Source organism: Tenrec ecaudatus, chromosome 4, assembly GCF_050624435.1.
Source record: "Tenrec ecaudatus isolate mTenEca1 chromosome 4, mTenEca1.hap1, whole genome shotgun sequence".
Lineage (NCBI taxonomy): Eukaryota > Metazoa > Chordata > Mammalia > Afrosoricida > Tenrecidae > Tenrec > Tenrec ecaudatus.
The window spans coordinates 65,784,856-65,856,944 of NC_134533.1; the positions used below are offsets into that span (position 1 = coordinate 65,784,856).

Here is a 72,089-nt window from a genome sequence, read left to right on the forward strand (position 1 = left end):
TGTAGAGAGTAAAGAAATATGAAATTTGGGAGAGCCATTAGGCCATGATGAAGTCTGACGCCTGTAAAGTGGTAGAGAGGAGGAAGAGATGATAAGGAGCACATCAGTCCTGATGGCAGCTCTGAGGCAGTGTCAGCCAGGCCCAGGGAGAATCCCCAAGCAAAGACTGCCCACTGCAGGAGTTCCATTTCTTGCAGGCATAGCATACTACTAGCCGTTTGCTATGGAAAGGGTGATGGCTGTGAAGGCCAAAGGGCATCCAGAGCTGTTGCCGTCAGAGCTGTCAGTCAACTGTGAAAGTGGTATCAAGTTCTCATGAGAGGTCCACGTTCATGACAACTACATTAATTATAGAGAAACATCAGAAAATTCCAGAATGAAGAAACTTGGAAAGAAAGATATTGGAAAATTTCCTGCATATTAAATAAGACAAATAGGAGACATGACAGCAATATATAATGCTTAATAATAGACTGGATTTCAAATGCTGTTTATAATTGTTATTGATTCATTATATCTTTATTTATAGAAAAGTTAAGTATGCATTTGGTTCAAAGTATAGTAGAAAAACAACAGATGATGGGACTTCAAAATGTTCGGGGACAAGTGGAATTAGAATGTGATAGGCATTTTTCTGTGGCCCTTTGGGAAAAAACCCTCATATTTCTTGATACTGATGATTATTGTGTGATTTAGAAAATCACTGACTTTGTTCTTAGGGAAAAATGGAAGAATTTGGAGGTAAACAGGAAATATAGCTTCAGTTTACTCTCAAACAGTTCAGTAAAACTTTATATACCTATACATACATGCAAACACAGATGGTAAGGAAAGGAAAATGCTAAAGTAAATCAGAACAAATGTAAGCAATTGATAAATCTATTTTGAATGCTCATATGATGTATTTTACTGGACTTGAAGCATTCTGTAACCTTTAAATTATATCAGAAGAACACTTTAACAACGTTATAAATGTTTACCAGTCTATTAATTTATTGTTACTTTTTCCCAGGAGTTTGTGATAGTCATAGGTTTTGTCAGCTTTTAAAATAGTATTATTTGTTCTTTGTTCAATCGAAATAAGTATTTATTTTATGGTTTACTTTGTATTAAAATTGTTACTGAAAAGCCATAGATCTGAAACTGTGCAGATGGGGCTGCCTGACAAATGCTGGAAGATGCCTGCTTGAACACTTATGCCAAGGAAAATTGGGAATGAATAACCCAAACCCACCTACTCTTGCATTGTAATGTCTTATTCGTGCCTCCCCTTGACTCAATACAAGGGAATGCCAGTATACAAAGGGGCCTGGATCACACAGTACTTGTGGCTCGGTACAAGTGAGTACTGGCCTACAAAGCAGTGCAGCAAGAGCAAAGACGGGAATCTGAAGGGGCAAAGGAAGCAAGACGCAGAGCCTTATGGCTTTTGAGTTCCGTTTGTCTGACTTACTTCTCCTTACTCCAGCTGAATCTCCTCATGATTTAGTGTGACTCTGCACATATAAAATGTTCTGTCTTCTTCCTCTATATTCCACACTACTGGAATGGTGATCAGTCAAGGTAGACTAACTTATTTCTTTGTATTTTACTGACCAGAGACCAAGTATGTCCCACAATTCATGTCCCAATTATATATATTTTTGGTTGTATATGTGGATGTGTCTGCATATGTATATGTGTTTGCTTTTATATTTTCTTTTTAGAGGGTGTATATCAATTATTAATGTTGGTTGTCTAATCCCCTTTTATTGGTTTAGCAGCAAGCTCTCCTATAGTCTCAAATATGTTTAATTATTGTGAATAATTTAGGGTCACTGAGTTTATTTTTTCCTCAGATGCTTCCACAATAATTGATTTATTTCACTTGCCCTTTTGTTGTGATTTGAGTGGAAGTTTACAGAGTGAATTAGTTTTCCATTTAATAATTCAGGTACATTTTGTCTCATGACAGCGATTGCAATCTCTACAACGCAGCAGCACTCAAGCACAACATTCCTTGGCTTCCTACTCTTGATCCTGTGTCCTATCCCTTCTTGCTTCTGATCTCTCTCTCTAAGCAAATGTGTCCCCTTGTATCTCAATGGAAGCTTTTCCTACCATCATTTCTTTTGAGAAATGTAAAAGCAATCTCAAAGGCATTGCTTATTTTTTCTACCTCAATGAAGTCCTGCTACACATGTTAGGAGAAGCTATAGTAGGTGTGCCTCTGAAAGTCTCTAATGTCTTATTTCTCTCCAAAGCCTAAACAAAGCACCTTTCGGAAACCTGCCCTGAGCTCTTTTGTTCTAAGTGCATACACCATGGGGTTTAAGGCAGGGGGAATGATGTTGTGTAGCACATTGAGTAGAACTGGGATTAAAGTGGCCTTGGTCTCTGTCAGGTGAGTCACTGAAATGACGACGACAACAGTGTAGAAAAAAAGGATGAGGATGAGATGGGAGCTACATGTGCTAAAAGCCTTCGATGCAGCTTCAGCTGAATTCAGTCTAAGCACAGAGCGCAATATCAATATGTATGACAATATTATAAGACTGAGATCACTCCCCATACCAACCCATGCTAGAACTAATTGGCAAATACTATTTGGCCTTCTGTCATCACAAGCCAGGCTTGTGACTCCAAGGTTGGAGCACAGGCAATGGTCAATCTCGTTCCTGGAGCAGTAATTACGCTGGGCCGCAAGAACAGGCACTGGAATGACTAAGAAGCCATTTCTAAGCACCATGAACAAGGTACCTTTGATGACGAAGGCATTGGTAACAATGGATGGGTAGCGAAGGGGATGGCAAATAGCTACATATCTATCAAAAGCCATGCAAAGGAAAATACCAGACTCCATGCCAACAAAGCAGTGAATGGCATATATCTGAGCAAAGCACTCAGGGAGACTAATGGCATTAGCGTTAAACCAGAAGATGGCCAGAATCTTGGGCACGATGGTGGTGGCCAGGCCCATGTCTACTACAGAAAGGATGCCTAGGAAATAGTACATCGGTTGTTGCAGAGTGGAGTCTTGGCAGATGGTGATGAGAATGAGGAGGTTTGCAGCAATTGCCACAAGGTAGAGTAGTGCCAATGGCAAAGATAGCCAGTGTTGCCAGGTGTGAATGCCTGGAATTCCCATCAAGATGAACTCTGAAATCTGGAATTTAGAGCTGTTGGATAGTTTGAGAGCTTCGGACATATTTCTCTAAGGGGGAAACAAAATTCACTTGCTACTTTTGAGAATAAGCAACATAATAAGAATTTGAAACTGTGTCCATAATTTGTAGTCAGTCTCTTATAACAGTTAAAGATAGCTCAAGGAAGTTCTAGGACTTCATTTTAAGAAGGTACATTTTAAAATAATAATTACCAATGTGTATTATGCTGGTAAATTTTGTTTTGAATTTCAAAAGCAGAGTTGTATTCCTCTCTAGTATCCCAAGTTAGGCCCACTGCAAAATACATGATTTTATTAATATTTTCCTTAATCATTATTCTGTCCCTTCAGAAATTTTGTGATGTCAATTCACCATATTTGTTTTCCTCATTTTTGCTCAAATTTACTTGAATTCAATTTTTATTAAATGATATATAAATCTTTTAAATACTGAATTACAGAAGATTAAAGTCTGTTGATCAACCACTGCAAGGGAAAGAGAAGTCTGTTAATGTTTTATGTTGGTTCCAAAAATTTGATATCACAGTCTTTTAAAGCTCGTTTCAGATATCAGAGAGAGCATTCGATATTCTTCTTTGTGTGGACTTCTAGGCAGTCTCAAAAGAACAGCATGAAGGTAAGAATGATCCTTGCTGGATTTATCAATTTAAGGAGGTGGTTTTGAAGGAGGACAGATGTCTAAGTTGCACTGAGGGGTTAGCAAAATACAAGGGTCCAGCAATTTATGAAATAAAAATTGAAATGTTTCCTCAAACTGATGAAGCTCTGGAGATACTCACTCCTCTATGTGAAAGCTGTAGGAAGACAGCTATTGACCACCAACTGGAAAAGCCTCCACATTTTCCCCATTCTAAAGAAGGCATCCCAAACGAATGTGGCAATCATCACATGAAATTATTAATATCACACCCTAAAATAATATTTGCTGAAGGTAATGCAAATATCGTAGCTTTATATCACAGAGCATTGCCAGAAATTTCAACTGGATTCAGAAAAGGTCTTAGAATTGTATATCATTGCTGGCTTCAAGTAGATCTTGTCTGAAAGCAGAAAGATGTTTATTAGTGTTTTATTGACTATGCAAAGTTATTTGACAGTGAGGATCATAACAAACTATGGATAAAATTGAGGAGAATGGGTAATTCATTGTGCCTATGCAGAACCTGTACATAAAACAAGAGATAATCATTCAAACAAGATGAAAGGATTTTGAATGGTTAAAAATCAGGAAGCGTGTCTGTGAGAGTCATATCTTTCACCATACTTATTCAGCCTCTATGCTATACCAATAATCAGAGAAGTTGGGATATATGAAGAAGAATCCAGCATGAGAATAGGAGAAAGGTGCATTAGAAACCTGTGATATATTAATGAAAAAAATTTGCTTGATTAAAACTAAAACCACATGAATCAATACATGATAAAGGTATTACAACCTTCGGAATGTATTACAACTCAATTTAAAAAAAATCTTCACCACTGGACCTACAACTTATATAACTTCATGTTAAGTGGAGAAAATATTAAATTTAACAAGGATTTCACTTTCCTTTTATCCACAATCAGTGCCCATGGAAACAGCAGTCAAGAAATCAAATGATGCACTGCATTTGGACAAATCTGCTTTAAAAGACTTTTGTAAAATGTTAGAGATCAAAGATATCACTATGAGGGATAAGATGCACCTGACTCAAGCCAAGCTATTTTTTTCACCTCATATACATACAAAAACTGGACAATGAATAAAGAAGACCACAGAAGGTTGATGCATCTGAACTATGACGTGGATGAAGAATATTGAATCTGTCACAGCTTGCCAGGAGCCCTGGTAGTGTAGCCCTGATGATTACATGTTGGCCTGTAATCCTCATGGTTGGCAGTTCTAAACTACCAGCCTCCGTGGGAGCAAAACTAGGCTTTCTACTCTAGTAAAGAGTTACAGTCTCAGAAACCCACAGGGAGTCTCTATGTGTCAGCATCAACTCAATCATAGTGAATTTGGTTTGGATTTTGTCCAGAAGAACAAAAACCCTGCTTTGGTAGAACTACAGATGGAATGCTCCCAAGAGCGAAGATGGCAAGCCTTCCTCTGGTGTACTTCATAGGGACCAGTTCTGAAGAAGGATACACCATGCCTGGGAAAATAGGTCAGCACAAAAGAGGAAGACTATCAAGGCAATGGATTGACGCAGTGGCTGCAAATACTAACACAAACAGAAGAACGATGATAAGGAAGGTAAGGACTCAGCAGTATTGTGGTCTTCTGTGCGTAGCATTGCCATGAGTTGGAACCACCTCTACAGCACCAAACACCAGCAGCAGTATACTAGAGATAGACGTTAGCAGGTCTTATTCTGATTTCTCTGAGTTGAGTCTTAGACTAGCTAAAAAGCATATTACTAAGAATTTAGGGTCAGTTCTACTGTGTCCTATAGGGTCGCAATGAGTCAGTATTGTGGCAGTAAGTTTGGTTTGGGGGGGATTTAATTGTAGGGGGAAAATGATGTAATGGGCTCATTGATGGATTCTTTTTTCTGTCATTAATAAATAAGCAAGTCTCCTTAAAACAAAAAAAATTAGGCATAACTAATGAAATTAATCATCAGAAATTGGGATGTACAAAGTATCAATATAGAAATATTGAAAGTTGTCAAAAATGAAATGGGATGCAGAAAGCTGAATATTCTGCATGTAAGTAAGCTGAGATCTACTTGATTGGGCAATTTTGAATAGGAAATGTATATATTTTACTATGATCTGGTGGCACAATAGTTACTCTTTAGGTTGCTAGTAGCAAGGTTGGTGGTTCAAAACCACCAGCTGCTTCCCAAAAGAAAGAAGGGGCTTTCTTTCTTGGAAACAGCTACAGTCTCAAAAACTCACAGGGGCAGTGTTATCCTGTCCTCTAGGGCCGGTGTCAGTCAGTGTGGTCGAGGGGGCAATGAGGAGAGTGTGAGTACTGTGCCGGGAATGACAGATTCAAGAGTAATCATGTAGCATTCATTGTCAAAAAGTGCATTTCAGGATCTGTTTTTAAATTCAATGCTGTCTGTGTTAGAATGATATGTCTCCACATACATGGAAATCCAATCAATACAACCATTATTTAAATTTACACACCAATCTCTAAAGCTAATAATGCAGAAACAAAAAAATATATCAAGGTCTTCCATCTGGAATTGATCAGATATATAATCAAGATGCATTGATAATTATTGTGATTAGAATTCAGAATGTGGAAACAAAATAGAAGAAATGGTCGTTGGAAAATATGATCTTGGTGATAGAAATGAAAATGGAGCTTACATGCATATGTAAACATATTTATATAGGATGGTGGGAAAATAGATCAACTTGCATATATTTATATGCAAAGATATATATTTATATATCAAAGCTTGGTATTGAGGCAGCAGTTGGACATTGGACCTCCATTCAAGTACTTACTCAATGAAAGAACACTTTGTTCTATTAAGTTGGCATTCCATGATGAACAGCTTCCCAACATGATCGCTGAAGACAAATGTGTGCATAAGCAAATATGGTGAAGAAGTCTGATGGTGGCCATGTCAAAGAAAGATATAGCATCAGGGGTTTTAAAGGCTTGCAGGTAAACAAGTGGCCATATAGCTCAGAAGCAGCAAAACCCACATGGAAGAAGCACACCAGCCTGTGTGACCACGAGGTGTAGAAGGTTGCAGGTATTAGACATCAATGAACAAAAATACCATATCAGTGTGTGCCCACTTTCCCGATATGATCACTGAAGACACATGTGTGCATAAGCAAATGTGGTGAAGAAAGTTGATGGTGCCCAGGTATCAAAAGATATAGTATCTGCGGTCTTAAAGGCTTGAAGATTAAAATAAATGTGGCAATCTAGCTCAGAAGCAGCAAAGCTCACATGAAAGAAGCACACCAGCCTGTGTGATAAGAAGGTGTCAAAGGGATCAGGTATCAGGCATCAAAGAACAAAAAGTCATATCATTGTAAATGAAGGTGAGTACAGAGTGGAGACCCAAAGCCCATTGGCAGGGAATTAGACATCCCCTTACTGAAAGGTCACAGGGAGGAGACGAGCCAGTCAGGGGCCAGGGTAGCAATAACGAAACATGCAACTTTCCTTTAGTTCTTAAACGTTTCCTCCCCCACTATCATAATCCCAATTCTACCTTACAAATCTGGTTAGACCATAGGATTTACATTGGTACAGATAGGAACTAGAAACACAGGGAATCCAAGACAGATGACACCTTCAGGACTAGTGGTGAGAGTGGCAATACCATGATGGTGGAGGGAAGGTGGTGTACAAAGGAGGTGCCAATTAAAAGGATCTACATATAACCCCCTCCCTGGGGTATGGACAAAAGAAAAGTGAGTGAAAGGAGACATTGGACACTGTAAGATATGGCAAAATAATAATAATTTATAGATTATCAAGGCTTCATGATGAAGGGGGGAATGAACAGGGAGGGGAAAAATAAGGAGCTGATATTAAGGATTCAAGTAGAAAGCAAATGTTTTCAGAATAATGATGGCAACAGATTTACAAGTGTGCTTGACACAATGGATGGATGTATGCATGGTGATAAGAATAGTATGAGCCCCAATAAAATGTAGTTTTTTTAAAAAATGGAGCGTACATGAAAGTATTTTGCAAATTCCCTTTATTTCAGTGACACAAAAGGCAGCTATTAGACTCCAACTTTTATTTCAAGGAAAGTGTAAGTACCTCGGGGTATTTGATTTTCCTAGGTTCTTGATTCTTTCTTTTATTTATTTTGCATACACCTTGTCTTCATCACTGATGTTTTTGATGGAATTCACACTTTAAATGTCTATAATATGGTCTGGACACGGTCGACTCTGATTCCCCAATGCATTTTTCCTTTCGCCAGCAACCTAATTACTCTAATATTGTTGCCCTCTTGCTTCAAATGCCCTGATGTATTTATATTCACCTTGAAATAAAAGTTGAATCTACCTTATACCGGCTAAGGCAATCAGATATTGTACAAACTCACTGACTATCATTTCTTGGTGTAAACATCCTTGTATTCTATCCACATTGCATATATTCATAATTCTTGCACCTAGAAAGAGTTATTGATTTTTGAAGGAATTCAGTCAAAAATTTTAATGGTGAAGTTATTGGGTTTTAGTTATGAAGGGAAAAATAAAAACAATTTTGGAAAATGTCTTCCAATGTTTTAAAATGTTACTGAAAAGTAGGATTATAAACAATTTTAATTCTATTTTATGGGTTTATTATTTGTATAATTACTTTTAAATATAGAAAACTAAAAAGTAAACTTCTCCCATCATATCACCAATGGTAGTCATATCAACAACTGGGTGCATTTCCTTTCAGATATTGTTTTGCTCCCTCTGTTTGAATAAACATATACCCCTAATGATGGGATTAATTGTCCTTCTTTAATGATGGATATAATTTGAGGAACAGTAAGAGCCTCTAAATATACCCAGAGCAAAATATACCAAATGGCCGGCACAGTCCTGGAGATACAACTACTGTTACTTGGGCATTTAGATGGGAATTCTTAAAGAGTTCAGCAAGGATGTTTAGTCACTGTAGTCATAGAAATATGTCACCCATTTCCCTCCAACAGCCTTGATAGATTCCCAAGCTCTCATTAATTTCTACACATACTATCAAGCACATAGCCTTGTATTATTCATGTTTTCTCTGTTTTCTAGTAAATTTTATGCCTGAAATAATATTTGTGTGATATTGTATACAGGGGAATTTGGTTTGAGTTTACACAATGGCAATATTTTTTTTTAATTTTTTAACATTGAGACAGTTAATAGACTTGTCTTGGGGGTAATCCAGTAAAGGATAAATAAACATGATCGGCTGTTTTACAAATGAGGAAACATCAATAGTGCAGTATGACCCTAATAATTTCTCATTTTAGTCATAGCCTGCTTCGAGGGCTTTCCAAGCCTCCATGCCCTGCTACACAGGGGGTTGCATCAGGTATGGCAGGACGGTGCCAAACTCCATAGGAGAAGTTTAGGCGGCACCACTGCATGTTGTGTGAGGTAGTCATGTAGGTAAAATATTAATACTTACTGTGCCTGTGAGCAGGTTGTGATTCTTCTGTTGAGAAACTGGCCATAGGAGGGCTTTCTTACTAAGCAAAAAATTTTTAAAATCCTCCCAAGAAAGAGGCTTTCACAAATGAATAAGATGTGTTCTCAGTTGGAACAGAGCACAGAAATAATGGACTTCTATAATATATAGATAATAGTGAGATGCACAGTGATCTAAAGATAATAGACCTCCTTCAGAGACCAGCAAAGAGAAGGGATCATAGAGAATGCTCAATTTCCAGTTTTCCAAATCCCAAAAGATTAGAACAGAGAGTAATTTAGAAGCATATGGAGTCCCAGGGTGTTACAAATAGTAAATACGTTCAGTTGCTAATCAGAAAGAAAACAAACAGGTTTCAAGGCCACCCAGAGGTGCCTTGGAAGAAATGCCTTACAATCAATTTGTGGAAAATAAGCCACTGAGAACCCTATGTGGATATAGAATGATAAGTGAAACAGCTGTGATCCCTCTCTTCATGCAAATTGTAGTCTAGTGGTGGGGATGAGGTTTTTGCAGTGGTGAAATGCAAATAATTTAATAGCTAGTTTGATCCCTTAATGACCATTTTAAGTATATAAAAAGGATATACCAAAAGGTGGTTTATTTGATAAAAAAGTAGAAAAGTGTTTTCAAAGAAGTAAAAAAATGGAAAGGATAATGTTAGTTAATTCATAAGAAGTAACATGAAACATTTTATGGAACATCCTCATGGAAATTACAGATGACTTTTCAGGAATGATCATTTATTTTAGTTTGTGTCTTAGGCTATCTGGGCTCTCTAGAGAAGCAAAAACAATTAAGTGTATACATGCATACAGGTTTATATCATGGAAACATCTCACACAGTTTCCGAGATGGGCAAGCTCCATAGCTGTGGGTCAGATATCACGTGGGGGGCTTCATCTGACTCAAGTTGCTTTTGTTTCATCTTGGGCTCAACCCAAGGTTTATTGGTCAGATTACATGCTTCTGACTACAAAGTGAATGTAGCAAGGTGAGCAGGGTAGGCTTCTGGCTGTAGAGACAAATGTATCTTAGGTTGGCAAGTCAGGTGTCTGGCTGTGGTGACAAAAGAATACAAAATTGTCAGATTAAGACTGAAAGTTGCTGATAACTCCCAGGATTTGCAGGCAAAATAGCAGGTAACTGGCAGAAGTCCAGAGAACTAGAACTCAATGAGGCAGTCACAGGTCCAGACCAAGGAAATGCAAGCAAACTTTTCCATAGCTCTTACATACTTTGGAAGTAGCCTATACCCTCTGTATTAGTCTGAGTGCTTTAGAGAAACTAATGCACAAAACTCATGTATAAGAGAGAGTTTTATATAAAGGTTAAGTGTGCCTCAAGAAAACATCCCGACCCAGTGCTGCCCAAGCCAACAAGTCCAACATTAACCCATATGTCCCACACCACTCCACAAAGTCCTCCATCATCTCACAAAACAGACGCAATGATGTCAACTACAGGAAGAAAGCTGAATCAGTGAATGTGTAAGCATCTCAGCACTGGCAGGGGTCTCCACCCAGCTGCTCCAGCACCCAGGGCTGCATCGGGGTAGGTTCATGTGACTTCTCCTCAGGGATGTCTTGCAGGAAGTGAGACTTGCTAGCTAAAGCAGCAAACTGGTAAGGCAGCTGCACACTGGTCCAACCATCAGAAAGCAAGAGACCCGAAAACTGGGAAGGTTAGACTCACTGAGCCACTTCTCCCTTCATCCTTCAATTAACCCCACATGTGTTTATTGGCCAGGTTGGCACAATAAACTAACCACCTCACCCTCACAGATATCTCATTGTGGGAAATCACTAGATCTTAACTTTCAAACCACTGGGAATCCTGGCCCACAACAGTGGACAAAAAAATCTTAACTCTTACAGTATGTATCAGCAAACAAACAAACAAAAAACCAGGTCTATTTACATGTGTTAAGTAGTAAATAATAGGCTGGTAAGTGCATATATTGATATAGATAATTATTTTAATCATTTATCCGTTTTAACAAATTTAATTTTTTTTTTCAATATTTTAACAGTCCACAAAGTTTAAGGGAAATTTTACTGTTGGGTTAAAGAGCTGATCAACTCAAGCAAGTTGTAAATACAAGAAAACTGAGAGGTAAGTGATGGCCTAAGCTTCCTGAGGAGGTGGGAGTCACTGAAATTAAGAACATATGTTGAAACTTACTTCAGCAGAAAAACAAATTAATGATAAATGTATGGATACAATTGCAGCCAGTAGATGCCACATCTTAATACAAAGAATTATAAGTTAAGTAGCTTACTGCCAATCTTTTTTTTTTAGTGGAGTTGACATGTTGCATAAAAAGCATGACTGAAACGAGCTGTATAAGAGGATTGAGCATGGTAACAGCTTATCATGACAAGACATGCAATAGGAAAAAAGCATACACATTAGCACTAAGATAAAAGTTCAAACAACAAATTTTGCTTACAAAATCACTTTGTCCATCAGGGCAGTGTGAATAAAACAACATACAATGAAGAGTACTTAGTTGGTGTGTACTTTGTGTGTTAGCCAGACGGTCAATTTGAAGTGTGAAATAGTAATTCAGCTGATAAACTGTGGTATGCAAAATTGTAACTTTTAGCACTATGTGAAAAAAAATTAATTTAAGGATTAGCTGGAATTTGCACTGAAAATGCACCAAAAATCTCGCTATAAAATAGTGTTATGCACAAATATTTATATATTAAGTATTAAGGTAGCAGATGGATATGGGGCCTCTACTGAAGCTCTCCCTCAACACAAGCTCTCCTTGTTTTAATAAGCTGGCATTCGGTGATGCTCATATTCCCAACACAATCGCTGAAGACAAAATGGATGCCTAAGCAAATGGGGTAAAGAAAGCTAATGGTGCCCAGCTATCAAAAGATATAGCATCTGGGTCCTAAAGACTTGAAGTCAAACAAGTGACGATCTTGCAGGGAAGAAACAAAGTCAACATGGAAGAACCACACCAACCTGTGTGATCACAATGTGTCCACGGGATCAGGTATCAGGCATTCTAAGAGTCAAAACCAACCATCATATTGATACAAATGAGGAGGCTTAGAGTGGAGACCCAACGTCCAACTGTAGACAACTGGACATCCCCTCACACAAGGATCTTAAGGAAGGCACGAGCCAGCCAGGGTGTGGTATAGCACCGATGAAACATACAACATTCCTCTAGTTCTTTAATGCTTCCTCCCCACCACTTTCATGTCCCGAGTTCTAACTTACAAATCAGGCAGAATCATATCAGAGCCCTCGACACAAGGAATCCAGGACAGATAAATCCTTTAGGAAGAGTAATTAGAGTAGCAATACCATGAGGGTAGGCAGAACGTAGGGGGAGGAGAGAGGGAGAATTTATTGCAATTATAGACATATAACCACAACCACCACCCAGGAGACAAACAACAGAAACATGGGTGAAGGGAGACAACAGATGGTGTAAGATATGAAAATTGCAATGATTTATAAGCTATCAAGGGTGGGAAGGTGGGAGAGGGAGGGGAAAAAGAGGAGCTGATACCAAGTGCTCAAGTAGAAAAAAAAATGCTTGAAAATGATGATGGCAACATAAGCATAAATGTGACTGATACAATTGATGTAGAGATTGTTATGAGAGCTTTAAGAGACCCCAATAATACAAAAAATAAGCATAGAGGATGTTCAGCATAATTTATTGAATTATAATTATTTTTGAAATGGATATCCACATCTATGTGAATTATGTCAATAGTAATATTTCTGCTCCTGTAACTGGGAGCTTTAGAAAGTTGAAATCTTGTTCTCTTGTCTTCAGGATTGAAACTCTTCCAGCGAGAAAGGGTATGATAATTTCTAGTGAGGTGAGGAGATGTGTGTCATCGACATCTATTAGAATCAGGTAGCATACTGAGATACTGACAAGCCCACAATGTATAGAAGTCATATTTTAAGGTGCTCATTTATGACTATATTTATCAATACAATTATATCAATTGTCTGAAACTATTTTTCTGCTAGAACACAAGAGTCGTTACATGTAATAATCCATTTCACAAATACATTAAGAACTTCTTCCTCATAGGGTTAACTTGGATTGAGGGATTAAGAACAACTGGGCCCTCTTTCTCTTACAGCAGAATGAATGGATGAATAAATGAATGTGTAAGATATTTCCATTATGATTTGTTTAGGTAAATACTATCCTTTATAGAAGTGGTTCTCAACCTGTGGGTTACAACCCCTTCGGTCGTCGAATGACCCTTTCACAGGGGTCACCCAATTCATAACAGTAGCAAAAGTACAGTTATGAAGTAGCAATGAAAATAATTTATGGTTGGGGAGGGTCACCACAACATGGGGAATTGTATTAAAGGATCATGGCGTTAGGAAGGTTGAGAACCACTGCTTTATAGGGTCACCACAGAGGGGCCAATTATTTCTGGAAGGCTCCCTCCAGGTGTATAGATGTGTAAGAGAATTTGGAGAATTGCTCGTCTTGTCTCTGGTAGGGGTAGGATTGGGACTGCGAAAAACATTGGGACATAGGTTGGCTCTTCACAAGTTGAGAACATAAATTTAGCTGTAGTATGAATAGTCCAAATTGGGAAATAAAGAGCTGTGCCTTACCAAAGCTGTGCCTTTAATCAAGAAAATCATATTCCTCTGTACTTAAATGTGCAGGTTTCAATTCACTGTGGATAATTTGTGGCTAATGTGAATATTGATTTATGTTCCTTACTTCTTGTCTTCAAGCTTTTCTAGTGGAAATATATATATATATATATTCCCTGTGCAAAATTATAAAAGTTTCTCATAGCTCTAATTTCTTTAACTATGCATTTGGATCCTATCTTCTGACACTTGTGGGAAGTCAAGTACACTCTATGTCTGGAGCACTGGGAGAACACAGGAAACGAGAATGGTGCCTGAGGCTATACAGAGGCTCTTCTAACCTGGTAGCTGGAATGAAACTAACTCCATGAGGTATAGTTGGTAGTTTTCAAAGGCTGAAAACTAGCTAGGTTAAAAGAATCTTCCCATGTTTATATCACGTGGTTGCAAAGGAAGAACACTGAGTCTCCATGACCTCATTCTTGGAAATGTCCTAGAAAGTTCTGTTGAGGACATCATGCCTTTATTAAGACCTCTTTCCAGTCCGAAATACTGAGGAATTTCTAACCTTGAAAGGCTTTTGGCTAAGCTCCTTCTATGGTTATGTGTTATTCAGATAGCTTGACCCCAGGTCCCTAGCCCCTCTGAAACACCCTGACAACCCTTTCCCGAATTTCCTTGGTCTTAACGCCATATACTACAGGGTTAAGAGCAGGTGGAAAGAGCAGATAGACATTGGCTAGAAGAATGTGAATATGAAGCGGAACGTGGTGGCCAAAGCGGTGGGTGAAAAAGGAGAAGAGAGCTGGTGTGTAAGAGATGAGGATGACACATACATGGGAACCACAGGTCCCAAGGGCCTTGGATCGAGCTTCATGGGATGAAAGGCGAAGAACAGCTCTGGCAATGAAGGCATAGGAGAGACCAATGCAAAACAAGTCAACCCCAATTACCAGCAGTGCTGCAGTCAGCCCATACACCCGGTTTGGCCTGGTGTCTCCACAGGCCAGCTTCACCACAGCCATGTGCTCACAATATGTGTGTGGTATCACATGGCTTTGGCAGAAGCTCAAGCGTCCAATGAGAAAAGGGCATGGGAGCATGAGCAGGGAGCCCCTCACCAAGGCTACCACCCCTATGCGAGCAATGATGGTGTCTGTGAGAATGGTAGCATAGTGAAGTGGGTGGCAGATGGCTACATAGCGATCAAAGGCCATGGCCAGCAGCACAGTGGACTCCATCATGCAGAAGGCATGAATGAAGAACATTTGTGCCAAGCAGGCAGAGGCAGAGATGTGTCCTGCTCCACACCAGAGGATGGCAAGTAGCTTGGGAACAGTGGAGAAGGAGGCAGCCAAGTCAATGGTAGAGAGCATACATAGGAATAAGTAGACAGGCTTGTGCAGTGCTGGTTCAGTGCCAACAACGACCAGGATGGTTATGTTGCCCACAATTGTTGCTGTGCTCAGGCAACACACAGGGAGCGAGAGCCACAGGTGGAACTGTTCCAGACCTGGGATTCCCAGGAGAAAGAAGACAGAAGGGTCCAGGCTAGTGTAATTAGGGGAATCCATGGACACAGGACCTCTTCTCTGGTCAGAAACCCCAGTCCAATATCATATTACCTAGAGAGACACAGAACAGAGAGATGAGTGAGACTGAAGAACCACATACTGGCTATAAAATATTAGGCCTATGTCCGCATCTACAGAATGGAAATAGCAACAGTATCGATTCCCTGGTATAAGGACTATCTGATGCCATGGGTGATTAAAGCCCTGGGCTGCTGCCTAAAAGGCTGGAAACACGAACCCACCCAACGTCTCTATGAAAGAGAGGCCCGGCCATTTGTTTGCATACAGATCACAGCCAAGAAAGGTCTATGAGTTGGTTTGACATGATCATCTAGGATCACCAGAGGTCAGAAGCAACTCAAGAGCACTCCACAACAATGCCCTATAGTATTAGGAGAGTCCAATTAGTTGATGCTCCTATTTGTAAAAACTTTTGAATAGGATCTGATACATATTGCAGATTGAATAAGATAAAGTGAGGAAGTGTGCAAATATTCATTCAAATAAGCTAGAAATATTTCCTGGCTAAGACCTATTATTCTAGGGATCTGCCTCATGTATTTTATTTTTCCAGGAATATACCTTAATGTACACACACCCTTGTATGGATGATGATCAAAGGGAAAGATGAAATGGGATCATCACCCCAGAACATAAACCACCAACAAAATCCACTGGATGAAATTGTTAATCTTATCTTTCTTCTTAGAATGAGCTCTGCTTTGGGGCGAAGTGCTCGGTGGTCAGTCCTCACCTCTCTACCACCCGGATAGTTTCTGCCCCTTTGACTGATTAATACGTATTTTCACATACCCTTGCTCAATCTTTATTCTAAAGTGCGTGAAATGTGTTTCACTTCACAGATCCGGTTACCTTTTCCTAAAATGTTAGAGACCCCTGTTTTTGAATTTTATTCTATTACTGAAACAATCTCATCCTTTTCCAGCCCACTCCTAGGTCAATTATTCATTCACTTTGTCTCTCTTGTGCTTTCAAAGAAAGGAGGTAGTCAAACCCGTTTTCAGTCTAGGCTTCTGAAACATCAAGAAATAATTTTATAGGTCTACCTCTAATCAATTCTGTGGATTATTTGTGGAGATACCTTTCTTTTATGCCCTCTCATTCAACCCTTGTCCCCCTTATCTCCATCCCCTGAGGGGACACAGACAGCAAAGAGAACTTAAGGTAATAGGAATTAAATGGCCATGCATGTGAAGCATGATGGGATAGGATAAAAGCTAAGCAATCACAGCTGAAAGTTTTCATAGTTGGGGTGATTACCGTGCAGTACAAAAGGACCTCAATCCCAGGAAATGGGAGTAATAGAAAGTAATTATCAAAGAGGAACCAACTCCTTGCCACAAGTCTCCCTCACTCTAGACATAAATGTACCATGTGAGAGGAGAGAGCAGCTCTCTGTTGTGGGCCAGGTCCTGTGTCTATAGTCGCTAGAGGGAAACGCAGAACATAGATGCCTTCACTGTTGGACAACAAGGAAGTTCCTTCTGTCTTATGTATCTGAGCTTAAGAGAGTAAATGATAATAGACATTCTAAATATGTTTGTTATCAAAGTCCTTTTTTGTTGTTCTCACAGACATGGGAACTAAAGGCGGGAAATGAGCTTGTTTATAAGGGTGATTCTAATCACATAGTGGGGAAAAGACGAGACTTTCTACTCCGGTGAAGATTTACAGTCTTGGAAACCCAGAGAGGCAGTTCTGCTTCGTCCTATAGTGCTACAATGAGTTCACATAGACTCAATAGCAGTGACTCATCACAGGTTAGGGCCAATAACTACATGATCTCTAGAGAAGAAAACAAAAATGTGGCTTGAACCTGGGAGTGGCTAGGAAGGGCTTTTGAGACCAACTGCACTGTTTGCTTCTGCAGGAAAAGACAACCCCCATCTCAGGTTCCGTTCAACTGACAAAAATGCTATCTTCTCCACGGAGTCCTGCGGGCTACACATTGGGTTGCTAACCAGAGGTCGGCAACTCAAAGCCACCAGCTGCTCCGTGAGAGGAAGATGAGCCTCTTTACTCCCATGAAAAGTTACGGTCTTAGACACCCTAAGGGAAGTTCTGCCCTGTCCTACAGAGTCATTCTGAGTTGAAATCAACTTGATGACACTGAGTTTGCTTTTGGTTTGGGAAGGATAAAAAAATGGAGTTTCGCTAATAAGATTCAAATAATTTAGTCATGAAAATTATTGATGTGATTTGTACTCTCTATCGCTCTGCCAAATATATGTAAACAACATAGTCTAAATTTTTTTTATTTTTACATATTCTTTGATAAAGTAGAACACTTTAGAGGCAGTACATTCTGGAGATAATAGAACATCACGAGATGAGGGTAAAACGAGTATAGGTATTAAAACCAAATATTTGAAAAAAACAAACAATTGGAGAAAAATTAATCTTTCTAATTATTTATTGGTGGAAATGTTACCTTGACTTACTTTCTTCTAGAGTTCTAAAGTTTTCTGATCTGTATTATGAAACTAATAGTATTTTTCTAGATTTGAGGATTTTAAAAGTACCTAATATAGTTTGTGGCCCATAGGAGATACTCCTGAGTGTCATTTCCTACTATCGTTAGCATCATTTGACTAGAAAATAATTTAATGTCTCATATAAAATTGCCACAACAATTTGCTTAACCAGTTAGAATGTAGTATTTGTTTAAACATCTGTCTGATAATACCTTGTCTCTATTCAATGTAATTGTTCCACTGTAGGAATAACTTCCTGACAAAATTAATATTCTTGATATTATTTTCTATCTGTCTTCAAGGGCACATGAAAAAATCATACGGAGATTGGAAAATGGCTTCCTTGTTTGCTATCCACCAAACTTTAGCTGCACATGCCATCAGTTTTGATGACCTGTCTTTGCTCACTGAATTCATTTGGTTAATTCAGTAATCTTCAAATGTCACAGAGATTTATTCGGGGAAATTCCCTGTCATGGCCTCTCTTATCCTGCAGACTTTAAAGTTCAGCGGCACAGCACAGACATTGAAGCTGGAGTTAGAATGCAAAAGCAGAAAAGAAAACTCCCTCTTACCGAAGCACTTTAAGTTCCCCCTGACTCCCACCAATCATCTTACGTTTTTGCCAGACCTGCCTGCACTTACTTTTCCAGTCTGCTTATAAATTCACTCTCCCATGGCCAGGAGGTTTAACTGGATTCTCTTTGAGATTACACCCTGCTCCTTTGGGTTCTATGTTTTCTGATTTTCCCCCATTAGGGAGCTGAACAGTGCATATAGATTGCCACATATTACGTGACTAGATTAGTTTCCAATTTTTAAATGAAAATTACTTTCAGCTTCTGTAACCATTCCTTCCTGAGGAACCTAACCTGTACATATACCAGTTCCCTTCCCAGAGCCATCCACTCGTATCTTCTCATGCAATCCTATTCCCATTCCATCCAACTGTTGAAATGAGACTGCCATTTCACACGATCTCTTAAATAAAAATAACTGCTTGAGAAATAGTTATGACTATGTTCACTCCCATCTGTTTGAACATGCCCTTTGACGCAATCTCTAGTTTTCGTTATGGTGTTAAACTAAAGCCAATGCCCTCAGAAAGATGAAAGCGACAGAGTCACAGTTGGGAGAAGGACTAAATAGAAAAGACGGTTTCCTGACCATGCACCAAAGTGCAAAGACTGCCATTCTCAACAGAAACACGCAGCTGAGCTGGAGGTGATTCTGCCTATTGGAGAACTGGAAACAGTGGGCTCAAACGTAAGAACAATTGTGAAGACAGCACAGCATTGGGTGTTGTTTTGTTCTCTCATCTGTAGTGTCCCTGTGACTTGGAACCGACTTGATGGTACCGAGAAACAGCAGACCGTAAAGAGAACAAGCTACTCTACGTTTTTGCTGATTCCTTTTGCTTGATTTCTCACTATTGATCTCTGCAGTATCTACCTGTTTTACTAGGCAATAAATTTATCTTACATGGCTGATGAATATTCGATTTTTAGTAATTTCAAGAAGATCAAAATAAATGCCTCAACATTTACTTACAATTTCTCTTAATTCTCTTGTGTGGTTGACATAGCACGTGCTTTTTCCTTTGCTTATAAGACCCTACTTACAAGAGAACAAAACACCACCCGATCCTGTGCCATCGTCACAACTGTTCTTATGTTTGAGCCCACTCTTTCCAGCCTCCAAGTAGGCAGTGTCAGCTCCAATTCAGCTCCACTCCTCCTTGGGCCACTCAACCCACTGGTCAGTACAACTGTGTTCTTGGGCGTCCTGGTAACTAAAACTTCAAACCAGATTACTCAGATAATTTTTTCTGTAACATTCACTTTCCTGGTCTCTCTCATCCTCCAAACTTTAAAGTGGCCTTCCCACCCCAGTTATCTCAAACAGACTTCTTTCAAAGGCTAATATATGCTTTTTTCTAGAGAATACAAGTAACTCAAACTCACATGACTCCAGGATTGCAGGGACAAGAAGGCACATAACTGTGTAAACATACTCAGAAGATCGTGAGTCTTGCATTCCTGGGCTCTACCCACTCTCAACTATCTAAAGACTGGGCTAAGAAGCTGTTATACAGAGGCTGTTAGCTCACAGTCCCTCTGGGGAGTTTGCTGGGTTGCACTGGGTTTCAGGCTAGAGTCATCTAGCTTTAAGCATCTCCCCTAGGAAGCTTCTGCATACCCTAGCAAACTGGACATCCATGTTCTTCTCATTTGTTGACCAAATAAACATATAAATGAGAAATGTATGTAATAATCGTTTATATACAAAATAAAATGTGCATTCTCTATGTTTATAAACTATATAAAGATAAAGAGATGAAGCTAGAGGTTCTGATATTTTCAGGCCACCAATACTATAAATGGACATGGATCTTATCTCAATTCTTGTTTCTAATTCGATTCCTTTTCTCAAAGATGACACAAAATGACCCCTCTCCAATCCCCTCGTGTGGTAATCCCGAGCCAGTTCTGCTGATGACTCCTTCTTGGGACGATACCATTGGAGAACACTTATTGTAAATGGCCCAGACTGACCATATTTACATATTTGTAGCATGACTGGCTTTGTAAGATGCCTTGCCATTGGAAAAAAACATCACCAACGCAAGATGTATAAAGATAGCAATGTAACTCAATAGAAAATTGTACCCATATATGAGTCTAGGAGAAATGATTCATTAAAGGCAATTTCTCACTAAACATTGTCAAACCTTACCTCTTCTGATGTCCTTTACTGAGGACATACCAGTTGTACTTATCTTGGTAAACTTAATATCAGAGAGCTCATTTTTATGAAACCTACAACCTAGTTTCATTGACTGTTAAATGGGATGTTGGTGGTTCAAATTCACTAGCTTCTGTGCAGAAGAAAGATGTATGCTTTTATAAAGATTACAGCCTTGGAGTTTCAACGGGGGAAATTCTATGATGTTCTGTAAGAGTGCTATGAGTTAGAATTGACTTGATGGAATTGAGTTGACTTACTGTCTGATTAATAGCCCACGTCATTATTGTTAGATGACGTCAAGTTGGCTCTGACTCACACTGACTCATACAAAAGAAGGAAACACTGCCTAAGCCTGCATCTTCCTCCAAGCTATTCCTGTTCGAGTTCACTGTGCTGCCACTGGGTCGCTTCATGTAAGTTAGGTCTGCCTCTTTTTCACGGACCCTCCTTCTCCAGGGCTTGGTCCCTCTTGATCACATGTCCAAGTTGAAACTAAGCATTACCTTCTCCTTTCTAAGGAACACGGGAGCTCTACTTCTTCCAAGACAGATTTGTTTGTTCTTCTAGCAATTGATGGTATGTTCAATAGTTTTGCCATCTTAATTAAAATGTGTCACATCTTTTTTGGTCTTTTTTATTTATTGTCCAACTTCTGCATACATGTGAAGTGTCTTACTATTCAAAGTGACAACGTTGCTTTTTAGCACTTTAAAGTGAGCTTTTGGAGCAAATTTGCACAATGCAATAAGGTCACTTGATGTCTTAACTGCTGTTTGCATGAGTATTGGTAAAGGATACAGCAAAATAAAATCCTTGGCAACATTAATATCTTCTCTGTTTATCATGATATTATCTTTTGGTCCAGTTGTAATAAATTTTTATTTTCTCTACACTGAGGTGTAATCCATATTAAAGGATGTGGTCGTTGATCTAGAACAGGAAATTCAAGGTTTTTTCACTTTCAATAAGCAAAGTTGAGTCATCTGCATGTTGTAAGTTGTCAATGAGTCTTCCTATAATGCCATTATTTACCACATAGGCCAGTTTCTCACATTATTTGCTCAGCAAGCAGATTGCGAAAGTAATGGTGACAGGATATAGCTCTGACACACACCTTTCCTGATTTTGGACCACACAGTGGCCCCTGGTCTATTCATTAGCTTCCTCTTGCTGTATGTATATATTCCACATGAAAAAACTAAAGCGGTCTGAGATTGCTATATGTAGAAGTGTTGTTCATAATTTGTTTTGCTCTATACCATTGAATATTTTGTGTCGTCAATAAAGCACAGGTGAACATAGCCTGGTGTTCTCTGCTTGAGCAATCAGGCACGAGCAATAACATCCCTAGTTGCACATCGTCTTTTGAATTCAGCTTGGATTTGGGGGAGCTCCTTGTCAATTTACATCTGCAAACGTATTTTATTATCTTCAATAAAATTTTGTTCGCATGCAACATTGTTGAACCACCTTTCTTTGAAATGAGCATCAATATGGATCTCTTTTCCGTTAATTTCTTAGACTAGAGGAGTGAGTACCTCAAGTGGTGCATCAGTTTGCTGAGCCATTTGGTCAATATCTGTGGCCTGTTATTCACCAATGCCTTCAATGCAGCTTGGACTTCTCTGTTAATGCCATATCATTGGTAATTGATCATATAACTATTCTTGCATGTTTTAATGTTGACAGTTAATTCTTGTTACAAAGATAGGGTATATTCTATCCATCTTCTGATGCTTCCAGTGTTGTTAACTATTTTGCACATAGTATCCATCAATAGAGCAACTTGCAGGTTGGTTATTTTCCCTCTGTTCTTTCAGCTTAAGAAATGCTTTTCTTTGGGGGGGGGGCTGCTATGCGTGTGTGTTTTATGAAAGTCGGGTTTACACATTCACTATATTTGTCTTCATGAGCTGTCCTTTGAAATTTCCTGTTCGACTCTTTTAATACACAAGATATTCCTTCTGCTTTTGCTATTTTATCTTCAAAAGCAAGTTTCAAGTTCTCTTCTGGTAACTATTTGGGCCATTTCCTTCTTTTTAATGTTTTTTTTTTTTGCTTTTGTGTATTGTTGTTTATTTGTTTGTTTGTTGTTTTTCTTCAGTCTAACTTGAACACAAAAGTTGATGGAAAAACAATTTCTCTACTCTTTTGAAATTAGTTATAGCTATAGATTCACTTTGAAGTTGTTTAAGTACAAACCAGTTGACTTTTCATTAATCACCATTTGCCGAATCAGTATCTTTATACTTGTATAATGGTACTGAGTTTGACCTAGTGAGACCAGAAGCCATGTAAATTTAGGAAAATGGGGAGAAGAAAAGCCATCAGCTCAAACCAAATCAGACAAGGTGGAGGTCAAAAATACCTCCAGCTCTAATTTTTCATCAATTGTGACACAAGTTATCCCTGCCACAGGGTTTGATAATTCTTGAAAGAACCACACAGCACGCATAAACCACACTCATAATTATGGGATTTAATGGGAAATTGACAAATCACTAATCTGGATCAGATGAATTTGAGAGTAACAGGGACAATTCAGGAGATAAAGTACAGGTTGTCAATTAGCACAGCTGCCAAACAAAACAGCTTCCAGCTCTTTCACAGCTGCATCTTTGCTGCCAGCCCCAACTTGGGCAAGTGTTACAGCTCTTTTGACTCCCAAGTCAAGAGGCTCAAAGGTATCCAACTCTATCCACAAGTCTCTGCCTGAAGTCACTCAGTTTTCTCTGTGGTCCAGCGAATCCACTGCAGCACCTTGTTCCCTGGGCCAGGATGCACGCTGAAGCCTTTTCACACTACTGTCCTGGTTCTTGCCTCTGAGGCCATCTTGCTGTCTCCAGAGTGACTACTCTGTGTGTTCTGGGTATCAGAAGTATTCAGCACAGGGATCCTAGACCTAAAGGATGCACTCCACTCCAGCCTTGTTTTATTGTTAGTAGTAAGGTCCCCTTTGACCTCTGTCAGATTGCAAAAAAAGTGATGGCGTGGGTGATGCTGCTGGTCCCTTCCAGCTAGGCAGCAGGGAAAGAAGCTCAAGCATCACATCAGCAGCATCCAAATTTGATGCTGAGGTCAGGCACGTTGTGCCTTCTATTCATACTAACAATTCTGACACCAACTTTCCCACCACACTCTGCTTTTGTGACTTGGAAATTTTACTACAACGGACACACAGAACTCGCAGATAATTCATGTGTTTATAGGTTACAGTAAGGTGAGAAAAGCCCAGGATATAGTTGTTGAGTGACAGCAGTTTCTTATTTGATGTGCTCTCACGCAACTCTCTGGCCCTGGGCCGCTTTCTGATCCTCCCATACTTGGCCTGACCTGTGTTACCAACCTCTGTTAGAATTGCTAATGAATCTCCGAGGAGCATGTCTCTCAGATATAAATCTCAACCAAAAGACACCCAACTTCAGCTCAGTAGATGGGCAAACCCAGCTCCCCTCATAAAATGCCCAGAGGCACCTCACTCCACAAGCCAGCCTCTGGCCCCAAAGCACTCAGCTTTATTTGCCTTGTCTGGGAAGTTCACCATTCCGTCTCATGCTCTCACTCTTGATTCCTATGCCAAACCTCTCATGTCAAAGCTGTCTCCAAAACCAAGGAGGATCAACGCACAGGAATATCAGGGTCCAAAGGACACACTGTACTGCTGCTTATGATCTCTCGCTGGAAGGAAGATCTGCCTACAGTTTCCTGTTTCTGAGATAGCTAATTTTATATTCATCAGAACAAAAACCACCATTAACTCTATTAACACACACTCAGAGCTGGATTGTATAATCCAGTTAATATTTTCCCCCACCTTCTTGCTCAGATTGCAAGACTTGCCCATCTGCAAAACAAAGACTGTTTGATGGAAGTAACAAAGATCATGGCTAGAAGAGGGACAATAATTAATTCACTTCATTACAGTTCTTTTATTAGTCTACTCTTCTCACTAAGACTATACACTAACCAATCACCTCAGTACACCACATGTACCTTATTTGCATACTAAACTCTCCAATCCCTACAGGACATTTCTTGACCTTACCTGTAAAATAAACTGCCCAAACCCTTTGCAAGAGCGTGGCCTAAAAAATTGGGGGATTACATAATTTCATGTCACATTGATATATCAAGTCACAGCCTGATGGTGACTCTTTGTGGACATGGCATTCTCACAAGGAGGCTCCTGGGAATCTCCCCCACTGTCTTTGCCATCAACTTCCTGCTGACAAGGCACTCTGAGACTGCCACATCTCTGGAGATACATCCAAGCTATTGGATGCACAAGAGTTTGCCTGCTTTCTACAACATTGCATGTTACTGCGTGCGTCTGAAAAGGGAGTCAAGGGCTAGTATCAGACTTATGCAGCGAGCTGAACTGCGCTGGGATGTTTTGTCGATGCATAAGTACTTCTTGGTACAAAGCTCTTTGTTTCACATATTATGGGTGTCTCTGGATTTGTTTCTCTAGTTAACCTGGGCTAACACAGAAATGATCTACTTATCACTATAAGCCCAGTACAAAAAAGCCAAATATAGACAGAAATGCTCTCCACTACACAAAAATATTAGAATTATATTACCTTTTCTCATAATCTGCATTGTTTTCCTTATGACTATATATTATTGTTTTTTGAAACATGTCTTTATTAAAGCTTCTCTATTAAAGAGTCAAAGCTTTCTCTAAAGGTCTGCACAAAATGGAGAGGACAAGTCATATAGCACCATCAATTCATCATTACAAGAAAACTTGAAATGCTCAAAATGATCGGTTTACCTTTAAAAACATTTTTTCTGATCCTATTGCTCCTGTCTAAATATAATGACCAATGGGATTCCCCTAATGAACTAGTCCCTCCTCCCTCCTCGACCTCTGGGAGTCATAACTGTATCCAGAGTTCTTGGAGAAAGTGATCATTGTGTTCAAAATGTCCCTTATATAGTCTGAACACATGTCCACTGTAACAGGAAAGCTTATGTGTTGTGTGGTGGGAAGAATTCCAATAAGGACCGCCAGGGTGGAAAGGGAAATCCTTCCCAGAAGCTAAGAAAGTCCACACACACAAAAAACAACAACAACAATGGTACCTGAAGAAAATGGAATAATAGTCCCCCAAACGGAGCAATTAAAAAGGACATTATAAAACATTTCCAGGTATGTTTTTATGTAAATAACTAAAAGAACTATGCCAGTCTCCCCTTTAATTCAGTTTGGTTTTATAAGCTTCTTCCATCTTTACCCTCACTCTTTCTATTTAACTAGTACTACATGTCTTAGTCACTCAACATCTTGTCTCCCAGGTACTTGGAAATGTTTCCTCATTTCTGAAAACTAAACAAAGTTACAGAGGATGACAGGATGAGTTAGTGAAAGATTCAAGAGTCTGGAGATTTAAAAATAATTCAGAAATGTTGGTCAGAGATAGTAAAGTAGACTGGCATTATAGATTATGGATCACAGGAGAAATTCAATAAATTCTAGTTAAATAAGAGGAATTGTTCAAAGCTGCAATATTACCAGGACAGTTATGCAATTCAGTGCAGAAACATGTACAGCCATAACGTGGGGAAGGAGGGGGAAATGAGTACCTACGATGGGACTGAGCAGGCTGGTTCAGAAAAGATAAAAAGAATTTTGGGAAGCATTCTAGAAAAAAGATGTCAGTCACAGGTCCACTTTCTGATCTTGCCTTCACAAACCCATGGCAGCAAGATCATGTTAAATCTCTCACTTATCCTTAAATACACTTATATTTTCTAATGTTTTGTTCTTCCTATTGCTGTTCCCTTCATCCAGAATGCTTTCCCATTAATTCTTTATTTGATGGAACTCTTGTGATTATTTCAGATTGGGATAGGTTTTTGTTTCACTAACGTCTCACCTTTCTCGAAGGAAGAGTCCCTTTATCTTCCACTAATTTTTGTATTTCTCATTTGTAGGATTTGCTGCATTGTTACTCTTTGTTTATTTGAGTATTTCCTTACTAGAGCAAATTATATGCAGAAAAAGCAAACACAGGGGAACCTAGGCTTACTTATCCTTGTATCCATCATTCCTAACTGAATGTTTGGCATGGTGATGAAAATCCTCCCAGGAGATTTGTAAAATACAAGTTCCCTGGCCTCATGTGATAAATTTTGATTCAGTTGATAATCCAGATTATTAGTAATTTTTGAAATTCCTAGGATGTTTCCAATATGTACTTTTTGGGCTCATGAGGAAGAGTGTTTTGCTCCAAAATATGGGTAAGATTGGAATAAGAGTTGAAGTTGCACCAAACTCACTGCAGTCAAGTCAAATATGACAGAGACACATCATACTACTGCCCTGGGCGCCCTGGTGGCAGTAGTGGTTGCGTGTTGGACTGTGATCCACATGATCAACAGTTCAAAACCATCAACTGGTCACCAAGACAGGGCTTTCTACTCCTGTAAGCAGTTATAGTCTCATAAACTCACAAAAGGGTCACAATAACTCAGCACCCACTCACTGGTATTGAGTTTTGAGATACTGAAGGAAAACACATTGGGTTTCTGAGGCTGTGCACTTTATGAAAGTAGACGGTCACATCTTTTATCTGTGAAACTGCTGCTGGGTTTCAACTGCTGATTTTTACTTAGCAGCTGAGCACTTTAACCACAGATGCACCAGCACTCACTTTCAAGAAGCACAGATCTATAAAAAAAAGGGGGGGGAGTGAGCCATGTAAATGTTGGTGGCAGATCAAAGAGCAAGGATAGTGCCCTTATGCAAAAACCAAAATATGATTAAAATACCAAGAGACATAAGGATGAGGTGAAGCAGTAAGGAGAGAGGCAGAAGATGACTTTGGATGGGGTGATTCAAAGTCAGATAATGGAGTGGCAATGATTTTTAAATTGTGTTCCTTGTACAATATATGGGAAGCCATTGAGAGTTGAGATATCATGAGATTTATTTTGAGAAGGTAATATTGCTCTAAGGACAATAGACAGTAGATATGCAAGAGAGAATCAGGGGAACTGAGAGGAAGTTATTTCAGTAGTACAAGAGAAAACTTAAGAGTTCTTAACTGCGGGGGGGATTAGACCAGCTATCAAGCTGGGTCCAAAGAGCGGCTTATGGATGAAAGGAAAAGAAAGAGATATATACAAAGCATGGGATCAGCAGGACTCCAATCTGATGGACTGAAGTCTGGTGTATATTTGAAGCTTGGTTTTTATACACTTCTTACACAAGGGAATTGGTTACAAAACAAACATCAAAGAACTTAAACATTCCTAAACTCTTATCTATGCAAAGGTTACTTAACTAGTCACAGTTTCTTAACCTTAGAATAATAAAAGCACTAGGTTCAAAGACAATCACAGGGATATGCAGGATTCAAGAGAGCCTCAAAGAGATCAAAAATAACTGAGTTATCCCTCAATGCTTTTAGCAGCAAAGTCACAAATAACAGTCATTTGCAATGCTTTTGTCTGCAGAGACACAGAGGCACAGGTGACAAAATAGTCACCCATTAGTAAACACCTTGATCAGCCAGATGCCTCCTACACTTAGCTAAGAAGATTTTGATGGAAATGTGAAAATGGTGGGAGGCCTTACCAGAAGAAGGAAGGTTTTTGAGGCAGTATAGGAAGATGTACTGGCAAGAACAACTTATTATATACGTGGAAGAAAATATGATTATTGTCAGAAACAGAGAGGTCAAATTTAAATTGGATTAAGGGCAGGTCATCTAACTTAATGAGAGGGCACAAGTCTGCAAGGTTCATAGCAGTGATGTAGTGGTGGTGAGAAAATGAGAAAATGCTCTTGGAGTCTCTACTGTTTTCTTATGAAATAGAAAAAAATAATAATCATCCCCTGATTCTGAGACTTGAAAGTGTTGGGAGACTAAAGACAATAAATTGAGTCACAAGAAAGAAGAGTGGTGTGTGAGGCTAAATTGACTTAAGGAACAAATCCAGCAACACCCACATATACGTGTAAGAGAGAGCTTTATATTAAGAAGCAAGTATATATCAGGTCAACATCCCACCCCAGTCCATATCAAGTCCGTAAGTCCAATTTTATTCCATAAGTTCAATACTAGCCCATAGTTCCCTATTCAGACTCACACAGCCGCATACAACAAAGCAGAATGCAATACAGGAACATCACCAGCCAGTGGGTGCAAAGAGTTGTGGATCCAATGGCAGTGGTAGGATCACAGTGCTCTGGCAGCTCTCAGCATGCAACAGGAAGACAGAGAGTGTGGCCTGAATCCAGGGGAAAAGAGGAAGAGGCTGGTCTCTGAGGGCCATGTATCTTGTTTGCCCTTCAATCAAGCTGCCACTTGATTGACAGGCTATACTCCACCCACATGGTCCTATGGAAAGCATGTTGTCACAAAAAAACCTATCACAGGTAGTTAGCTAAACTCACTGCAATACAGTCAATTTTGACTCATTGTGAGTCTATGGACAAAGCAGAACTTCCCCTTGTCAGTCTTTGAAGCTGTAATCTTCATGAGAACAGAAAACTTCGTCTTTCACCCAAAGAATGGCTGGTGGTTTTGAATTGCTGACTTATGATTAGCAGTCAATGCATAACCCACTTGTGATGACAGGCTCCTTAGAAGGGTGGTTACCGAGCCGAAATCCACTGTCATCTTGTCAGTTCACACTAATAGCAACCCTATAGGATGGAGGAGAACTGCCCCCTTGGGGTTCTGAGGCTATAAATACTTATGGAATCAGGTCGACTTAACTTTCACTCACAGAGCAGCTGCAAAATTTTAGCTGTTGGCCTCTCTGATGGCAGCTTAATGCTTCACCAATGCTGTTACCAAATTTGAATAATAATGTATAATGTTTGTCTACTTGAGGACTGTAGATAAGATAGAATCCACAAGAACAATCCTGTGCTTCTTGGAAGTCTTATTCAGTTGTACTTAAGTAAATCAGTGGGTTTAGAAAAAAATCAAACATTTGAATTAAGAAAGAGAAATCATAGGTGTACAGTGTAAACACAAGGCTGTAATTCTAATGATGGAACATATTTGTAACCTATTGAGAGAGGAGAGGTCATAATATACTGGAAAAGTTGTGGAGTTGATGAATTAAAGGATTTTAAATGTCAAAAAAATGTTGAAGCTGAGGTTACTAGGAAAAGTAAATTCCAAGAATATAAGCTAGACATGCAAGAGTAAATTATTCAAATTCTAAAGAGTGTCCGACTGGATTACTTACAACATCTTGAGTGACCTAAACCGCAAAAAATAAAGAATATTGGAAGTAAGAAGGCAAAAGAATGAAGAAAGGCCAAGTTTTAATTTGATTAGATAAATATGAGCTTATTCATTCATCTAAATAAATGTATTTAATTAATTATTGTTTAAAGTTAAATTTTGTTCATAACTTTACTCCAGGTAACATTACATGTATATTTCTTAGATTATTATGGTCTAAAGAACTAGCTTGATTCCTCAAGTATTTAGCTTTCATTTTATAAGGGATTGATACACTGCAATACTGATTATAAGTTGAGTGATTCAAAACTTATTAGGACATTGAAAAACGTCATGTGTGTTCTTTACAGAGGATTCCTAAAATGACAAAGAAACTTTTCTCCATGTGATTAAATAAGAAATCTGTTTTCATCTTAAGCTCTTTTGCTTATAGTATGTGATATGTACAGTTCCTCTTCCACAAACCCAAATGGAATGCTGCCTGATGTATCAGAGCTCTTATGTCTCTGCTTAGGTATGAGGTCAAAGTTCTTTGAAGTGTACCCTGTGTCACTACTTTTCAAGGAAAATTAAGGTATGCTACTACAGGCTTGCTATCAGTTGTATGGAACTCAATAACAGTGAGTTTATAGTTTGTGAGAGGAATTGGTTAATTTAAGAAATGATTATTATTCTTATTTAAGAGATGATTTTCTTGGCTGTGTTCCTTGGTTCCCGACCACCAACAACACCACCATTGAAATTATTAACTTTTTGTCAGACATTCATGTTTAATATGTTTTCTTATTATTCAGACATGCATTCATACTTCTTGAAAAACCATTAATCATCTCTTTGACTGAATCACATTAGGGTATTTTCTTGAAATATCATGTTCATTAATATAGAGAACTATGAACAAAGACTACAAAGCTAAATTTAATATTTAAAATTAGATGGAAGACACAGATTGTGAGTGATGGGTAATAAACAGGAGGTTCCAGAGAAGGGGTTATTGCTCAGATCCGCACAGATTCTGTTTTGAGTGTGGAAGAAGAGAAATTTTGATTAATTCATAGTAGGAACTGAAGTATAAATGAGTGCTCTTAGATGTCCCAATGGACTGATTTAAACTACATATCTTTTCTGAGGGCCAATTGTATTGGAAGAGATATGTGTGAGTCATATAAGTCAGAAACCACAAGAGACCCACCAGAAAATATACAACGAATATCCATATGAGATTCCGGGAAAGAGTTACTTGGTAGTGTCATTATTTATAAATTGTTAGTGTATCCTTAACATTTTGTCCAGAAACTGGAGGGCCCTAGAGATAGAAAAGAGGGGCCCTCGTGGCACAGTGGAGCATCTGGGTTTGACTAGAGCCTTTAAAAATACACAGTTGCTAACCAAAAGTTTGGCAGTTTCAACCAACCCACATTGTGAGAGAAAGATAAGGCAGTCTATTTCCATATGGATTTTCAGCCTTGGAACCCCTTTAGGGAAGTGCTAGTGTATCCCATAGGGTCACAATGAATCAGAATCAACCCAGTGACAATGGATATGGGGGTGGGGGTGGGGGTGGGGTGGGAATAACATCACCATTAGACGGTAAATCTCTAAAAGAGTGCCAACACACGAAATCAAAGGAACTTAAAGGACATTTCCTCCAACAGCTCAACATTCCGGAACCAGGGGTGGAACAGTGTTGGAGGACATCCCCGTCATGTAGGCGGCTTTCCAATAAGAAGATTGTGGTTCTTCTATCATATTCTTCCACAATTTCATACAGGTTAATAGCTCATCCTTCTCTTCTTCCTCCGAAATCCAGAAATATTCTTACAGAATTGCTGCACTGGGAGGGGGGAGAATAAAGGTTCTCCACACATTCCTTATACCAAGAAGTATAACACCATATTTTAAAGGGATGTGAAGACAATGTAGGGTCTTAGGATGGAGCAGAAACCAGATTGTGACTTCTGTAGTCTTAAAGAGGTATTACATCTTCCTTTCTGGACTCCCATCTGAGTAATTCATTAGAACCCAAACTGGTAAAACCAGTCCACCATCTCATCACCAGGTGCTCAAACCTTCTTTAACAACCACCATCAATTTCTACCATGCTAATCTTCAACCAATCCAACTTCATGACCTTCACTCTGATGGGTGTACCTGGGTTAGAGGGACAGCATTTGTGGCTCTCTCTTTCTTTCTCTTCCATGTTTTTGGCTATTCTCATTGGCAATGGTGTTATCCTCTTCCTGGTGGCCACAGAGGCCACACTTCACACACCAATGTATCTGCTCCTGGCCCTGCTGATGGTGGCTGACCTTGTATCCACTCTGGCTCTGGTGCCCAAGATCCTCTGCATCTTCTGGTTCAAGGATCAGGATATTGCTGCTAACGCCTGTTTCACTCAGATGTTTTTCATCCATGGTGCATCTGTGGTGCGATCTGCCCTACTTGTGGCAATGGCGTTTGACCGATACGTGGCTGTGTGTAAGCCATTACACTACAACACAATCTTGAGTCATTCTCTAGTTGGACGGCTGGCATTGGGGGCTCTCGCTAAGGGGATAATTCTTATCCTACCCATGCCTCTTCTACTTCAACGGTTGACCTTCTGCCGAACGATCATTTCTCACACCTACTGTGAGCACATGTCTGTGGTAAAACTGGCTTGTAGCCACACCAGACCCAATCGCATCTATGGGCTTTTTGTAATCCTTCTCGTTGTGGGACTTGACCTCGCGCTCATTGGCTTTTCATATGCCCTCATCCTGCAGGCTGTGGTGCGCCTCAAATCTCAAGATGCCATCTGCAAAGCTCTCAACACCTGCTCAGCTCACTTCTTTGTCATCGTTGCTTCGTATGGGCCTGCACTCTTTTCCTCTCTCACCCACCGAATTGGCAACAACATCCCCTCTCATGCCCACATTCTCCTTGCGAATCTCTATCTACTGTTACCTTCAATGCTCAACCCCATCATTTATGGTATAAAAATGAAAGAGATACGGGACAAAGTGGCCAGATGCCTGGGCAGAGGAACTGCATAGACTGGGGACCATGGCAATAAACTTGTGCTGGCATTAACAATGAGGACAAATGACTCACCTCCATTGCCCAACAGCAAGTGGCTCATTTGTGTCTACAAATAAGTGGCAGGAAAATAGTTAACATGAAGCAATAATTTCTGTTTATTTTTTTGTTTACATAAAAGACCGATATTTGTGTACTTTCATTAAGTTACAAACTAAATAAGAGACAGCCTAACACATCCCTTCCTCTAGCAAGAGCATTCTAATGGCACAAGGTTCCTGATGACACTCATTCCTGAGCTCATGTTCGCCAACTACACAGGACATTTCTTTGAAAAAGATGAAAGATCATCCCTTTTAATTTTGATGAAGAACTTACATTCAAGGTAGTTTTCTCTGCATTTTTGTTTGCTTCAATCTTTGATATGCTAATCAACTTATACTTGCCTAGAAGAATTGGGGTAGTGGTTATTTAAATACCATCTTAATATACATAACTTTTAGGTAGTTTGTCTACTTCTCAAGTTTTTAGTGCCAGGGTAATGTGGTATGCTTATAATAATAGGATTATTGTGGTAATGTGAATATAAAAATAGGGATCAATTTCACAATGTAATGATACATATAGAAACTTTAGTGATATGGCAGATATAACTTTATTTCTAATAAAAATTAAACAAAATGAAACTGAAATGTAAGAACTGTTAAGAAATAACATAATCTATTTCAGCAAAATTTAAAGTTAAGCATATGTAATGAGGCATCAAAAAGTCATTGGAGAATTTAATTAAAAGTAAAGGAAAAATTTCCATGAACTTTCTGATGCCTTCTTGTATCGTTATTGATTGCTAAACAAGAGAAAAGATACTAAATTTGTAAGTTCTCCTTAGGTTTCCATTAGGTTCAGGGAAGAAAGACTGAATGCATCCCCCTTGTGAAAAAAGCCTGATAAGAATGCTATTTATCCTAATTGTGGAAGTCTTGGCCAGAGAAATAAAGCAACAAAGATAAGTTAATGGCATTCAAGTTGACAAAGGCTTTCTTCTATGTAGTGGCTGGTATTTTCAAACTGCTGACTCAAAACATAACTAATTATTTAGAAATCATTCTAAGCATGTAAACAAAAATTTAAACTCAAAGACCTAATGCATTGAGTCAATTGTGACTCAGTGTCCCTGTAGGATATAGTGGAATTGTCCCTTTAGGTTTCCAAGGCTATAAATCTTTAACATCTTTATTCTTATAGAAAATATGTATACAAATAAACTTAAGCACCATTACAAGAAACTAATTGTGGGGGGGCAGGGGGGGACTGCTCCATATATGAAAGGTTCATCAATAGAAAGGCCTAATATTGTGGAAACATCAATATTTTCCAATTTTCCAAGCAATATACAGAGCAAATGTAATTCTAAAGCAAACTCATTCTTAAAAATATGGAAGAACCAACATCTTTTTAAAAACCATTTTTCTTTGGGCTCATACATCTCTTATCACAATCTATACAGACATCATTGTGTAAAGCACATCTGTATATTCGTTGCCCTCATCATTCTCAAAACATTTGCTTTCCACCTAAGTCCCTGGCATCAGCTCCTCATTAGGCCATCCCTCCCCACTGGCCCTGCCATGAACCCTTGATAATGTATAAATTATTATTTTGTCATATCTTATGCTGTCCAATGTCTCCCTTCACCCACTTTTTAGTTGTCCATTCTCCAGGGAGGAGGTTACATGTAGATCTTTGTAATCAGTTCCCCCCTTCCAATACACCCTCTATGTACCCTCCTAGTATCACCACTCTCACCAGTGGTCCTGAAGGGATCATCTTTTCTGGATTCCCTGGTTTTCCAGTTCCTGTCTCTACAAGTGTACATCCTCTTCTCTAGCCAGATTTGTAAGGTAGAATTGGGATCATGATAGTGGGAGGAGAGGAACCATTTCAGAGCTAACGGAAAGTTGTATGTTTCATCGTTGTTACACTGCACCCTGACTGGCTCGTGTCATCCCCTCGACCCTACTGTAAGGGGATGTCCAGTTGCCTACAGATGGATCTTGGGTCCCCAATCTGAATTTCCCCTCATTCACAATTATTTGATTTTTTTGTTCTTTGATACCTAATACCTTCAACACCTTGTGATCCCAAAGGCTGGTGTGCTTCTTCCATGTGGGCTTTGTTGCTTCTAAGCTAGATGGCCAAAACTTTTAAGACCCCAGACCCTATATCTTTTGATAGCCAGATATCATCAGCTTTCTTCACCACATTTGCTTATCCACCCATCTGTCTTCAGTGATCATCTCAGGGAGGTGAGCACCCAATGATATGAATTTTTGTTCCTTGATGCCTGATTCTGATCCCTTCAGCACCTCATGAACACACAGGATGGTGTGCTTCTTCCATGTTGGCTTTGTTGCTTCTGTGCTAGATGACTACTTGTTTACCTTCAAATTTTTAAGACCCCAGATGCTATATGAGTTAGTTTATTGTGCACATGTGGGGTTAATTGAAAGATGGGGGAATAAGTGACTCAGTGAGCCTCACCTTTCTTGCTTTGTGATGGTCGCACCAGGGTGCAGCTGCCTTAGAAGTTCCCTGCTTCAGCTTGCAAGGCTGACTTCCTGCAAGACAACCCCAAGGAGAAGCCACATGGACCTACCCCAATGCAGCCCTGGGTGCTGGAGCAGTCCTGTGACGATCCCTTCCAGCACTGAGATGCTTACACATTCACTGATTTGGCTTTCCGCCTGAAGTTGGCATCATAGTGTGTGTTTTGTGAGATGGAGGAGGACTTTGTGGATTGGTGTTGGACATATGGGCCAATGTTGGATTTATGGGCTTGGAAAGCACTGGGTTGGGATGTTTTCTTGATGTGCACTTACCCTCTATAAAAACTCTCTCTTACATATGACTTTCTGTGGGTTTGTTTCTCTAAAGTACCCATATTGACACATTTTGGTACCAGGAGTGGGGTACTGGAGAAACAAATCATAAGATGGAGAATAGATGTTTTTTTTTTTTTTACCTCTTCCTCATGGTAGTTTTTCTTTGTCTAGCCAGAGGTCAGATAAAACCACACTTTACTCGGTTGTCTTCTGGGAAAAGTACGAGAAGTAGGAAAATTGAAAGTTTTTAAGCCCACTTGCTTTCAGCCATTAAAATTTGGTCTTTAGATGGGTTTAGGACATGCCTGCAAAGAAAGCTTTGAAAATATATGCCAAACCCAGTGCTTTGGTGTACCCAGGAACCAATAGTCTTTGTCAGAGGCTGGAAAAAAATCTGAAACCATGAAGAAAACTCCTCTCTGGGACTGAAGATTAAAGGGAGCCTGTGAGCAAGCTGAAATGCTTGCTAAGTGACCAGCTGGGTCTACTTGTTGAATGGAAGTGGGAGAAATGCAGCAATAAAGAGATGGGTTAAGTTTGACCACTGACACCTGTGGCCGTGGTTTACAGAGAATAAAGGAGAAGATGAAATGGGGTTGACTCGTCTAAAATACATGACCTGGTACGAGGGGGCTAGGCTTGTTGAGTATTGATGAGAACCCATGGCCTGAAGACAAGGCGACCGATGGGCACCCTGTGGAGGCCAAGTAAGGCAGCCCATATTGAGTTAATCAAAACCCGACCAAATGGAGATCTTTGAGCCTGTGAACTGGTGCATATTGTTGCTGACTTTATGGATTTGGCTTTGCTTATGGATTCAGACTTCACAAGGCTCCAACTGGAATGAAGACTCTTTATGTAGGAAAATATGATTTTCCTCTCAGTGAACTGGGTTGATGTAAGTGTGCAGTATATAAGTTGGATATACAAAACTGGGGGGATAAAGGCATGAAGCAGTTGGCTTACAAACTATCATAGGTGGGGTGAAAAAATTCACAAGATTATAGGATTAATGTGTAGGTGTTCCTTAATTGCTAAGAATGATGTACAGGTGCCAAGTTGGCAAGGGGTGGATTGAGATAGTTTTGTGTGCCAACCTGGCTGATAAACATATTTGGGGTTTATTGAAGGGTGGGTTTTTTTTTTCTCCAAAGTACCCAGACTAACACACTATATCTTTGATAGCTGGGCACCATCAGCTTGGAAGAACCAACTTTTATGGAAAGTAATATGCTCTGGATAAACAAAGCACTATCAAAGAAGTAGAAAAAAGCAGGGAGGCTCACGCTTTCTAATCTCAAAACTGCTCACACATCCTTGGCAATGAAAATAGTCTGGTTCTGGTACAATGACAGGCATAGACACTAATGAAACAGACTTCAAAATCAGAAGAAAATCCATCTACATCTGTAGAACTGAAACTGACAAAGAGGTGAAACTCATTGAATGTGGAAGAGATAATCTCTTTAACAAATGATGCTTGACAAACTAGATATTCATTTGAGAAACAAAAATTAAACAGGATTCATATCTCATCAGTTAGAAAAGTTAACTCAAGAGGAACCAATCACCTAAAGGTAAATCCTAAAACCAAAGAGATTACCAATGAAAAAAAACAGGGACACACTTAGGAGACTGTATACACGACATAAATACACTAACAAGTGTATCTAAAAGTACACACACAACAAAAGAAAACATAGATTACTCAAACCTTCTAAAAATTAGACATTTATACATATCAAAAGATTTCACCAAAATGTTGAAAAGAGGATCCATAAAGAAAATTGTTGGTAAAAACATGTAAGACAAAGGACTGGTCTCAAAAATTCATAGAAAACTTCAACACCTAAACAACAAAAAGACAAATGATAAAACTTTTTTTAAATGATCAAAAGACATGGACAGATATTTCATCAAAGAAAACATTCAGGTATCCCACATACACAAGAAGGAATGATCGTTAGTAATTAGAGAGATGCACATCAAAATAACAATAAACTATAATCTCACCAAAAAGAAGGTTTAGTGGAAGTAAAAAAGATCGTGGCTAGAAGAGCCATGTTAATTAATTCACTTCATTACAGTTCTTTTATTAGTGCCTACTCTTCTCACGAAGACTATACATTAACCAATCACCTCAGTACACCACATGTACCTTATTTGCATAATAAAGTATCCAATCCCTACAGGACTTTTTTTGACCTTACCTGTAAAATAAACTGCCCAAACCCTTTGCAAGAGCGTGACCTAAGAAACCCTGGTATTACATAATTTCATGTCAAACTGATATACAAAGTGCATGGGATGGTATTTAACTTGCCAATCAAGTCACATCCTGATTGTCACTCTTTGTTGGCATGGCCTTCTCATAAGGAGAGTCCTGGGAACCTCCCCCACTGTCTTTGCCTTCAACTTCCTGCTGACAAGGCATCCCTGCAGATGCATCTACTGCTATTCAATCCACAAGAGTTTGCACCCTCCGGCCTGTGATATTCCTGCTTTCTACATCATTGCATATTACTGCATGAGTCTGACAAGGAACTCACGGACTAGTATCAGACTTATGCATCGATTTGGACTGGGCTGGGATGTTTTGTTGATGCATAAGTACTTTTTGTTATAAAGCTCTTTGTTACACATATATGGGTGTCTCTGGATTTGTTTATCTAGTTACCCTGGGCTAACACAGAAATGATCTACTTATAACTATAAGCCCAGAATAAAAAAGCCAAATATAGACAGAAATGCTCTCCACTACACAAAAATATTAGAATTATATTACATTTTCTCATAATCTGCATTAATTGTTTTCCTTAAGACTATATATTATTGTTTTTTGAAACGTGTCTTTATTAAAACTCCTCTATTAAAGAGTCAAAGCTTTCTCTAAAGGTCTGCACAAAATGGAGAGGACAAGTCATATGGCACCATCAATTCATCATTACAAGAAAACTTGAAATGCTCAAAATGATCTGTTTACCTTTGAAAACCATTTTTCTGATCCTATTGCTCCTGTCTAAATATAATGACCAATGGGATTCCCCTAATGAACTAGTCCCTCCTCCCTCCTCCCTTCCTAGACCTCTGGGAGTCATAACTGTATCCAGAGTTCTTGGAGAAAGTGATCATAGTGTTCAAAATGTCCCTTATATAGCCTGAACACATGTCCACTGTAACAGGAAAGCTTCTGTGTTGTGTGGTGGGAAGAATTCCAAAAAGGACCGCCAGGGTGGAAAGGGAAATCCTTCCCAGAAGCTAAGAAAGTCCACACACAAAAACAACAACAATAGTACCTGAAGAAAATGGAATAATAGTCCCCAAAATGGAGCAATTAAAAAGGACATTATAAAACATTTCCAGGTATGTTTTTATGTAAATAACTAAAAGAACTATGCCAGTCTCCCCTTTAATTCAGTTTGGTTTCATAAGCTTCTTTCATCTTTACCCTCACTCTTTCTATTTAACTAGTACTACATGTCTTAGTCACTCAACATCTTGTCTCCCAGGTACTTGGAAATGTTTCCTCATTTCTGAAAACTAAACAAAGTTACAGAGGATGACAGGATGAGTTAGTGAAAGATTCAAGAGTCTGGGAGATTTAAAATTATTCAGAAATGTTGGTCAGAGATAATAAAGTAGACTGGGATTATAGATTATGGATCACAGGAGAAATTCAATAAATTCTAGTTAAATAAGAGGAATTGTTCAAAGCTACAATATTACCAGGACAGTTATGCAATTCAGTGCAGAAACATGTACAGCCATAACGTGGGGAAGGAGGGGGAAATGAGTACCTACGATGGGACTGAGCAGGCTGGTTCAGAAAAGATAAAAGAATTGTGGGAAGCATTCTAGACAAAAGGGGCTGTAAGTCAAGGATCCACTTTCTGATCTTGTCTTCAGAACTCCATGGCAGCAAGATCATGTTACATCTTTCACTTGTCCCTAAATACACTTATATTTTCTAATGTTTTGTTCCTCCCATTGCTGTTTCCTCCAACCAGAATGCTTTCTCATTAATTCTTTATTTGATGGAACTCTGGCGATTATTTGATTGAGGTAGGTTTTTGGTTTTTGTTTCCCTACCGTCTCACCTTTCTCAATGGAAGAGTCTCTTTATTTCCACTAGCTTTTCTATATCTTGATTTTAGGATTTTCCGCATTGTTATTTTTGTTCATTTGAGTATTCCCTCACTAGATGAAATTATATGGAGAAGGAATAAAATTAAGGGATGAAAAGGAAGAGGAGACAAAAAGGCACACAAAGGAGAACCTAGGCTTTCCTAACCTTGTATCCATCATTCCTAACTGAGTGTTTGCCATGGCGATGAAAATCCTCCCAGGAGATTTGTAAAATACAAGTTCCCTGGCCTCGTGTGATAAAGTTTTATTCAGTTGATAATCCAGATTATTAGAAATTTTAAAATTCCTAGGATGTTTCCAATTTGTACTCAAAATTATGAACCCCTTTTTGGGCTCATGAAGAAGAGTGGTTTGCCCCAAAATATGGGTATGACTGGAATAAGAGTTGAAGTTGCACCAAACTCACTGCAGTCAAGTCAAATATGACAGAGACACATCATACTACTGCCCTGGGCGCCCTGGTGACGGTAGTGGTTGCGTGTTGGACTGTGATCCACATGATCAACAGTTCAAAACCATCAACTGATCACCAAGACAGGGCTTTCTACTACTGTAAGCAGTTATAGTCTCATAAACTCACAAAAGGGTCACAATAACTCAGCATCCACTCAGTGGTATCGAGTTTTGAGATACTGAAGAAAAACACCACATCGGATTTCTGAGGCTGTGCACATCTTTTATCTGTGAAACTGCTGCTGGGTTTCAACTGCTGATTTTTACTTAGCAGCTGAGCACTTTAACCACAGATGCACCAGCACCCACTTTGAAGAAGGACAGGTCTATAAAAAATAGGGAGTGAGCCATGTAAATGTTTGTGGCAGATCAAAGAGCAAGGATTGTGCCTTTATGCAAAAAAACCAACAACTAACAAAATATGCTTAAAATACCAAGAGACATAGGGATGAAGTGAAGCAGTGAGGAGAGAGGCAGAAGATGACTTTGATTGGGGTGGTTCAAAGTCAGACATTAGAGTGGCAATGATTTTTAAATTGTATTCCTTGTATAATGGGAAGCCATTGAGAGTTGAGATATCATGTGACTTATTGTAACAAGGTAATATTGCTCTAAGGACAATAGACAGTAGATATGCAAGAGAGAATCAGGGGGAACTGAGTGGAGATTGTCTTAGTAGTATTAGTGAAAACTTAAACGTTCTTAGCTAAGAAGATTTTGATGGAAATGTGAAAATGGTGGGAGGTCTTACCAGAAGAAGGAAGGTTTTTGAGGCAGTATAGGAAGATGTACTGGCAAGAGCAACTTATTGTATACGTGGAAGAAAATATGATTCTTGTCAGAAACAGAGAGGTCAAATTTAAATTGGATTAAGGGCAAGTCATCTAACTTAATGAGAGGGCACAAGTAGGCAAGGTTCATAGCAGTGATGTATTGATGGTGAGAAAATGAGAAAATGCTCTTGGAGTTTCTACTGTTTTCTTATGAAATAGAAAAAATAATAATCATCCCCTGATTCTGAGACTTGAAAGTGTTGGGAGACTAAAGACAATAAATTGAGTCACAAGCAAGAAGAGGGGTGTGTGAGGCTAAGTTGACTTAAGGAACAAATCCAGCGACACCATACATATGTGTAAGAGAGAACTTTATATTAAGAAGCGATTATATATTAAGCAAATATCCCACCCCAGTCCATATCAAGTCCTTAAGTCCAATTTTAATCTATAAGTCCAATTTTTGTAAATAGGTCCCTCACAAAGCTGCATGCAACAATGCAGAAGGCAATACAGGAACATCAACAGCCGGTGGGTGCAAAGAGTTGTGGATCCAATGGCAGTGGTAGGATCACAGTGCTCTGGCAGCTCTCAGCATGCAACAGGAAGACAGAGAGTGTGGCCTGAATCCAGGGGAAAAGAGGAAGAGGCTGGTCTCTGAGGGCCATGTATCTTGTTTGCCCTTCAATCAAGCTGCCACTTGATTGACAGGCTATACTCCACCCACATGGTCCTATGGAAAGCATGTTGTCACAAAAAAACCTATCACAGGTAGTTAGCTAAACTCACTGCAATACAGTCAATTTTGACTCATTGTGAGTCTATGGACAAAGCAGAACTTCCCCTTGTCGGTCTTTGAAGCTGTAATCTTCATGAGAACAGAAAACTTCATCTTTCACCCAAAGAATGGCTGGTGATTTTGAATTGCTGACTTGTGATTAGCAGTCCAGAGAATAACCCACTTGTAATGACAGGCTCCTTAGAAGGGTGATTACCAACCTAAAATCCACTGACATTTAGTCAATCCACACTAATAGCAACCCCCTAGGACAGTAAAAAACTGCTCCCTTGGGGTTCTGAGTGTATAAATCATTATGGAAGCAGTCGGCTAATCTTTCACTCACAGAGAAACTGCTTAATTGGTCTTTTGGATAGCAGATTAATGCTGTTACCAAATCTGAATAATAATGTATAATGTTTGTCCACTTGAGGACTGTAGATAAAATAGAATCCACAAGAACAATCCTGTGCTTCTTGGAAGTCTTATTCATTTGTACCTAAGTAAATAAGTAGGTATAAAAAAATCGACCATTTGAATTAAGAAAGAGAAATCCTAGGTGTATAGTGTAAACACAAGGCTGCGTTTATAATGATGGAACATATTTTCTAACCTGCTGAGATAGGTGAGGATATAATATACAGAAAAAGGTTGTGGAGTTGATGAATTATAGGGCTTATAATGTCAAAAAATTGTTGAAGCTGAGGTTACTTGGAAAAGTAAATTCAAAGAATATAAGCTAGGTGTACATGAGTACATTCTTCAAAATAAGATTCGAAAGAGTATCCGACTGGATTACTTATAACATCTTGAGTGACTTAAACCGAATGAAATAAAGAACATTGGAAGTAAGAAGGCAAAAAATTGATGAAAGACCAAGCTTTAATTTGATCAGATAAATAGGAACACATTCATTCATCTAAATAAATGTATTTAGTTGTTTAGTTATTGTTTAAAGTTAAGTATTTTCATAACATTAATACAAGTAACATTACATGGATAGTTCTAAGATTATAATGTTCTTAAGAACTAATTTTATTCTTCAATTATTTTGCTTTCATTTTATAAAGGATTGATATATGCAAAACTGGTTGAAAGTTGAGTGATTTAAGATTTATTAGGACATTTAAAAATGTCATGTGTGTTCTTTACAGAGGATTCCTAAAATAACAAAGAAACTTTTCTCCATGTGATTAAATAAGAAATCTGTTTTCATCTTAAGCTCTATTGCTTATAGTTTGTGATATGTACAGATCCTCTTCCACAAACCCAATTGGAATGCTGCCTGATGTATCAGAGCTCTTATGTCTCTGCTTAGGTATGAGGTCAAAGTTCCTTTGAAGTGTACCCTGTGTCACTGCTTTTCAAGCAAAATTTATATATGCTACTATAGGGTTGTTATCATTTGTATGGAACTCAGTAACAGTGAGTTTATAGTTTGCAAGAGGAATTGGTTAATTAAAGAAACGACTATTATTCTTATTTAAGAGATGATTTTCTTGATTGTGTTCCTTGGTTCCCCACCACCAGCAACACCACCATTGAACTTATTAACTTTTTATCAGACATTCAAGTTTAATATGTTTTCTTCTTATTCAGACATGCATTCATACTTCATGAAAAACCATTAATCATCTCTTTGACTGAATCACAATAGGGTACTTTCTTGAAGTATGATGTTCATTAATATAGAGAACTATGAACAAAGACTACAAAGCTAAATTTAATATTTAAAATTAGATGGAAGACACAGATTGTGAGTGATGGGTAATAAACAGGAGGTACTAGAGAAGGAGTTATTGCCCGGATCAGCACAGATTCTGCTTTGGGTGTGGAAGCAGAGAAATTTTGATTAATTCATAGTAGGAACTGAAGTATAAATGAGTGCTCTTAGATGTCCCAATGGACTGATTTAAACTACATATCTTTTCTGAGGGCCAATTGTATTGGAAGAGAAATGTATGAGTAACATAAGCCAGAAACCACAAGAGACTCACCAGAAAATATACAATTGCTGATTATCCATATGAGATTCTGAGAAAGAGTACTTGGTAGTGTCATTATTTATAAATTGTTAGTGTATCCTTAACATTTTGTCCAGAAACTGGAGGGCCCTAGAGATAGAAAAGAGGGGCCCTCGTGGCACAGTGGAGCATCTGGGTTTAACTAGAGCCTTTTAAAATACACAGTTGCTAACCAAAAGTGTGGCAATTTCAACCAACCCACATTGTGAGAGAAAGATAAGGCAGTCTATTTCCATATGGATTTTCAGCCTTGGAACCCCTTTAGGGAAGTGCTAGTGTATCCTATAGGGTCACAACGAGTCAGAATCCACACGGTGACTCAAGATTGTGTTGTAGTGTAATGGCTTACACACAGCTACGGGGTGGGAATAACATCACCATAAGAGGGTAAATCTCTAAAAGAGTGCCAACACACGAAATCAAAGGAACTTAAAGGACATTTCCTCCAACAGCTCAACATTCCGGAACCAGGGGTGGAACAGTGTTGGAGGACATCCCCGTCATGTAGGCGGCTTTCCAATAAGAAGATTGTGGTTCTTCTATCATATTCTTCCACAATTTCATACAGGTTAATAGCTCATCCTTCTCTTCTTCCTCCGAAATCCAGAAATATTCTTATAGAATTCCTGAACTGGGAGGGGTGAGAATAAAGGTATCCACACATTCCTTATACCAAAAAGTATAGCACCATATTTTAAAGGGATGTGAAGACAATGTAGGGTCTTAGGATGGAGCAGAAACCAGATTGTGACTTCTGTAGTCTTAAAGAGGTATTACATCTTCCTTTCTGGACTCCCATCTGAGTAATTCATTAGAACCCAAACTGGTAAAACCAGTCCACCATCTCATCACCAGGTGCTCAAACCTTCTTTAACAACCACCATCAATTTCCACCATGCTAATCTTCAACCAATCCAACTTCATGACCTTCACTCTGATGGGTGTACCTGGGTTAGAGGGACAGCATTTGTGGCTCTCTCTTTCTTTCTCTTCCATGTTTTTGGCTATTCTCATTGGCAATGGTGTTATCCTCTTCCTGGTGGCCACAGAGGCCACACTTCACACACCAATGTATCTGCTCCTGGCCCTGCTGATGGTGGCTGACCTCGTATCCACTCTGGCTCTGGTGCCCAAGATCCTCTGCATCTTCTGGTTCAAGGATCAGGATATTGCTGCTAACGCCTGTTTCACTCAGATGTTTTTCATCCATGGTGCATCTGTGGTGCGATCTGCCCTACTTGTGGCAATGGCGTTTGACCGATACGTGGCTGTGTGTAAGCCATTACACTACAACACAATCTTGAGTTATTCTCTAGTTGGACGGCTGGCATTGGGGGCTCTCGCTAAGGGGATAATTCTTATCCTACCCATGCCTCTTCTACTTCAACGGTTGACCTTCTGCCGAATGACCATTCCTGACACCTACTGTAACCACATGTCTGTGGCAAAACTGGCTTGTAGCCACACCAGACCCAATCGCATCTATGGGCTTTTTGTGATCCTTCTCGTTGTGGGACTTGACCTCGCGCTCATTGGCTTTTCATATGCCCTCATCCTGCAGGCTGTGGTGCGCCTCAAATCTCAAGATGCCATCTGCAAAGCTCTCAACACCTGCTCAGCTCACTTCTTTGTCATCGTTGCTTCCTATGGGCCTGCACTCTTTTCCTCTCTCACCCACCGAATTGGCAACAACATTCCATCTCATGCCCACATTCTCCTTGCTAATCTCTATCTACTGTTACCTTCAATGCTCAACCCCATCATTTATGGTATAAAGATGAAAGAGATACGGGACAAAGTGGCCAGATGCCTGGGCAGAGGAACTGCATAGACTGGGGACCATGGCAATAAACTTGTACTGGCATTAACAATGAGGACAAATGACTCGCCTCCATTGCCCAACAGCCAGTGGCTCATTTGTGTCTACAAATAAGTGGCAGGAAAAATACTTAACATGAAGCAATAATTTCTATTTATTTTTTTGTTTACATAAAGGACCAATGTTTGTGTGCCTTCATTGAGTTATAAACCAAAAGAAAGCCTAAGACACGCTTTCTGTCTAGAAAGCACATTCTAATGGCACAAGGTCCCTGATGACTCTCATTCCTGTGCTTATGTTCGCCAACCACACATGACATTTCTTTGAAAAAGATGAATGTTCATCTCTTCTTATTTTGATGAAGAACTTACACTTAAGGTCATTTTCTCTGTGTTTTTTTGTTTCAGTCTCATGATATCCTAATCAATTTCTACTTTAGAGGAATTGGGATTATATTTTCTTTAAATACCATCTTAATATTCATAACTTTTGGGTAGTTTGTCTACTTCTCAAGTTTTTCGTGCCAGGGTAATGTGGTATGCTTATAATAATAGGATTATTGTGGTTATGGGAATATAAAAATGTTAATCAATTTTACAATGTAATAGGACCTATAGAAACTTTAATGATATGGCATAAATGACTTTATTTCTAATAAAAATTAAACAAAATGTAACTGAAATGAAAGAACTTTTAAGAACTAACAGCTTGTTTCAGCAAAATTTAAAGTTAAGCATGTGTGCTCAGGTATCAAGTAGTCATTGCTAAATTGAATTTAAATAAAAGGAAAAACTTCCATGTACTTTCTGATGCCTTCTTGTATGGTTATTGACTTCTAAACAAGAGACAAGATACTAAATTTCTAAGTTCTCCTTAGGTTTCTATCACTGTATTTGAGATTCTTAAGAAGATCATCATACTGAAAATAGGAGTAAAGTGCACTGTCTAAAAGGGGGATTTGCTATTAAGAAAGATGTTCCTGAGAAAATACTATGAGTGCTGCCATGCACTGAGGAAATGAAGTGGAAGCCATCTGTGACCTATTCATACTACTGACGGGAGAAGAAGAATCCGGTTCCATGCTACATGGTGAAGGTCCGACATGCCTCCACTTTTTAACTATCTTTGTCTCTTCTGACACCAACAGTCCCTCACACAACACTTACTAATCTGTTGCAATGGCCTCAGAACTCAGAGGTAATAATCAGTTACGGGGTTTGTTCTGGAAGTTAACAGGTTACAAAATACTAAAGTAGCAGTCCTGTTGTCTGCCACACCTCTTCTCAACCTTCCTTGTGGGCATGTCTCTCTTGAGTCCTCAACCTCTCAGTCCCACTTGGGCTAGTATTACAAAGTTCAATCCTGATAAATACCAAAGGGAATCAGACTCTGCAAGCCAGACTCCTTCCTGAAGTCACTCAGATTTACCATTCTATAGCCTGGTGAGGTCACTGTTCTGTATCATGGTCTTGGCATGGCTCCTCTGCTCTGTCTCATGGTTTTCATGCTGTAGATTCTGGTGCCTCTGCTGCCTATATGAAGGGATCTCACATGACTTCCATTACTGGCTCTTCCTTCTTGAAGGTTGTGCAGTTTTTCTTCCGTTCCTGAGATGGCTCACTTATATTTAGTGGAATGCTGAAACTCCCAATCCCCTAGGTGAGAGTCTTCTACAACTAGCTAACATGATGTTACCCAATGTTGGGTCATTACTAACACTATGGATATCAGACCCATATCAAGAAATTTCTCTTCACTAAAGTCACGATAGGTCAAAAACAACTCAGTGACACCTAATAATAACAAAATCAATAGCACTGAAAGAAAGTGTAAAAAAATGACAAATAAAATTAACTCAGCAAAAAAAAAAATGATGTGGAATAAAGAGACTAGTGGCAATACACACACACACACACCACAACACACCACCCTAAAGCCAAATACAGTAAAAATCAGAATAACAAAATACTATGAAATTTTGCTTCATTCTCATGACATTCTAATAAATTTCTACTTTAGAGGAATAGGGATAATGGTTTATTTAAATACCATCTTAATATTAACAAGTTTTAGGCAGTTTGTCTACTTCTCAAGTTTTTAGTACCAGGGTAATGTGGTATGCTTATAGTAATAGGAATATTGTGGTATTGTGAATATAAAACTCCCAATCCCCTAGGTTAGAGGCTTTCTTCCATGCAGTGGCTGGTATTTTCAAACTGCTGACTCAACACATAACTTATTACTTAGAAATCAGTCTAATCATGGAAAATAAAACTAAACTCAAAGTCCTAATGCCTTGAGTCAGTTCTGACTCAGTGACCCTTTAAGGTAAAGTAGAATTGTCCCTCTGAGTTTCCAAGACTGTAAATCTTTATGGGAGCAGAAATTTTCGTCTTTATTCTTATAGAAAAAATGTATACAAATAAACTAAAGCACTATTACAAGAAACTAAGAGGGGAAAACCCCTACATATATGAAAGGTTCATCAATAGTAAGAACTAATATTGCAAAAACATCATGATCTCCCAGAGCAATTGACAGAGAAAATGTAATTCCAAACCAGAATCATTCTAAAAAATATGGAACAACCAACTTTTTTTTACAATCATTTATTAGGGGCTCGCACAACTCTTATCACAAACCACACATGCATCAATTATGTAAAGCACATTTGTACATTCATTCCCTTCATCATTCTCATGACATTTACTCTCTACATAGACCCCTGGCATGAGCTCCTCATTTTCCCCCTCCCTCCCCACTCCCCACTCCCTCATGAACCCTTTATAATTTATAAATTATTATTTTGTCATTTCTTACACTCTCTGACGTCTCCCTTCACCCATTTTTCTGTTGTCCGTCCCCCAGGGAGGAAGTTATATGTAGATCCTTGCCTCCACCCTCTGGGTATCGACACTCTCACCACTGGTCCTGAAGGGGTCATCTGCCCTGAATTTCCTGTGTTTCCAGTTCATATCTGTACCAGTGTACATCCTCTGGTCTAGCCAGATTTGTAAGGTAGAATTGGGATCATGATAGTGGGAGGGAGGAAAGCATTTAGGAACTAGAGGAAAGTTGTATGTTTCATCATTGCTATGCTGCACACTAACTGGCTCATCTCCTCCCCACAACCATTCCATAAGCGGATGTCCACTTGCCTACAGATGGCTTTGGGCCTCTACTCCGCATTACTCCCCTCATTCACGATGATATGGTTTTTTGTTCAGCACCTCGTGATCATGTAGGCTAGTGTGCTTCTTCCATGTGGGCTTTGTTGCTTCTGAGCTAGATGGCCACATGTTTACCTTCAAGCCTTTAAGACCCCAGGGCACCATCAGCTTTCTTCACCACATTTGCTTTTGCACCCACTTTGTCTTCAGTGTTTGTGTCAGGAAGGTGAGCATCGTGAAATGCCAGTTTAATAGAACAAAGTATTCTTGCATTGAGGGAGTACTTGAGTGGAGGCCCAATGTCCATCTGCTACTTTAATACTAAACTTATACTTATATTCACATAGATATATTTCCCCATCCCCATATATAAATATATTTACATATGTACATGCCTTTATTTAGACCTCTATAAATGCCCTTTGCCTCCTAGCTCTTTCCTCTATTTCCTTTGACTTTCCTCTTGTCCAACTATCATGCTCAGTCTTCATTTGGTTTACAGTAATTCCTCTTGATTACATTATCCTTAATCCTGTCCTACCTGACCTCCTACACCCTCCTCACCACCGATTTGGATCATTTGTTGTTCCCTTGTCCCTGGGTTTGTTAACACCACCTTTCCCCCAACCTCCCCCTCTCCCATATCCCCCTGGAACTCTCAGTCCCATTGTTCTTTCCTCCAGATTGTTAATCCAGCCTATTTTATTTAGACAGACCTGCAGAGATAACAACCTGCACAAAAACAAGACAGAGCAAAACTAAACAACAACAAAAAACAATAGCAAGCTAATGACAACAAAAAAACGACTAGAAAAAAAGAGCTTGTAGTTAGTTCAGGGACTGTTGTTCAGCCTTTAGGAGTGTTTTCCAATTGAGTCTGTTGGGGTGCTAAACCCTGGCCCCAACGTCTATTTTTGGTATTCCCTGCAGACTTTGTTGCTCTCTTCCCCTTGCTATTCTGTTGCATGCCCTTAGTGTTTTGCCTCGGAGTGGCAGGATCAGATGAGGTGGAATTCCCACACTGTATCTCCAGTGTTGTCTCGTAAAGGCTATGGGTCAGTGAGGGATATTGTGTCTCATAGTGGGGTCGGACATATGGTCTTCTCTGTGGCTTGGCTGCTCTGAGTGGGGGTTTTGTCCTCCATAAAAGTCATTTAATGAGGAAGAGATAATCTCTTTAACAAATGGCACTTGATCATCTAGATATTCATTTGCGAAAAAAATTAAATAGGATTCATATCTCACATCAGTTACAAAAGTAAAGTCAAGAGGGATCAAATACCTAAAGGTTTATCCTAAAACCAGAGATTACCAATGAAAAAATAGGGACAAATTTAGGAGATTAGGAGACTGAATACATGACATAATACACTAATAAGTATATCTAAAATTACCCACAACAAAAGAAAACATCGGTTACTCTAATCTTCTAAAAATTAGACATTTATAAACATCAAAAGATTTCACCAAAATGTTAAAAAGAGGATCCATAAAGAAAAATGTTGGAAAAACATGTAAGACAAAGGACTAGTCTCATAAAATTCATAGAAAACTTCAGCACCTGAACAACAAAAAGACAAATGATAAATTTTTAAATGTTCAAAAGACATGGATAGTCACTTCACCAAAGAAAACATTCAGGTATCCAACATACACAAGAAGACATGATCATTAGTCATTAGAGAGATGCAAATCAAAACAATAAAATTTAATCTCACCAACATTAGCAACAAACTTAAAACAGAATAGAAAACATAAAATGCTAGTGAGGAAGTAAAGGTATTTACGTTGCAAATTGGATTGTAATGCTAGTGAGATTCTGTTAAAAATAGGATAGCACTTTCTTAAAAATTTGGAATACCACATGACTCAGCAACCTCACTTCTAGATCTATATCCTAGAGAAATAAGGGTTGTGACATGATCTGCATATTCACACTATGTTCATCAAAACACTGTTCACAATAGTAAAAAGATGGAAACAGCTTACATACCTATCAGTGAGTGCACGAAACACTCTGGTATAGATACACACAGTGGAATACAGACAACATTAAAGAATAATTATGAATCTGTGAAACAACTCATAACATGGACAGGCCCGGGCAATATTATAGTGAGTGAAATAAAGCAAACACAAAAGTACAAATATTGATGAAATCAATATCAAAATCAAGAAGAGCTTTGCACACACAAAAAATAAACTTCATCTGCACTGTTAGGATCCTTGTTGGACTGATGACTGTCTGTATGTTCCTTTTATTGTGTACCTATCTATACAAGATAGGCAGGGCAGGCAATCTTACAGAGACAACAACTGGACCGGTGGTTCCTGGGAAGCATATGAGGGTAGGAAGTGGGGAAAGGTGAGTGGTGAGCCAATAATGATGGGGACAACCAATAGTAATGGTTCTGAAATTGATGGCAAGGAGGGTGTTGCTTTTCTGGGTGTGTTAGATCAATTGAATTGTATCTGAGAGGAATTTCAGAGAAGCAAAAGACAAGTACATATGACAGTGGGGCAGGTGGGGAAAAAAAGAAAAAGAGGAAAGAAGAAAAATGTGTATATATGTACATATAAAAATATGAGTATTGTGCGTGTGTGTATGTGTGTGTATGCAACAAGGAAGCCAATGGACTTTGGGCCTCTACTTAAATCTGACCTTGATATAAGAACAATTTGTTCTAATAATGTGACATTGTTTGATACTCACTTTCTTGACACAATTACTAAAGACAAAATAGGTACATAATCAAATGAGAAGAAAGCTAATGGTGCCATACTATTATTAAAAGATATAGCACCTGGGGTCATAAAGGCTTGAAGGTAAACAAGCAGTCCTCCAGCAGGGAAGCAACAAAGCCCACATGGAAGAAGCACGCTAGCTTATGTGATCATGAGGTGTTGATGGTAAAAGTTATCAGATAAGAAACCAAATCAGTGTGAAGGAGCATGGATGTAATGGAGATGCAAAAACCACATGTAAGATAATTGGAAAGTCCCTCTCAGAAGGGCCACACAGAAAGGATGTTAAATCCATGATGTGGTATAGCACTGATGAGCCCCATAACTATCCTCTATTTCTTTAATATCCACCCCCTTGCTATCATGGTTTTTATTTGTTTTACATCAGTAATCACATTGGATTGCATATGTTCATTTGTATGTTTAAGATTGTTTAGTAAATGAAAGTCAGGTAGATAACCCTTTAGATACGATAGCAGGAGTAATGGTCCTTGAGGGTATGGGAAGGGAAAGGGTTGGGAAATAAGGAACTGACAGTATTGATGACTGAATAACCCTACTTGATGGGATCAAAGAACAAAATTATATGTGAATGGATGTTAGATGTAAGGTATGACAAAAATAATAAATATAAGGGTTCCTAAGGGGTAAGGTGAGAGGAGGAGATTAAGAGAAGCTGATATCAAGGAGTTCAAGAAGAAAGAAAATGTATTGAAACTGATTATGGTAGCAATTGTACACTACTGCTCGAGGTGATGGAACTATGGGATGTTATGATATCTGTAGGAGATACCAATAAAAGGGTTAAAAAATAAAGAAAAAAATTAACTTATTTGATGATTCCCCATACCTGGGGCAGGGAAATGAATAAATCACTAACTAGAGGCAGACACATGTCAACTTGAGCAAAAGGGAATGTAATATATAATAAGAGAAAGGTCATCAAGAAATGATGAAGGAAAAGGAAGACAAGGAGAGAGGTACAAGAGTTAAAGGCAAGTAAAATAAATATTATAATAGACCCCCATCCTGAACATACAATAATCTATAAGTGGATCCATAGACAGACCCAAAAAGTGAAAAATTGTGAGAATGCAACTATGTCCATAGGTATATATTATCTTGACAAAGGATACTTCTCTAGATGTATTTACTGATACTGCAAATATTCATGAATACGGTACAACACATAGAAGGTTTTGAAAATCTCTTAGCCATAAGCAAACACCTTCTGGGATGAGTCATTGAGCTGGGGGCTTAGGACCACAGTCTCGGGACACCAAGGAGAATAAACATATCATAATCCACAAAGGGAGTCCTGGATGCATAGTGGTTACATGTTGGGCTACAACTGCAAGGACAGTAGTTTGAAACCACCAGCTAGTACTCTGAAGAAAGATGGGGCTTTCTACTTTCATAAAATGTTACGGTATCATGGGGTGGGGGTGGGGAGGGGTGGGGAAAAAACTATTCTGAAATTGATTGCGGTAACGATTGTACAATGCTTCTTGTCACGATCGAACTATTGAATTGTGTGATATGTGGATTAAATGCCAATAAAACTGTTAAAAAAATAATTACACTCCCAGAAACTCACAGGGGCATTTCTACCCTGTCCTGTAGTTTCTATGAGAATCAATGGCAGTGTACTAAATCCTGCTTTTATTTGATGAGTAGTGACTAGAATATTAAAAGCTTGGGAGCAGCCATCTAAGGTGTAATTATTGATCTCATCCCATGAAAGGAAGAGTAAATTAAGGAAAACTGCAGACACATGTAAATCATTAGTCCAATGGATTAGTGAGCCACATGAACTCAGTCTCATAAGCTTTGAGCAAGAGGAATGAGATTGTGCCTATGTTGGCCAACTGCTTTGAAAGTGATCTCATTAGAAAGCCCAGCGTATACTTGGTGGGAAATGTGATAAGAAACTCAAAATGTTAAAAAAGCAAAGTTTACTTGTTGATAGAGATGGGAGGAACTCCAACAGTAAGAACTTTGTCACTCATCAGTCCAGAATAAAATTCACCCTTATGGCTCAATTTTCAGCCAAATAATAAGTAGATACCTATAAAGTGAAGAGTATTAATAAAGAATTAAACACTCCTGAAAATAAGCAACCATGTGAGATTTTAAAAAGGCAACATTTGCCTAAGGACAAAGTTCAGTAGGCAGAAGAGTTTAGGAAAGAAAAATGGGTGAAAGCAGGGAAACATAGGGAGGGAGGGGATAAGTGATACTATATAACAGGGATGAAAATCAATGATACAAGACGCAACTTATATGAGTTGTAAAACATATTTACTAATAACAAGCTTACAAATAGCTAAAAATGAATAGGTGAAAAAAGAAAGTCATTTAGGAAACTGCAACCAGAAATATACAGTTAAGTAAATGTTATTTTGGTTCCTAACTTTAGCTAAAGTGAAGTAGCGATTTTGTGAGTCCATTAGAAGCTTCTTGGGCATGCAGCTCTGTTAAAACTGCCCCCGGGACTACAGTTCAGAGAGGACAACTTCAGAGCAATACCATTTTAAACAGAAGAAGAAAAATGCTACTTAAGCTCTAAAAGTTAAACTGATGGGAGGAATGGTTATAAAAACATATTCTTCTCATACAAAATTGTATACTGCACAAGGAGAAGTATAAATTATTATGTAAAAATACAAAGTAAGGAAAATAAGTTTGGGTAGCGTAAAGGAGGGAGCCCATCCACACACTTCTACTTGGTAGACTCATAGAGGAGAGAGAAGTGGTGCTTTTATTTCTATCAGATTTCAAAATGGGGCACATTTTCCAATGGAAGGAAAATATACATATATTTTTTCCTAAAGCACATGTACCGCTTTCTCTGCTCCAACACACTCACAAAACCCCCACTGCTCACCAAAAACAATGGATAGCAAAAGGGGTAACATTTTTATTGATGTCTGTATAAGAACAATAAGACTTAACGGAATGAAGAATGAAGAGAGCTATGCGCATTTATAAAATCTTTTCATTTTAGAAGTTGACTTAATATTTTAGGAGACTATCTTCATATATATTACATATAGAAATAGACATGCATACAAACACGCACAAACATGACAGGTACCTGAAATTGCTGTAAATATTGGGTGTGAAAAGGAGCCCTAGAAGCACTGCCCAGTAAGCTTTTGAAAGGCTGGTCATTTAAAATCACCAGCTGCTCTGGGGAAGAAACATGAGGCTGTCTCGTCCTAGCCTCCTATAACAATGGTTCCCAACCTGTGGGTCGCGACCCCTTTGGGGATCGAATGACCCTTTCACAGGGATCGCCCGATTCATAACAGTAGTAAAATGACAGCGATGAAGTAACAACGAAAATAATGTTATGGTTGGGGACTCAGCACAACATGAGGAACTGTATGAAAGGGCCGCGGCATGAGGAGATTGAGAACCGCTGTCCTAGAAGGATGCAAAAGCCTTGGAAGCCCCCTGTAGGGTCACTGTAAGTTAGAATCAATTCCATAATACTTGAGTTTTGGGTTTCATACACATGAATATTGAGTTCTCTCAAAACTCTAGAGCCTGAGTTTTGCCAGCAGTTAACACATTCATCGGTAAGCAAAAGGATGGGGTTGTGAGTTAACCTAGAGGTTCCTCAAAAGAAAGGCCTGGCCATCTTCTTCTGAAAAGGTAGCCACTAGAAAATTTACAGTGCACAACTTTACTATGGGGTCACATGTGGGATCTCTATAAATCACAGTCAACTCAAATGGGTTATTTTAATAATGAAACTTTGGAATATTTAAATTAAAAAAGTAATTCTGTAAAGTAGGTTCAAGGTGGGAACCTTTTAATCTCTGAGAAAGTTCACCTTACTGGCAAGCGTCCAGCCCCTTAAAAATTTGTCTTAGACACTCTTTGCACCGCAGTATAATTCATCAGCTCCCAGCTCTAACCACTGATGCTGTGACCGATTCCTTGCAACCAATAATGCTTCATTTCAGTCATACCTAATATCTATAGCTTCATGCCTAGCTTCATGGCAAGGGACACCCCAGCAACTAATTTTACATTCATGCCTGCAGAACTAGGGGGAATATTATTTTATCCCCTTGAGAAGAGAGTTCTGGGATGCATCATATAAAGCTTTATAGTTGATCCTGGCAAGGCTGGCCACCAGTCTCTGGAGGTGGTGCGCAACAGGCTCAGAATCCCTTGCATGAGATTTTCATAGATACCGGCTTTACTCTTTTTTCTTGTACTCTTGCTCCATGGGATAATATTTCTAAAAATCTGGAGCCAAACCAAGCCTTTGTCTGAGGCGGGTGGTTTAGGGGAAGGAAACTAGGTTTGACCTGTCCTATCCAATCCATACTAAAAATATTTTTCTCCTGTGCCTCAGTGTTGAATTTGAGATACTATTTCCCAGAAAATGTATTACATCTTTTTTACTTATATAATATTATTATGCAAAAATATAATGATTATATTATTATTTATTTATTTATTTTAAGGCTCAAGACCATTTCAAGGTCCAAGTTCTCCAAATAGAAGAGATTATAATAGGGAAATTGACCCTGGATTATTTCATCTTCCAAATGCCAAACAAAAAGTGGATCAACTTTGACCAATATATCTAGTTTTTGCACGGCTAAGAATAATTCCAGCTATAAAATGAAAAAGAATTAATATTGGAGTTACCTGTTGTACTTCCAACAGGTCAACAAGGGAAAACACAGTAAAAAATGACCATCGATTAATAAAACTTTTGAAAAATATGCCTCATCATGAAAGGACAGGCACAGTCAGACTTTCCTTTTCATGTTTTCTAAGATATTCTCCAGTTCCCACAGAAAAAAACTACCCAAAGACAATTTTCCAAATATATATTATGCTCAGCTACAAATAAGTATTCACCTCATAATTTTAATTTAAAAATTACTTTTAACTTTGACAAAAATCTCACCAATAAAGTAAATATAAACTCAATATAGGCAACAGGTAGGTAATATTGTAAAGCACATGGACTCCGAGACGCTATACTTGAATGCCATTGGAATTAGATGGAAAAAGCAAGTCCCCTTCACATCCCAGTAAAAAGCTACTTTGTACGGCCACAGCCCCTTAGAGTGAGCGCCTTACGTTCTTTCAGAATGTGATACATATTTGTCAATCAAAGTAGTGATCTCGGTAACACTTTGCTGAGGCTTTTTTTCTATTCGTTTTGATGGATGAAATATCAGAATTTCAGCTAGGCACTACTCTCTTCCTCTACCATTATTTCTCCAGCATTTTCTTTGGTGTCTGGTTTTCTAGTTAGAGCAAAAGCCTGTCTTAGTCAGTGATCAAAGATTGTATTTCTCCTCCTGTATGTTGGGGTCTTTGCTTCAAGCTCTGAAATACCCCGCCATTCGCAGCTTATATAATTGAGTCATTGAGTTTACTTTAAGCTTCTATTTATATAGTTAAAGCTGGTACTACACTTGAGAAAAGTTGGACTTCTTTTCCTGTAGTTTCAACAGTCTAAAATTCTTCTTTAAATACTAGCCATATTGCCTACAGAGTAGGTGTATTTTTCATAATTCAGATGCTTTCATTATTTTATTTCTATAAAATAATGGATAGTTCAAGAATCTTTCTGGGTTGAAACATCATCTTTAAAGTTTTACCCCTTTGGTCCAAATCATCAATGAGAAAACAGAAGTAGTAGTCCTTTAGCTTAATGTATTCCCGTGTGTGGGCCCAGGATCTGAGTTCCACACTAGGCCCTGAATGTGTTTGGGGTCTCTCTGTGGAGACCCTAAAGAAATGACCTTGCACAGGTTTATAACAAAAGAACTGCAATATAAAATTGACCTTTGTAACTATGATAATTGAAAATTTTCATAATCATTTCATTGCCACAGAACATTGTCAAATGCTAAAAATGGTCGAGACCAGCAGGAGAATAGTCTCTAAGTGTTCTTACAAGAATGAATCAGTCTCAAAGTCTGTATACCTTTTAAATTTTGAAGTTTCCATCTCTCCTTGCCCCTTAAAGTTTCTCAGAATTAGAGATATTGTTTTCTTTACAAATTCCCCCCAAGCCTACAAGGAAGCATCAAGTACTTTTGTTCTCATGTAAGGCTTCTACAGAGGGGATAATAAAAGAGTGACTGTAAAATAAATTTGAAGTTACCTCGCCCCCCTCACTGCTCTCCTCCAGAAACAATCCATAGCTCCCATTCTCCTTTCAAACACAAAAGCAAATACTCATACCCATTGTTATTGTGTCCTGACATAGTAAGCAGTACTGCATACTCACTGACTTTACCGTGGACAAGTTTCATTTATTCTTATTTATTCTCCACATGGAAACACCCTATCCCATCTTACATTAGTTCTGTGTATATTTTCCAATATATATATGTATATATATATAGAGAGAGAGAGTCCATTATCACTCTGTCAGATATGGAGATTAGCTATCATTAATGCCATTTCATAGGGGATTTGCCTTGTTTTTAAATGAGTAAGACCAATAAGGAGTCCTGTCTTAGTCTCGCTGTTCAAGGATAAACTTCTTTGGCAAATAATCTGTCGATACGACATATATCTAACTCCGATTAATTTCATTAGCAGCTGAATATATTTAGCATTCCATCCCTCATATCCGCCACTGCTAGAATATCAGATAGGTTCCTGATTAGAACTAATGGTTATGGGTCCTTCCTTCAGCACCTATATTTGGTTATTTTTTCTCGAAACTCCTTGGTTTTTACTCCATAAACAATAGGATTGAGCATTGGTGGGATGAGGAAGTAGAGGTTGCCAAGAATGGTGTGGACATGGGGTGGAATTCCTCGGCCAAAGCGGTGAGTTAGAAAAGAGAAAAGTGAGGGTGTGTAAGAGATAAGCATGACACATATGTGTGTGGTGCAGGTATTTACTGCTTTGTGGTGGGCTTCTTTGGAAGAGAGCCGCATGATAGCCTGGATGATTAGCACATAAGATGAGCCAATAGCAGAGAGGTCCAGCCCAACCACCAACATGGCCACGGCCAGACCATACATTCGGTTGACTGTGGTGTCCACACACACCATCTTCACCACAGCCATGTGCTCACAGTAGGTGGTGGGAATGACGCGGTTGGCATGAAAAGTCATTCCCTGGAGTAGAATGGGCATGGGGAGAATGAAGAGAACAGCTCTCACCAAACTCACCAGGCCAATAAGGCCAATGCGACTATTGGAAAGGATAGTGGCATAGCGTAGGGGTTCACAAATAGCCACGTAGCGGTCAAAGGCCATAGTCATCAGGACAGCAGACTGCATGACAGAGATGGAGTGGATGAAAAACAGTTGAACCAGACAACCCCCATAGCTGATCTCACTCTGGCCAAACCAGAAGATGCACAGCACTTTAGGGATGGTGGTTGTGGACATGCCCAGGTCAGTGAGGGCCAACATGCAGAGGAGCAGGAACATAGGCTTGTGCAAGGAACGCTGGGTGGAGATGATGAAGAGGATGGTGCAGTTTCCAACAACAGTCAGGAAGTACAAGGATGAGAAGGGGATGGAGATCCACTTGTGTTTTTCCTCCATTCCAGGAATTCCTTGGAGAATGAAGAAAGTAGGATGGCCCTGGGTGACATTGCAAGCAGTCATGGTGGTACCCTAGTTTAATTGAGAGGAGCAATATAAAGAAATTACATGAACTTCATTTTTTTTCAGTAGGAGTAACCACATGGAAAAGTAAAGTTGAAATGTTAAGGTAAATGATTCTGAATCAGGATTAGATTAGGGTTAATGTTAGAAATTAAGTTCACACTAGATTTAGATTTTGACTTAATGTATAGCTTCTTGTTAGAGTTGGGGTTAGCATTAAGCTTAGCCAAAATAAAAATCTTACATGAGATCACTATTACAAAAATTCAAGAAAAGATTTTCACAATAAAATAAATATTCTTTGAGGTTTTCTATTGTTGGGAAGAGGCAGAAGGATGAATCAACCAGAGCAGTGGTCCTCAACCTTCCTTATGCCACAACCCTTTCATACAGCTCCTCATGTTGTGCTGACCCCCCCAACCATAACATTATTTTCATTGCTACTTCATCACTGTTATTTTGCTACTGTTATGAGTTGGGCGATCCATGTGAAAGGGTCGTTTGACCCCCAAAGGGGTCGCAACCCACAGGCTGAGAACCACTGAACTAGAGGATAGACACCTTAACTTGAATGAGGGTAAATGTGATATATGTTAAGAGGGTGGTCCATAAACAGTGATGAAGACAAAGGAATTCAAGAGTTAAAGGAAACAAACGTGAATACTATCATATGCATGGCCTAAAATAATGGCTGATGAGTGGATGAACGTATTGCTAAACAGGTGTAGCAAGGAAAATGGAACGACGTTTATATATTTACCTAAGCTGTAAAAGTAGAACATTTGAGGGGCAGTTGTGAAAACTTCTTAGGCATAACCAAACACCTTGAGGGATTAGTCACTGAGAGAGGGGACTGGGGCCCATAGTCTCAGGAGCACCCGGGTCAGTTGGAATAACATAGTCCACAAAGATGACAACCTAAATCCTCCTTTGATGAGTAATGACTGGGATTGTGAAAGCTTGTGAGAAATCATATAAGGTACAGCTACCAGCCCTTCTGCATCTGGGGCAAAGAAGAGGGAAGAAAACATTAAAAACATAAATAAACAAAAAAACCCACCCTGGAAACAATGCAGTGGATTAATGGGCCCCATGAACCTCATGTGCCTCATTGTGAGGGCACAATCCTGATACAAGAACTTGACAGTGTCTCGCTACCACTAATGACACCTTTAAATGGACCGCATTAGGTCTTGGATAAAAAGGGAGAAAATGAGGAACAAAACCCAAAATCATAACAAAGGACCAGGCTTACTTGTTGGATAAAGACTAGCAGAACTCCTAAAACTAAGGCCTTTATCACCCTTTGATTGTCAGTCAAAAAATAGGTAGGTTTATAAGGTGAACAATTATATTAAGGAGGTAAACATTTCTTAGAATTATTAACAGTTTAAGACAAAAGGGCAACAGTTTTCCAAGGAGAAGTTTCAGACGGAAGAAAGGTAGAATGTAAGTAGGGAAACACAGAGAGTAATTGGTATAAGTGATGATATATCATGGGAATCACAATTAATGACATGAAATAAAACATGTATGAATTGTTGGACGAAATATTTCATCTGTAAACTTTCACCAATTCACCTTCATAAGTGTAGAAAGTCTCCTCTATACCCTGTCGAGCTGCTGGGGATTCAAATGGCTGAGTTTGTGCTCAACATGCAACCCACCATGCTACCAAAGCTCCTCAACACACAATAAAAAGTTGTAACATAACAATCGCAAATAGTTAAAATCTGGAAAAACGAAATTCCCGTACAACACAAATCCGCATCCATTGCAGGCCATATTTAGTCACAAAAGCATAGTAAAGCAAAATTTACCTCCATACTATTGTAAGAAATACATATTTTTCCTTTTTTCTTCATTTATTCCACTTGTATTTTTAAACTCACTCTAAGACTTACAAACAATCCACTAAGATTTAGTCATAAGTTCGGGAGCAATCTTATTTCCCTCTTTCAAAAAGATTATTATTTGGGAGTTAATACATATATCATGTCATTCAATAGTTCAATCGTGTCAATATTTTTTATCTAAGGGTTGAGAGTAAAGAGTTTATGGAGAAAAAGGCAAAGCATGAAATATCCAGCTACAAAGAAGCTTGGATAGAAATATTAATATTTAACAGGATGTATTTCTAATGAATGTTTCATGCAGATAAAACTACCTAATTATTCATTAATAAAATATTGCTTCAACTACATGACATATTAAATATGGATTTGTATTCACTTAAAGAACATAATTTTAAACCTGTGAAACAAAAATAAAATAAGAAAGTGCCAAAAGTTAACATTAACTCTCTGAGAAACCAAATGATCAACTAGATCAAGAAGAGAGTTTATAAAAGAGAGTTTATAAAAAGATAACTACAGTTTTGAATTTTGTATAGAATTAAACATTAATGGTAGAATTCAGCATTGACAAGTGAAGAATACATTTGTAGCAGATACATAACGTTAGCAGAAAATAGAGTAATATTAACACCCAAACTCATTGTTATCCAATACATTCCCACAAAATGAATCTCATAGAGTTCATTTTATCTTCTTGTAACAAAGTGGGGCTGGAATAGACAGTAAGTGGATGCTGGTAATGTTTACACTAAATGGTTTTTGTGATTAGTTTTATTGAATCGTAAACATGAAAAGAGTGAATTGACAAGTGTTGTGCTCTTTATATTTTTACAATAAACAAGTAAACACTAAGAAAATAAAGAAGACTAATAGAATTGAGACATTTCTTTTGATGTAAGAAAAAAAATTTCTTAAGAAAGATTTGCAATGTACTCTGTTTTCAGCATAATACCCACAACTATCCCAGATTCTACTATCAGGTAATACAACTATGTGAATTTACATGTTTTATCAAAACAGTCACTGGTGGACCTGAGGAGGATGCCTAACAGATTATTTTAAGAATAAACAAATTGCCTTATTTTACAAATAAAATAGGTCCATATATGGACAGAAAGTAATGGGAATGAAAGGTAAAGAATCTGCCTCCGTGTTCCAACAACATCCAGTCACTGGGAAGCTATTCTGATGTTCCCTCTAAGCTCTTTGATATAATGTGCTGTGCAGTACTACAACCAAGTGTTTATGTTCTTCCCAGCCCTATCCCATTAGCATTAAAAATTAAAATAAAATCCAGAGCTGCTGGGCACTATTTTTGCCCACACCAATTTAAATCCTGGCTGCCCTAAATCTACTCCATTGGAGAAAGATGGGGCTTTCTATTCCTGTAAAGAATTACAGTCTTAGAAACCCACCGAGGCAGTTCTACCCTGTCCTGTGGGGTCCCTCTTATTTGGTTGGAATGGACTTGATGGCAGTGAGAGAGACCTTCAACTCAGATATATGCAGGTCTTCTTTCAAGATGCATGGCCACTGACTAGATGTTAAAGAGCCCCTGAGTCGGGTCAGTGTGGCCACAATCTAATAGATGTGTCACACATAATTCATGAAGCTTCCATTTGAAAGTTCTATCCACATGAGAACAGAATTGGAGAAAAAACAAGAGGATTCCTGGGGAAGGGAAGAACACCAAATGCATAATTGCCCCTGGAATGGAATGTCAATGAAGACTGATCCAAAGAGAAGCATCCTGTGTTCTACTGGGCGTTGTGGTTTCATGAGGGGAGGGACATTAAGAAGCAAGGAAAGTTGTGTCCTTACTGTAGAAATGACTCCCGTCATGGTATTTTAAGTAATATCATTCTTTTACTCATCAAATACATTGACTCTGTCATCAATACCTGTTTTATTTTGTTTTGCTTTGCGTTAATCACTGGCTCTTCCTTGATGCCCCTGGATGAGTTACTGGAAAAGCCTTCCTCAGTTTCTCCAAAGAAGAGTGCCAAAAATCAAGACCTAAGAGGATGCAGACCCTGTTGATGAAAACTGTTCAACATGGGTGAGAAGGAAGAAGGTGACAGGATGCTGAACACCTGAAGTCCCAAGAGAAGGACACTTGGATGTCAACATAAAGCCCACAGCCACTTACCTTAATGTGGGACAATAAGAAAATGGGAGCCTGGATACCGACACCTTCTGCAAATGTGTCTGTGTGAGTATGTTCACATGTATGCAGCTGTATCTTAACAGACATCCATATGGATTGTTCAGAGTATCCTCATGGACCGACATCTCTCCACTCCTCACCTTCAGGCACATAGACTCCATGGTAAAGTCCCTTAAGTAACCTAAGAAAAGGTCCCCATGGTAGACAGAATTAGGCCTTTGTATTCCCATCTCACCCCTAAAAGTTCCACTATTATTACATATAAAAATTTCCCTGCGGGTTTCCTTGAACTCCCAAGAGATAGAATAGGTTGACTTTGGAGATTCTGGGACCATTCCAGTGTTCGGTGGTCCTGAAGGAGTTTACAGAGAAGAATAGTGAAGCTAAACTGAATCTGGCATTAAGTTGAGACCCTGCACATCCCAAGGGCTCTCGCTCCCAAGCATGTAGCTTTGTTGAAACTAGGAAGAGTCAGAAGTACCACACTTGTGAAAAAATGAAAAAGAAATTCCTGTCAAAATTTCTGTTTGAAGTCTCAGATTGCTATTGCTAACCTACTTTGGATTGTCTCTCTTTCTCTCAAATATTTTCTAGTCTGGTAGCTTTATGCCAGATATTTCCCAGGGCATTTCCTGCGGCTTATCATTGTCCTCAAATTCGTCCCTGCTGGCTGCAAGCTATTCCCAATTTCTAAATGCAAATATGACCAGATTCCTTCTTTTATAACTCAGAAGAAACAAATTCTTAAATGTAGTCCAAAATACTTCTCAATTTCCACATATGAAGCCCAGATGAGGTAAAACTGTATAGACAACAGCTGCAACATATAGACAACAAAATGCATGACAGGGAAGCTGGTGGGAAATGAGAACCTAACAACACTGAGTACGAGAAAGGAGAAATGTCCTGGAATTGGTTTTCATGATAGTTGTACATCTCTTATCAGTGTTATTGAACTATTGAAATGTGTGGTGTATCATCAATTAAGTGTAGTTGAAACTGGTAAAAAAATTTTAAAAATTTTAACTAAGCAAAGAACTACAAAATTTCAGAGGAAAGCAAATATGATCTATAATCTCATCTTCTATAAATAATTATCACCATTTGGATAAATATTATTAAGCATGGAGACATTTAAAATTTAAATTCATAGGCTGTATATTATTTGATGAAAAGCATATTTCCTTGGGAGATTGCGTATATCATTAAATATTTTGGGCCCAGTCATATGTGCACACATGCAAAAAACTTTTCAAGTCCAGTGCAAACTGCCCATAAGAAGAGAAAACCATCCCAAAGTCATGTGAAGACTAGACAGAAACAGTCATTCACAGAAGCAAATTAAAGATCTTAGTGTAGAAAACACTCTGCCTACAGACGGACACTTTAGAAGACTGTTCAGAAGCAGGGGTCAATCAGAGGGGAGTACTGTTAGAGTGGTGAGTGGCAAAGTTAATGTTCTGCAATAATCAATACATAGAGTGAAAAAGTCACTGATATGCAAGGATGCGCACATGCAGCTAGAAACTATCCTGGAGCTCTCCCCTTCAGCAAGCCATAGTACTAAAAATGTGCAGAAAGCGGCACATTTCCTTTCTTGTCTTCCCTTTCCTCTCTGTGGTGACCTAGTCCTGATGGGTGACAATGGCAGGTGGGGATCCTTTCCTTCTAAACAGTAACTAGCTGCTGTTGAGTAGATGCCATCTCAAGGTGACCCCGTGTGTGTCAGACGTCCATAGGGTTTTCCATGACTGAATTTCAGAAGCACATCATTAGACCTTCCTTGCACGGCATCTCTGGATGCACTCAAACCTGGAAGCTTTCAGATAACAAGGAAGCATGTCATTAGTCATTTGTACAGCCAAAGGACCATTAACGCCTAGTCCTCATAGCCATAGGCCTATCTGATCTCTGAAGGCAATGTTATAAAGAAACTTTGCTCGCTCATTCATCTACTACTATCACCTATTTGTTAATGATGATGTTTTGGTTTCTTCCTTTGTGACTATTAAAGTTTTATGTTGTTTAAATTTTTTTCAATGTCAATTTACACTGTAGGTACCATTATTGAATCGCTACCACAAGTTCAACTATGTATGTCCTTCTGTATTTAAAAAATATATCTACTTTCACCCTGTGTTAGACTGGGTAGACTAGAAAAACAAATCCAGAGAGACTCATGCGTGTGTAAGAAAGAGATGCACTCAAACCGGGAAGTTTTCAGATAACAGGGAAGCATGTCATTAGTCATTTGTACAGCCAAAGGACCATTCATGCCTAGTCCTCATTTTTAATTTTTTGAGGTCCCACTTTCACGGTCTGTATTCGTACTGAAATCGAGATCAAGCGAGCTTTTGCCCGTCTGCTCCACGGGAGCTTTCTGTCCTTCCTGAGCTCGTCTTAGTAGTCCTCATTTTTATACACATGGTCCTATCTGATCTCTGAAGCCAATGTTATAAAGAATCTTTTCTCAATCATTCATGCACTACAATCACCAATTTGTTATCATGATGTTTTGGTTTCTTCCTTTGTGACTCTTAAAGTTTTGTGTTGTTTAAAGTTTTTACTTTTCTTTAAATTTTTTAATTTTATTAGGGGTCATACAACTCTCATCACAATCCATACATACATCAGTTGTGTAAAGCACATTTGTATATTCATTTCCCTCATCATTCTCAAAATACTTGCTCTCCACTTAGCCCCTGGCATCAGCTCCTCATTTCGCCCCTCTTCCTCCACCCTCATGAGCCCTTGATAACTTATAAATTATTGTTTTGTCATATCTTGCACTGTCCAATGTCTCCCTTCACCCACTTTTCAGTTGTCCACCCCCCAGGGAGAAGGTTATATGTAGAGCCTTGTAATCAGTTCCCACCTTCCACTCTACCCTCCCTCCACCTTCCCAGTATTGCCACTCTCACCACTGGTCCTGAAGGGATCCTCCGCCTTGGATTCCCTGTGTTTCCATTTCCTATCTGTAGCAGTGTACATTCTCTTGTCTAGCTGGATTAGTCAGGTAGAATGTTCATCATGATAGTGGGGGTAAGGGGGTAGGAAGCATTTAGGAACTAGAGGAAAGTTGTAAGTTTCTTCATTGTTGCATTGCACCCTGATTGGTTCCTTTTCTCCCTGAGACCCTTCTGTAAGGAGATGTCCAGTGGCCCATAAATTAGCTTTGGGTCTCCAGCCTCCACTCGAACTCCCCACCTTATTCAAAATGATATGATTTTTGTTCTGATGATAACTGATACATGATCCCTCCAACATGTCGTGATCACACAAGCTGGTGTGCTTCTCCAATGTGGGCTTTGTTTCTTCTCAGCAAGATGGTTGCTTGTTTACCTTCAAGCCGTTAAGACCCCAGACTCTATATATTTTGATAGCCAGGCACCATCAGCTTTCTTCGTCACATTAGCTTATGCACCCATTTGTCTTCAGCGATTGTATCAGGGAGGTGAGCACACAATGATATGATTTTTTGTTCTTTTGATGCCTGATAACTGATCCCTTTGACACCTCATGATCACTCAGGCTGGTGTGCTTCTTCCATGTGGGCTTTGTTGCTTCTGAGCTAGATGGCCGCTTGTTTACCTTCAAGCCTATAAGACCCCAGATGCTATATCTTTTGATAGCCAGACACCAATAGCTTTCTTCACCACATCTGCTTATGCACCTGCTTTATCTTCAGCAATAGTGTCAGGAAGGCGAACATTATGAAATGCCAGTTTAATAGAACAAAGTGTTCTCGTATTGAGGGAGTACTTGACTGGAGGCCCAATGTCCACCTGCTACCTTAATACTAAACCTACACTTAAATGCACATAGATCTATTTCCCCATCCTCATATATAAATTTATTTACATATGCACATACTTTTATTTAGACCTCTATAAATGCCCTTTGCCTCCTAGCTCTTACTTTCCTCCTGTCCCACTATCATGCTCAATCTTCAATTAGGTTACAGTAATTCCTCTTGGTTACATTACCCTTGATCACACCCTACCAGGCCTCTTACACCCTCCTCACCACCGATTTGGATCACTTGTTACCTTGTCCCTGGGTTTGTTAACACCACTACCTTTCTCACCACCTTCCCTTCTCTCATATCCCCCCTGAACTGTTGTTCCTATTGTTTTCTCCTCCAGATGTTAATCCAACCTATCTTTTTTAGACAGACCTGCAGACATAATAACATGCACAAAAAGAAGACAGAGCAAAACCAAGCAACAAAACAAAACATCAATACCACCAACAACAAGCTAATGACAAAAAAACAACAAGAAAGATGAGCTTGCAGTTAGTTCAAGGACTGTTGGTTGGCATTTAGGAATGTTTTCCAGTTGAGTCTGTTGGAGTGCCAAGCCCTGGCCTCAAAGTCTATTTTTGGTATTCCCTGGGGACTTTGTTGCTCTGTTCCCCTTTCTGTTCTGTTGCACATGCTTAGTGTTTTGCCTCGGATTGGTGGAATCAGATCGCACAGAATTCCCACACTTTGTCTCCAGTGTTGTCCCCTGTAGGGCTATGGGTTAGTGAGGGATGTCGTGTCTCATACTGGGGTTGGCTATGTGGCCTTCTCTGTGGATAGGTTGCTCTGAGCGGGAATATCATCGTCAAGGCTTGGTGGGCCAGGATGTGCTCCACTTTCTCTTCACCCCCCTTCATTTGCTCCCATGTGCTCTGATCAGACATGTCCCTCTCCCACAGCTGCAGCTTCAGTGTTTTCCTCTGAAATAAAGGGGGCGGGGGGGGGGGGGACGGACAGGTGTCCAAATAGTTGGGATTGGGGCCAGTCCCTCAGACCTTTCCACTGGTTTCCTACTCCACGCCGCATGTTGCATTCACATCTTGGAGCACTGGGTTGAAGTCTGGTTCCTTTTTCCATGTGGAGATATAAACAATACCCTCCTTTTGGGTGGGTTAGTGCCCTGTGCCCCAACTACCCATTTCTTTTTTATGATTTTTCCTTTCCCCACCTCCTTTTTTAGTTGGCTACTATATGTATCCCTGGATTTGGTCTGGCCCCTGCCATACTACCTGTTTCTCACCCCAGGAAGGTTTGTATTCTGTAGCTTTTTCCCTATTCCACTGTTGCATTTTTTTAAGCTTATCTCAGCAGACTCATGTTGTACTTGTCTTTTTGTGCTTCGCTTACTTCACTTACCATGATTTCCTCCACTTCTTCCCATCCAGAGATGTATTTCATACTTCATCAATGTTTTTTAGCGATTTTTAGTAGTCCATTGTATATATGTAGCACAGTTTTTTAATCTACTCATCGGTTGGTGGTAATTTGGGTTGTTTCCAACTCCTTGCAATTGTGAACTATGCCACAATGAACAATGGAGCACAGATGTCTGGCCTTGGTTTGTGTCTTGCCTCTTCTGGGTATATGCCCAATAGCGGGATTGCTGGTTTGTATGGTAACTCGATTTCCATCTGTTTTAGATATCGCCAGATCAATTTCCATAGTGGCTGTACATACTTACAGGTCCACCAGCAGTGGATGAATGGTCCTGTCTCCCCCACATCTCCTCCAACACTTGTTGCGTTCTGATTTTTCTAATTGGGCTATCTTTGCGGGTGTTAGGTGACACCTCATTGTTTTAATTTGCTTTTCTCTTATGGCTAAAGAATGGAAACATTCTCTAGTGTGTTTGTTGGCCATTCGGGTTTCTGCCCCTGTGAAATTTCTGTTCAGGTCCTTGGCCCACCTTCTCATGGGCAATTAGTTAATTTTGGGGGGGGGGGAGCTAGCAAAGTATTATAGATTTTAGTAATAATGATGTGTCATTGCTAAAGTTGTTTTCCCGGTCCGTAAACTCTCTTATTACTCTCTCAGTGAATTATTTTGATGTACACAGGTGTTTTATCTTCAGTATATCCCATTGATCAATTTGTGCCTCCTCTGTGTTTGTGTCCTTCCCTATTTCTGATAGCCTATGTGTTTCATGTGCCAAAGTTCTCAAGTTGGTCCCAATTCCCTCATTGATGGCCCTAACAGTTTGGGGTTTAACTTCAAGGTCTGTGATCTACCTTGTGTTTATTCTTGTGTATGGAGTGAGATAAGGGTCTTGCTTCATTTTTCTGCAGGTAAGTATCCTTTTTTTTTTTTCCAGCACCACTTGTTAAAGAGGGCATCTGCTCCTCATTGAATATTTTTTGGGTCCTTATCAAAGATCAGTTGTTTGTATGCTGATGATTTTATTTCTGGGGTTTCAGTTCTTTTCCATTGGTCTGAGTATCCATCACTGTACCAATATCATGCAGTTTTGACAACTCTGGCTGGATAGTATGTGCTAAAGCCAGGTAAAGCAAGTCCTCCCACGGTGTCCTTCTTCTTGAGGAGTTCTCTGCTAATTTTGGTCTTCTTCCCTCTCCATATGAATTTGGTAATCAGTTTTTCCATTTCTATGAAGAAAGATGAGGGGAATTGTATCAGGATTGCATTAAACTTATATGGTGCCTTAGGCAGAACTGATACCTTTACTATGTTCAGTCATCCAATGAGCTTGAGATTTTCTTTCATTTTTTAGGTCAATCTTGGTTTCCTATAATAGTGTTCTGTAGTTTTCCTCATATAGATCTTTTGTTCTTTCGTCAGGTATATCCCTAGATATTTCAATATGTGTTTGACTCTGTTGAAGAGTACCACCTTTTGATCTCCTCTTCTGTGGTCTTACCCAATGTGTATAGCTGTCTGATGGACTTGTGTATGTTGATCTTCTATACTGCCCCTCTGCCAAACTCCTCTATTGCTTCTAGTACTCCCTTTGTGGAGCTTTTGGGATTTTCCATATATGTAATCATGTATCTGCAAATAACGATAGTTTCACTTCTTCCTTCCCCTGACAAATACCTTTTATGTCTTCTCTTTGCCTTGTGCTATTAGCTAAAACCTCTAGCATGATATTAAATAAGGATGGAGACAAAGAGCATCCTTGTCTGGTCCCCTTTTTCAGTGGGATTGTGTTAGTGTTTTCTCCATTGACTAATACGTTGCCTGTTGGTGGCTCATATATAGCTTGTATTGTCTTCAGGAATTTTTCTTCCATTCCTCTCTTCTTAAGTGTCTTAAACAGGACGTGGTGTTTGATATTGTCAAATACTTTTCCCGCATCTATCAATATTAGCATGTGATACTTATGGTTTCTCATGTCAATGTGTCAAATGATACTAATGGTCTGTCGTATGTTGAACCCTCCCTGCATCCCTGGTATGAATCCCACTTAGTCATGGTGAATTATTTTTAATATATTTTTGTATTCTCATGGCCAATATTTTGTTAAGGATTTTTGCATGAATGTTCATTAGGGATATTGGTCTGTAGTTCTTGATTTTTGTGGGATCCTTGGCCGGTTTTGGTATCAGAGTTATGCTAGCTTCATAGGAGTTTGAGAGTTTGAAGTCTCTCTTAATGTCTAGAAGAATTTGTGTATGATTGATGTAAGTTCTTCCCTAAATGCTTGGTAGAATTCTCCAGTGAAGCCATATGGTCCAGGAGAATTTTTGTTGGTAATCCTTGATAAACTTGTCTCTTTCTTCAATTGCTATGGGTATGTTAAGATTCTTGACATCTTTTGGGGACATTCTAGAGAGGGACTGTTTTTCCAAGAATTTGTCCATGTCTTCCAAAAATGTTCAATTCATTGAAATACCATCCTTCATAGTACTGTGTAATTATCATTTTAATTTCATTAAGGTCTGTTGTAATGTCCCCTCTTTCATCCCTCATTCTCACTATTGAAATTTGTTCCCTCCTTTCTTTGCTTTGATTTGCCAGTGGTCTGTTGATTCTGTTTATCCTTTCAAAGAACTTTTAGCAGCATTAATTTTTTCCATAGTTTTCTTATTTTCCCTTTCCTGAATCTCAGCTCTAATTTGTATTATTTCTTTTCTTTTGCTAGTATTGGGATTGTCCTGTTGACTCTGCTCTTGTTGTTGTAAATTTTGTGCCAGCATATCAGTCATGAGGCATTCTTCTTTTCTCACGTGGGCATGTATTGCTATGAAACTTCCTCTAATAACTGCCTTTTCTGTGTCCCATAAGTTTTGGTACGTCATGTTCTCTTTCTCATTGGTTTCTAGAAATTTCCTAATTTCATCTCTGATCTGTGCCAGTATGCACTCTTTTGCAGAAGAGAGTTGTTCATCCTCCAATTGTTTGCTCTTGTTTTCTTGGTCTTCCTTTTGTTGATTTCCAGCCTTGTGGCACAGTGGTCAGAGAGAGAGGTCTGTATGATTTCAATGTGCTTCATGTGAATTCATGTAGAATCGCCTAATGTCCCAGCATGTAGTCTATCTTCGAATATGTGCCATGCGGGTTTGCAAAGAATGTGAATTTTATTATATTTGCATGAAAAGCTGTGTAAACATCTGTCAGGTCAAATTGTCTAATTGTAGGGTTTAGCTCTCTAGCCTCCTTGTTGAGCTTTTATCCTGTGATCTATCTTTCTCAGAGAGTGGTGTATTTAAGTCACCCCTATAATTGTTGAGGTTTGCTTTCTTTATTCATTTTTTATAGTATGTTTGACGTATTCAGTGGGTCTCTTATTTGGGGAATATATGTTTACAATGCTTAGTGGTTCTTTGTCTACCATTCTCTTCCGCATTGTATATTGTCCCTCTTTATCTCTTTTTATGGTTTGCACTTTGAGGTCAATTTTATCCGAGATTAGGATTGCAACACCTGCTTTATTTGAATTTTTGTTTACTTGGTATGCT

The 72,089-nt window shown here is 39.0% G+C and overlaps 5 protein-coding genes across 5 annotated transcripts; 2 read left to right on the top strand and 3 right to left on the bottom strand.

The window, feature by feature from the left end:
* Positions 1 to 2,227: 2,227 nt before the first annotated feature.
* Positions 2,228 to 3,187, bottom strand: LOC142446780 (olfactory receptor 56B1-like). The gene has a single exon (XM_075548522.1). The coding sequence runs from the start codon at positions 3,185 to 3,187 to the stop codon at positions 2,228 to 2,230; it is 960 nt and encodes a 319-aa protein (XP_075404637.1).
* An 11,340-nt stretch (positions 3,188 to 14,527) lies between these two features.
* On the bottom strand, positions 14,528 to 15,466 carry LOC142446781 (olfactory receptor 52P1). Its single transcript, XM_075548523.1, has one exon. It carries the CDS (start codon positions 15,464 to 15,466, stop codon positions 14,528 to 14,530), a length of 939 nt encoding a protein of 312 aa, XP_075404638.1.
* A 16,554-nt stretch (positions 15,467 to 32,020) lies between these two features.
* On the top strand, positions 32,021 to 32,956 carry LOC142446782 (olfactory receptor 52P1-like). The gene has a single exon (XM_075548524.1). The coding sequence runs from the start codon at positions 32,021 to 32,023 to the stop codon at positions 32,954 to 32,956; it is 936 nt and encodes a 311-aa protein (XP_075404639.1).
* An 11,934-nt stretch (positions 32,957 to 44,890) lies between these two features.
* On the top strand, positions 44,891 to 45,826 carry LOC142446784 (olfactory receptor 52P1-like). Its single transcript, XM_075548525.1, has one exon. The coding sequence runs from the start codon at positions 44,891 to 44,893 to the stop codon at positions 45,824 to 45,826; it is 936 nt and encodes a 311-aa protein (XP_075404640.1).
* Positions 45,827 to 58,412: 12,586 nt separating this feature from the next.
* Positions 58,413 to 59,345, bottom strand: LOC142445862 (olfactory receptor 52P1-like). Its single transcript, XM_075547739.1, has one exon. The coding sequence runs from the start codon at positions 59,343 to 59,345 to the stop codon at positions 58,413 to 58,415; it is 933 nt and encodes a 310-aa protein (XP_075403854.1).
* Positions 59,346 to 72,089: the final 12,744 nt, after the last annotated feature.

Coding starts and splice junctions, on each gene's coding strand:
- LOC142446781 (XM_075548523.1), bottom strand. CDS start 15,466: ATGGATTCCCCTAATTACACTAGCCTGGACCCTTCTGTCTTCTTTCTC.
- LOC142445862 (XM_075547739.1), bottom strand. CDS start 59,345: ATGACTGCTTGCAATGTCACCCAGGGCCATCCTACTTTCTTCATTCTC.
- LOC142446784 (XM_075548525.1), top strand. CDS start 44,891: ATGCTAATCTTCAACCAATCCAACTTCATGACCTTCACTCTGATGGGT.
- LOC142446780 (XM_075548522.1), bottom strand. CDS start 3,187: ATGTCCGAAGCTCTCAAACTATCCAACAGCTCTAAATTCCAGATTTCA.
- LOC142446782 (XM_075548524.1), top strand. CDS start 32,021: ATGCTAATCTTCAACCAATCCAACTTCATGACCTTCACTCTGATGGGT.